At 40.2% G+C, this 72,089-nt stretch overlaps 1 long non-coding RNA gene across 1 annotated transcript; it reads right to left on the bottom strand.

Moving 5' to 3' along the window:
* Positions 1-20,369: 20,369 nt before the first annotated feature.
* Positions 20,370-40,396, bottom strand: LOC138066573 (uncharacterized). Its single transcript, XR_011139885.1, has 3 exons — positions 40,265-40,396; positions 21,895-22,082; positions 20,370-21,176 (listed from the first exon to the last, which is right to left on the bottom strand). It is a non-coding gene; the product is annotated as an uncharacterized lncRNA (long non-coding RNA).
* Between the last annotated feature and the right edge of the window lie 31,693 nt (positions 40,397-72,089).

The raw sequence follows: 72,089 nt of genomic DNA, 5'->3' as shown, positions 1-72,089 counted from the left end.
GCAGTGCTGTTCACTGTCACATTATTCCCCTTTTGAAAAGTTAGAGCAGTTATACCAAATCAAACCAGAAGAAAATAGCCGTAGTACTTTTTACTAAGCTGTGACACAGGCTCTTCTTCAGCTTTCTGCCACAAGAAGATAGCTTGAGCTGATTTGTTCTCCAAGGAGAGATGCAAAATAACCACGATCCCATCACACTGTCTATATAACACCCTGGACAGTTTGTCAATAACCTTTTATTCTTTCCCTATAAATAAGAAAAACTGAACAAAACAATAAAAATGATAATTAGAGAAGCTGGGGACGGTAAGTTCAGACACAGTGTTATTGCTTTGAAGTTCATCTAGATGAATTATGACGTACCTAGGTAAGTTTTATAGCAGAAAGGTGATTAGTAAGTTTGTTGTCTATAGTTTTTCCAGCTCCATGTGAGAAGCTACCAGGAAATATGTACAAAAGGCTTTCAAAATACACTCATCATTCTCCTCCTAGTAATTTTATTTTGTCAGTTTCTCATGTAGCATGAATCAATCTTCTCTGTACGTCGCGCCTGTGATTTTCAAGAATCTTTGCTGCTGGAGGAAAAGGCTGCTGGTGGGGATGCTAAGCTACCTTCCACTTGTGATTCAATTACTGGGAAAGCAACAGGGGCACATTCTGCTTTCTTTCCTGTCCAGCAGAAGTGGTCTGTTAAGGAAATTGCAGAATTTGTGTATGGTGCCTTAATAACTGTCCTCAGTTTATTTTGCTAACACTAAGGCTTACCTCAGTCACATGTCCCTAAAGTAAAAATTTCTCAAGAATGCTGCAATGTGCAGCAACACATCTCCTAGTTGTCTGGATGGGTGTGTAACGGGGGATTCCTAGGTCAGACCTGTTCGACTTACTGATACGTATCTTTGTATGAAAATCTGTCCATGTTATTAGCATGCCCTCTGTTGCTTGTTAGTGCTGTCACATTCCTCAAGGTGGGCCAGAATTAAAGATTTCTCTCTCTTCACCCTCCATGTCCTGGAGGGCATTTCTCCGTGTTCTGTGGTTCTCTTCCTCCATTGTTTTGGGCCATCTAGACTGAGAGGAACACAGAGCAGGACTGATGTGCTTCTGGTGCAGAAACACTGGGATTCTGAAATCTGCTCCCTTACAGAAAGGTGCTTATTGATCAGTACCTCTTGCATGACCCACGGTTCGTATTGAATGTTGGCCCATAAAATTGGATTTTTCTTGTTGGTAAATCTGAACTATGATTCACTTGCAGAAAAATGTTGCAGTCATGAAAATTACTGTCTGATTGAAGTAGAGTTTAATCTGTTTTGGAGAGTTTCACCCAAAGTCAGTCAAGACATGTTGATCAGCATATTGGGACTGGCTGACCATGGCTGTGTATTTTTCATTTCTTGTGTTTTTTCAAAGCTGTGACAAGCAAGTGTGCAATGCTACCAGATCAGATGGTGTCTTTCACTCGCTTTATGCTGACATAAATGGCTTCCTGAGGTGTAGAGAAATGAGTTCCTATTTCTCCAAAATTAATTAAGCTTTCATTTTTTGCAGTCTTCTGCTCTTAAAAAGAGGCCTACTGACAGTTTGGGAAATGGAAATCTCTTGATTCACAGAACAGGATCAAGAAAGGTGGCAGATATGTGACTCCTCCTCCCAATCCTGCCAGTGTTGCTCAGGATAGAGGCTACTTGCAAAGTGCTTCACAGCATTTGTCAGCTCAGGAACAGGCTTCTGAATTCTTATGCATATGCTTCTTAGCAACATGACTGATATGTTTTGTGATCCTGACCACTGAGACTGATGACTTATTTGACATGAACCATTGAGCTCTGTTAATCTGCCAACAGCTTTGGATTGCTACTTCAAGCTGAGTCAGTAGCCAAGAACCAAAAGGTTCCCATTCTCATCCTAGGACCCTTGCACTCCTCTCTCATTTCTTTAAAGTGAGTGTAAAGCTAGGCATAGTACTTTTACATATAATGATATTTGCACATCAAATGCCAGTGAGAACAGGCATATATATTCATGTGCATAACTAGGTTTAAAGAGAAAATGGCAATCATCTGTTTAGTATACACTCTTCTCAAAGTCTTTGTGCGTTAAGAATATAAATGCATATGTTTAATATGTAAAGCACATGCTGGATAATATATAATTTAAATAGTACATGAATATTATTTTAAAGCATTTTTGGGCCACTGGAAATTCAAAAAACTAGCCAAATAATCTCTGAGATGTGAGAGTCATGGGGTTCAACTTAATCACAAGAAGCATATTCTGGATTTCCAGTGGAGAATGATTCTTTTGTTAAAGAACAGTATATTGGAACACACCAAGAACTCCTCCTAGCAAAACTACTTTCTGTTATCCTTTAAGAATGACAGTAGCCTGCTGCAGGTGTTTATCACTACCAATGACAAAAAATCTGGTTACATTTTCAGCTATTATATCTACAAAAACAGCAAATTTCATAGAGGGATCGTAGTACCTGGAGCTTATATAGTACCTTTATCCCAGTGTCGCATATAGTTTAAGAGTGAAGCAACTACAACTATTGCGATTTTATAGATGGAAGAGCTGAAGCATATAACAGCCTTTGAGTAATTGCATATAATTCTGGATACATGGAAGAGAAATCAGCGTGAAAAATAGAAGAACTGTGTGTTCACAGGTCTCTGACCTCTTCTTCCTTGCTTCTGTCCATTACTCCATCCACCTTGTAGGCTTGTACTGTTAAAAAACATATACTTGAAAGGCGAGCAAAGTAAGTTCAATCTACTAGAGAAGCACATCCCGTCTCCTTCCAGCTGTGCCATGTATCCTCTGCCTACGAAATGTATTCGGTCTTGACCTGAAGAGAGATGCTGAGCACCTAGCTACTTAAAAATCGTTTGTTTCTGCCTGATATTCAGCATCTGGCAACTGTGAGGAGTGGCTGGAAAGCTTTTGTTAATATCTCTTCCACGCATTTTTGCTGAGTATTTTTTCCAAAGCAGCTTAGTTGTGCGCGATGAGCTCTCATTTCCTAATGCCGGTGACTAAAAGTGTATGCCGGGGCATCACTGTAAAGTCATGTTACTTTGCCTAGTCACATCATCTGTGCCTGCTCCCTGTAATTCCTTGAGAGGGACTGATGCAAAGTGATGGCACAGGACCACTGTGCTTTTCATAAGGCATATCAAATAAAACCCAGGGTGAGCAAAATGCTACGCTTCTCTTTAAACAATTATTTGCTAGATACTGAATCTGCACAAGGCTATGGTTAGACTTGGTATTTTTTTACAAAGTTGAATTAAAGTCCAGTTGAAGCAAGACTGTGGGTCTTGCTATATAATATAGCCACTGTGGGTAATGTTAAAAAGCACTGGATGGATAAAATGTGACTTGATATATCTCCTGGATCAGTGGCACAGTGAACAATTTGCTTTGAAGCCCCTGCTGTCATGATTTTAACAGCTACTGTTCCCTGTGAATGAGAGGATAAAGCTAGTGCAAGTATGTCTACATAACACACCTTCATTTGCTATGCAGGCATATTTTTGACTGTTTCGCACGCTGAGAGACAGGTCAATGTTTTGTCTTCTGTGTCTACAGGGCACCCGTTTTGGGGAGCCTGTGGGCAGAACTGTAAAAACATAATTCTTACTAGAACTGAGACACAAGCAGCAAATCCACATCTGTGCAGCCACTTTGGAGTGTGACATATAATTACTTTTGTGCTTTTAAAGTGAAGACGTTTTGCCTCCTGACTCCACTTGAACTATCTTTGCTCAATGCTTGCAAAAATAAAACTATACTGACAGACTAAACGGACTTTTAGGAGAGGAGGGAGGAAAGAAATAAAAGCATCAAAGAGAAAGCCTGCTCTCAGAGGAGCCTCGTGATAACACTGCTGGTGTGGCTCTTCTTTGGACCACAGTATTTGCTGCTTATGAAGAGTGAAATGAGAAGTAGACAAGGGGTCATTGTTGCACCTGGACTTTCTTTTAGGTTTTCTCTGGTTCTCCCATAGGTCAAATTTTTGTGTTTGGGTTATGGAGCTTGTTCATCCTGGTGGGAGAGTAAGAGAGAGGGCTGGGGAGGAATTTATTATCTTTCTAAATACTCCATTTCCTGATAAGGAAGAAAGGGGCGAACAACAAACAGAAGAAAGGCTTTTTTTTGCATGATTGAGCCCCTATGACAGATTTCTTCCACAAGCCTGAAATATGAATGTGAAATATGAATTTGGTTCTGAGTCAAAACTTCACAATATCTGAGGTGAATGCAGAGGTTTGCCAGAGGGAAGTGAAGAATGGGTTAGGTATTCATGACTCATATGAGTAACTTCTGTCTTGTTCATATAAATCAATATCAGACACTGAGGAGCTGATAACTGACCTGATAACAGTTTCACAGGATTTGAAATGTATCTTTTGCCATTCTCTCCCCACATCTTTTTTTTTCCCTAAGTTGGAAGTTGTCAACTACTCTCTACTCCTTCACTAGGTGGCTTCACTCCCCCTCAAAGGATTTCAGAGCTGAAAAAGCTGCTTTGTTGGACACATCATCTGCAAAGAGAAGGGGGTAACTTGGCCAAAAATCACTAAGTTGAATACTGGGCAAGGAATGGATTAGTTGCAGATTGCACAATTCCTTATTTGCTACAGAAGAGCCACAAGTTTCTCCTCCTCCTCTTCCTCCTTCTCATGAACGCATTCTCCTAACTTCTGTTAGAAATTGTCCAGCTTCAAAACTGGATGCTTAAGCAAAGGCTCTATTCTGCTGGCTGTGAAATTAATGTATATATATAATATTTTTTCATGCTATTTTGTCCCTCAGTTTCAAAATTTATGCGACTTAAAGATTGGGGTTTTTTTGTTTTGTTTGTTTGTTTGTTTGTTTGTTTGTTTTTTCTTTTCTAATCTCCCTGGCTGCACTGAAGCAATTTGTATAACCTTGACTTGCGTGGCCGTCCCTCTTGACCTTCTCACAGTGTCTGCACAGCAAACCTTACTGCTTTTGTTGGCGCCAGTTCTAGGTGACCACAGCTGGGAGGTGGTGAAGCCGAGCTGTCTTTTGGCTGCCAGTGAAACACCACTTTGAAAGTCTATTTTTTTTTTCCTTCTAGTTTCAATACAGCCAAAAGACCTGAGTATTAAGAGTGCCAATTGCCTATTTGGAGAGATGAGTGACGCTGTAAGTAGGTGTATGGAGGTGCCTGGAGGGAGGGAGAGGGCATCTGTGCCCTTTTCGAGGGGCATGAGGAGAAAGGAAGGCTGTTGGCTTTTGCAGTCCTTCATGGGTCAACATAGTGTAGTCCCAAGGAACTGTGTATGTGATATTCTGAATGAGGAAGTTAGAAATTCATGCAGTCATTGATACTCTCACTTAGACAACAGTGTTAGAAGACTATGTCAGAGTGACAGTGGATCCCTTGCTTAAGACAGTATCACTTTCCGTGTTCTCAATACAGCTAATGCAGCTTGCTAACACTGTGGGAGAGTAGTTTAGCATACAGTCAAAAAAAGGAGACTTCTTGGTTCAGAGCAGAAAGGAAAAAAAAAAGGAAGTGCTATATATCTCAAAACAAAAATGGAAAATTTGTTTAGAGATTTTGTATATATATAAACGAAAAATGTATAGCAATCAAAATAAATGAAAGGTTATGAAACAGAAAAGAACTGATTAGGAAAACAAAAGACAGAAAAAAAAATCTATATCCAGGGAAAAGAATGATAACTATCTGAGAAATAAAGGAAATTTTGAAAATTAGGAGACCTATAACTAGCTGGAGATTTGGAAGAGAAAAAAAAGGTTAAATATAACTGTCTGTCTGTGAAGAAATAAGAGAATCTGCCTTTTACCCATGGAGAATTTTACAGTCCCTTACTGTCTAAGGGTTATGACAAATATCTAGGTTAAATCTTTTTAAATCAGTAGGCATAGTTAACTTGAACTAATCTAGTCTAGAAAAGTTGGCTGAAGAGACGTCTGATGTAATTGAAACAAGCATTGGCATGTGCTGTAATACAGAGGCAGACTGGAACAACGCTAATGCTGGGCTAGGATTCAAACAGGGCGATGGGATGACCCAGTTACTTATGGGCTGCTTTGCCTATAAGCTATCCTAGCTGAAGTCAGGGAAAAGTTAAATCGGATCTTGCAAAGTTAAGAAGCAGAAGTATGTTTCATGCCAGCCATGCTTAACTGATGCCTGTTGAGGTGTTATCTACTTTGTCAGTACTGTGCAGTGTTGTGCTTTAAATATTAGTTCTATATTGTTTCAAAGCAGTATTATGGGTTAAAACTAGACTAACTGAGAAATTGTACAAGTCTTTGCAAGTGGGGGACCCTCATAGTTTTTTCTTCTTTTTTTCTAAGTGAGATGCTATCAGGACAACCACAAGACTGGAACTAGCGCACATTTTTAGCAACAATCTAAATTCATTGCTGAGAAACTGTGGAGATAATACAGTGATCAGCAGCCTAGTAAATTAAAAGGATGAGGCAACTGATGGAATCATCACAATCATGTGATAAGCAAACCCATTCAAACATGTTTTCAAATACAAGCTTATAATCTGGGAACAAAACAAGCTGGACAGGCCTACAGAACATGGGATTCGGCTCTGGAGAGATATGCCTAAACAGGCATTTCAGCAGCGACCCTCTGCAGAAGGCAGCTGCTAAGGCAGTGCAGGGTTGTAGAAAATAGCAGGGCCAGGAAGATGGCTTCTTCCTTTGGGAAAAGCTGCTGGGATATGGGATAGAACTCCAGAGACTGTTTTTCAAAAAGAAGAATGAGAAATTGGAGATACAGATGAGAGGCATACAAATAATTCGAAGGCTGAAGTGTATGCCTTGCAGGTGAAACTTGAAGAGTGCTAGGAGAAGGTCTGGGAGATGATTCGATTACAGTGCACCTTCACAGGAAGCACATGCCAACTATAAAAGGGCATAGAAAAAAAAAGAAAGAACAGTGAAAGCTTAGCTTACAAATTTGAAGGAGGAACAGCTTTTTAATGAAGTAAATCAACCATCAGGCCAAGCTGGGAAGTGGATTTGCTGCCCTTTAATGTCTTTAGATCAAAACCCAATGCCTTTGTGTGTGGCAGGTTCATGAGTCTAGTAGAGGAGTAATTAGGTGAAACTTATTCACTTGTGATATACTAGAGGGAAGACCAAACAGCCTAGTGGTCCCTTTAGGCCTTAAACTTTATAAATACAGAATTCTCACTAGTTGGCAGCAGTGGAAGAGGAATGATCAAATTTAAACATATATTTTTAGAAGTAAGAACTTATTATTTTATATCATCTGAGATACTAATTTGATAAGTAACAGAAAATGGAGTCTTGTGGATCTGTGGTGCTTCTGATTTGAAGTATGATTTTGCACCAACATCTTTTTTTTTCTATTGATTTCACTGATGGCCTAGTGAACTCCCCCTGCCTCCCGTGTATTTTGAAAAGTAGTTCAAACTAGAGAACTTTTCAAATTTTAGAAAGTTGTCCTTGCTTTTTGTTTATGTTTTATTCGTTAGAATCATAAAATACTTTGCATACAACTTTATGTTTTATAACTTGTGGCCTTAAGTAGGAAAGCAACTAACACTAACAATTCCAAGGCAGATTACATCAGCTGCGACTGAAAAATATTACTGGAGATTACTACTTGGTGAGTTATATGATATGAATTTAGTGAGTGGTGTAATAACTGCTGGAATTGGTGGTAATTAATAATCTTATTGACAGTGTAAGAAGATAGGGAAAAAAAGTGAAAGGAAATTATGCTTTTCCAGATACACCCCCCATGAGGATGTTGAAGCCTATTAAGCAAGGCATCTGCTGAAAGACTGCAGTGCTTAGACTTGATTCTGAGATTACTGTTGTGTAGTAAATGTATCTTGTTGTCTCATAGTTGTTTGGAAAAATGCAGCAAATTTTGCATACTTTGGAAGTGATTCCTGGAGATTACGCTTTTAAGGATAGAGCAGAAGACACATTAACTAACTCAAACATGGATCTGAGCCTGAAAATTTATGCACCTGCTTAAAGCTAAGCATATAACCACGGCCAGTGGAATTGAAAGGGACTCCTATAGGCATAAAATTAAACCTATACAAAGCTTGCATGACTTGTTTGTAAATATGCCTGTATATACACAGTGTACTCACACGCACACATACTTTAATGAAAGCATAGATATGCATGCTCCAGAGTTGTTACAAAGTAAAATTCACTGTCAGCATAGCACTGGTTTTGGGTAGATCATTTCTTATACTTGAAATTTACCTGGAGTTGTACTGTGGATGTACGTAAAACCTAAGTGCAGCAACATGGGGCTTCCCTGCATTGTCTGCGGGAGTGTCTGTATGGACGGATTTGAAAAGTTGGTCTGAACATTTGATGGTAGCAGTATAAAAACACGTTTTTAAAAAGTGTTAGGAATGCTTCTTGATGTGATGTACTGGTACATTCTGTGCTAGTGATTCAAAGAAATGCAAACAAACAAGAACCCCCATCATATAATTACATACCTTAGCAAAGTGAAATGGTTTCGATGTTACTTTTGTGAAGGGGCAGTGGAATTTGTAAGAGACTTTTTGAAGATGAAGATCAAAATAGTAAAACAGAAATATATATATATGTATGTATTATATCTTGTAAGATGTGGTCCTGTATACTACAGGTGTTCATTTCACTTTGATATCATATGGGAACGATGGCTTCTCTATGAGCTTTTTTTATTTTTATTTTTTCATTTAGTTTTCTATATTCAAAATGTCGGGTCCTGCCTTACCTTTATTGACTTCAGGACCTTTTGCAGAAAGTCTGTCTGAAAAAATCGTTTGTACCCAGAATTTGAGATGTGCTTTTCTTATCCTTCTCAAGGACTGATAGAATCACACGGAATCACAGAATGGCCAAGGTTGGAAGGGACATAAGGAGATCATCTAGGGCAACCCCCCTGCTCAGACAGGGTCTTCTACAGCACATTGCACAGGATCACGTCCAGACGGGTTTGGAATATCTCCAAGGAAGGAGACTCCACAACTTCTCTGGGCAACCTGTGCCAGCGCTCTGTCACCCTCACAGTCAAGAAGTTTCTCCTCAGGTTCAGATAGAACTGCCTGTGTTTCCGTTTGTGCCCATTGCCCCTTGTCCTGTCGCTGGGCACCACGGAGAAGAGGCTGGCCCCATCCTCTGGACACCCTCCCTTCAGATACTTGTACATATTGATTAGATCTCCCTTCAGTCTTCTCTTCTCCAGGCTGAACAGGCCCAGCTCTCTCAGCCTTTCTTCAGAGCAGAGGTGCTCCAGTCCCCTCATCATCTTTGTAGCCCTCCACTGGACTCTCTCCAGGAGTGCCATGTCTCTCCTGTAGTGGGGAGCCCAGAACTGGACACAGTGCTCCAGGTGAGGCCTCACCAGGGCTGAGGAGAGGGGCAGGATCACCTCCCTCCACCTGCTGCCAACACTCTTCCTAATGCAGCCCAGGATACCAGTGGCCTTCTTGGCCACAAGGGCACATTGCTGGCTCATGCTGAACTTGTTGTCCACCAGCACTCCCAGGTCTTTCTCTGCAGAGCTGATTTGCAGCAGGTCAGCCCCCAACCTGTCCTGCTGCATGGGATTATTCCTGCCTAGGTGCAGGACCCTGCACTTGCCTTTGTTGAACTTCAGAAGGTTCCTCTCCGCCCAGCTCTCCAGCCTGTCCAGGTCCTTCTGAATGGTAGCACAGTCTTCTGGTGTGTCAGCCACTCCTCCCAGTTCTGTAGCATCAGCCAACTTGCTGAGGGTGCACTCTGTCCCTTCATCCAAGTCACTGATGAATAAGTTAAACAACACTGGACCTAATATTGACCCCTGGGGGACACTGCTAGCTAAAGGCCTTCAGCTAGCCTCTGTGCCACTGACCACAACCCTCTGAGCTCTTCCATCCAGCCAGTTCTCAATCCACCTCACTGTCCACTCATCTAGCCCACACTTCCTGAGTTTACCTACAAGGATGGTGTGGGAGACAGTGTCAAAAGCTTTGCTGAAGTCCAGGTAGACAACAGCTGCTGCTCTCCTGTCATCTGCCCAGCCAGTTGTCCCATTGTAGAAGGTTATCAATCAGATTCGTTAAGCATGATTTCCCCTTGGTGAATCCATGCTGACTACTCCTGAGCACCTTCTTGTCCTCCACACGCTTCGAGATGGCCTCCAGGATGAGCTGTTCCATCACCTTTCCAGGGATGGAGGTGAGGCTGACAGGCCTGTAGTTTCCTGGCTCCTCCTTCTTGCCCTTTTGGAAGACTGGGATGACATTGGCTTTCTTCCAGTCCTCAGCCCTCTCTCCTGATCTCCAGGACCTTTCAAAGATGATGGAGAGTGGCCTAGCAATAACATCCGCCAGCTCTCTCAGCACTCGCGGATGCATCCTGTCAGGGCCCATCCTTATCTTACCCATAAGCTCTTGACCGGCTCTTCATCCACCCCTAGGCAGAGCTCCATACATTCCAAGTATTCTCTCACAAAAAGGGTAAATCCACCACCTCACTTTCCTGGCCTGTCTTTCCTAAAAAGCACATAGCCATTCATGACAGCATTCCAGTCATGTGAGCTATCCTGCCATATCTCTGTAACTGCAATGAGGTCATAGCCCTGCGACCACACACATCTCTAATTCTTCCTGCTTATTCCCCATACTGCATGCATTAGTGTACAGGCACTTCAGAGAGGCATTCGAGTATGGTGATTTCCCAGGAGGAGTGCAAGAAGCTACCCCATAGTAATGTTTTGTAGGCACTTCCTTGGCTGCATGCACTTGCTGGAGGTATCCGCACTTGAGCCCTGTTTTGCTACCTGGATGGTCTCTCTAACTCTCCCCTTCCCCCATCTTTCCTAGTTTAAAGCTGTCCTTTCCAGGTTGGCCAATCTGTTGGCATAGAAAGACGCATGTGCCCTGTTTAGTGAGGTGGATCCCCTCTCTCCCAATCTGTTGTCAATCTACAAACAGTGTCCTGTAGTTACAGAAACCAAAAACCTGTTATGAACACCATAAGGTTAGGAGTATGAGTATGAGGTTAGGAGTTGAGTATTATGAGCTTCATATAATAGCCACTTCTCATCATACTTTTAAAACAATAACTAATTTGCCTCCGACACATCCCTGGGTGAATAACATCATTTTTGTGTGACAGTTGGTAAACTTGAAACAAAGTAAAGGTAAGAAAAAAATAAGTTGTCCAGTATTGCATAGTGGGTTAACAACAGAAATAGTTTTTCCTGCCTCCTATTCCATTGTTGTTGACAACAGAGCACATAACATCCATTGCCTGGCAACTTAACATGAAAGAATTAAAAAAAAATCTCTTTATTAATTTTTAAGAAGATGAGAATATCCCTAGGGAGGCCAGTTTCATAGCTGAAGATAGACAGGATCAAATCACATGGAGCATTATTCTATTTAGATTTTATACTTCTATGCCAGTCACATCTTTCCCCTTTGAGGCAAATATAGTTTGAAAGGGCTATTTTAGGTTCTAAAATGTAGGTTCCAAAAGGCCTTGCCTTTTCTCTGGCTTCCTTATCCTGTCTTTTTTGTGCATGTGTGTGTGTGAGATTACTTTATTAATGGTAAAGAAAACATCCTTTAGGGATTAGCCTAATAGCTTTTTTGCAACCACTGAAAGAGGGCATTTTAGATGACATCAAGTGACATTCATAATACAGCTTTTGCTGGTCTACAATCCACTCCCAAGCAAGACTAATATTCTGACAAAAGTAAGACCATGCTTGTGCCACAGAACAGACAATGCAATAAAGGAATATCTGGCAAAGCCCTGAAATGGCATGTTGCATGGAAAGCTTTTGTATAAGCTATAAGGGTAAAAATCCCTTTTCTGTTGGTATATGCTTCCTCTTGCTTAGGAGAGTTTGCTAGGATAGTTTGAGCAGCAAATCTCCTCTAGGCTAGGCAAGGCCAGTAGGCTGGGCTCTGTACTGTTTTCTTTGCTTGAAATGTACAGAGAGTAATTAGAGTTGCAAAGTGGTGTTACTACATTGGCGTGATGCTGCCTTCAGCTCAATAAAAGCTACATTGCAACAGAATTTCCTAACCTGAGCACAGGACTAGCCTGATGTGCTGATATTGCTTCCAGTTCATATGCCTGCTCTGGCTCTCTGAGGGGCAGTTCACTGGACAGTGTGAAGTTGTGGCAGCAAACCCTCTCACCTTAGGCTCACCGCATGTGCTCACTCGCCACATACATCTGACCCCCTTTTAGACTTGTATCTGCTCTGCTCCAAGTGACATAATTTCAAATATCAATGTTTCAGCAGTGCTGTGGGCTCCCTGGTTTGGAAGAAAGAATTTCCACCACCTAACAGCACTATTGGCTTCACTTAGCTTGAGCTGACTTGTCATTAAAAGCCTAATGGAGAGCATTTGGTTTCTCAGAGCAGGTTGACTTCTCTTCTGGATATGGCTGGGGAAATGGATTTTATATGAATATAATGAAAAAGTGTTGGGAGAACTTGAATGGCAGTTCTATAGCTGCTATTGAATAGTTCATTGAAGAGGCTTGCTTTACTTAACAGCATAGATTAGCTGTCATTTTCTGGACATAATGGTACACGAAGAACTGTGTTGAGTGTGCTGGTTTCAATTATGGATGCAGTGGGATCATGGAAAGACAGAAGTGAGGTGGAAAACGAACTCACTCTGACCATAGTAACTTTCTGTTCATATGTAGATAATGTGTGGATTACTACAAGATTCTTTATATTAAAATCAATGTGTATGGAAGGAACAAAACGAAAAATGTTGAGGAGTTTGGCAGCTCTTGATACATATAAAACACTATCAGGCTTGTACAAGGTATGATTTGGTAATTACCAGGGAATATGAAGGATTGCCTTATAATCAAGGTAGAAACAAGGAATACTGGTTGTAATCTTGCATATCTGGAAATTCAAGACAATTGTGTGGTTGTCCTCAATGGGGTTAAATTTTACTCTCTGTGGGGTTACAGTAAGCCCCAGTCTGGCAAGACACGCTCAGCTTTAAGGACAACTGATTCCACTGATGTGGAATATTTGTGCAGCTGAAGCTGAGTATATTCCTAAGGCTTTGCCAAACCATAGCTTTAACAGGTGATCTATCCACAGAGGAAGATCATGGTTTTCCAGCTTGAGAATTAAGCACTCACCCAGAAGGCTATTGGGGTCCTAGCTCTGCTTAGTTTTATGCACAATGGCATTATGCTGGCATAGGTAACTGCTGCCCTGTCCTTCTGTCTGGTTGTTTTCATCCCTTTCCACACAGCTCGCCACCTACTTAGTTGCACAACTACAACTGTCTGTGAAACTACATGGGAAACTGGATCACTGAAATGATGCAGGAGATAAACAGCACTCCAGAATAAGGGCTTCTTCACTCCTCTGTTTGACATTTTGCCCTGTGAAGCAAGCACACTAATGCCCACATAGCCTCTTAAGGGCCACAGAGAAGATTACAAGAATTCTTTAAAAAATTCTTTAAAAAAATAATTGCCGTTAGAACTGTCTACATCACACCTACATTAGACTAAGATATGTTTGTGATCATGCTCCAAAAAAATGAAATATCCTTTCTATCCTATGAGTTCGACCCATTCTCTAATAGAGAGAATTCTTTCTTGTGAGGTAAGGATTGCGCTCCTAGCACCCAAGAGATGTGGACTTTAATTCTGTGGACTCAAGTTTCCAATGAATTTTTTTTCTGCCCTGCATTTCTTTTTCCCAGCCATAGAAGGCGCTCTTACACTGCTGTCTGCAGCTAGGAAAAGTTATTCCTAGAGCCGAACTCCCAGGCCAGTAATCTTGTTTAAACTGTTGATTTTGACAGAATAAAACAGTAAATGGTCCTACTCCAGGATATAAAGTGAAGCTAATAGCAAATAAGTAAACACGTTAATCTGTATTTCTGCAAAGGTAAATACTGTTAAAGGTTATTTAAATCTAAGGGGGAAAAAAAAAGTCCATCCAGTGAGCCATATTATGGTAGAAAACTGTGGGTAGATATAAAACATGATGTCTTATCCATGCAAAATCTCTTCCACAGATTAGTATGATACTTTGAGTTTTACACCTTTGTTTTCCAGAGGCAAAGCCACCTTTAATAGACAGAACCCACAGGAATAAGTGTTTCAGAGTAGATTTTGTATTTTATGAAATCCTGTTAACCAGTCCAAAAAGGTTTTGAACTGTACTAACTGGCTATTTTCATTGCCTTGAATTATCTGAATTGTCGGTTTCAAACATCAAAAAAAATGCAATGTAATGCGTGCATTTATATATATATATATATATATATATATATATATATATATATATACCTTTACATCTATACCTATACTTGTATACCTATTATGCCTGTACCCATGTGTATCTATATATCTTTATCTATATATGTATATATACACTCAAATGTTATTTCTTTCATCCTCATGCTGAGAATAGTACAAGAATGAAAGTGGGTTAGAGCTTCTTTTAGGTCCTGGCTGGTACAGCTTTAGTTCTGAACTGTGTGGTTTGGAGCGCCAGGTGCCATGGCATCTCCTGCTCTGCTTCCTGTGTCCCTAGGGGATCTGCTGAGTATCTCCCAAGACCAGGAAAGATCCATCAGCTACTTCACATGGAAGATGTACATAGGACTGAATAACAACATAGATCTTTTTCTTCTTGTGGAAGCAGAGAGGCTTTCTTGTTTTCTTTTTCTTTTTCTTTTTCTTTTTCTTTTTCTTTTTCTTTTTCTTTTTTTGCTTTTTCTCTTTTTCTTTTTCTTTTCCTCTTTTCCTCTTTTCTTTTTCTTTTTTCTTTTTTATTTTCCTCCCTGTCTTGTCTTGTCTTGTCTTGTCTTGTCTTGTCTTGTCTTTTGCCTGCCTTCCTCCCTCCCTCTCTCCCTCTCTCTCTCTCTCAGACAGGTGAGTGATTCCCTCCATCTCCTCATTTTACTTCACTGATGGAGGAATAGCTCATTCTCTTCCATTACTCTTATTTCAACCTATGTTAACTATTGGGTGCATAGTGCTTATTTTTTTGGGCTTCAACTTGCCTTCCATCATAGGGATGCTCCTTGCTCTTGCATGCCCTGAGCTAACTAGGTGTATCTTGAACTTCTTTAGTTTGCAAGATCTTTTACTCCTAAGTTACCCAGAGTACTTCTGTCTGCACAGGAGAAGGGCAAGCATCATTGCGTGTGCAAAAACCAGCTCTAAAAGATCAGCGCAAAATAATTTTACTCTTTGATCTTCTTTTCTGATTGGGAGCTCCAGGACTGAATTTGATATTTTCCTTAGTACTTCCCCTCATTGACCCCCCATTTCTGGCTGTTCAAGAGGAGGTTGCCATTTTGCTTTGTAGACATCACCTCCGGTCTCTCAGGACTAGATGTGAAGGTAAGATCATATCTAACATCCTGTCCACATGAAAGAAAAATCTAAACACCAGTGTGACTTGGCACAGAGAACTGCCATAAATAGAAGAGTAATTCAGCCCACTGGTGGTCTGTATCATTGATCACCATCAAAAGCTGTTTGATAAGTAATGGAAAATCAGTTAAGAATCATTCTGCCTTTCCATAGAATGTCATTATGTGTTTTTCATCAGAGACAACAGACAAGTTAGCATGTTCTAACATTACTCAATGGTTGTCTGATAATTACAGGTGCATGCTCAGGTATACCAATCTTTTCTGGTTTGTTCTCCTTCTTTTTTAGGAAAATGAGAAGCTGATGTACAAATCAGAATCAAATTAATGGCTGGAACTTCTCAAGTGTTAGTACATCTGTGGATCATCACATCTTTTTGCATGGACTGGAAGCCTTTGAAAAGAAAGTATTGCATGAGATAACTAACAGTTGAACAAGAGTTTTGGAGGGAAGCTGCTTGTGCAATGAATATGGATCTATCTAAATGAGGAGAGGAACAATGTAGAAGAAAAAAACAAATGCAACCTGCCATAGAAACCCAGTGTTGTGATTATGCCAATGAGAAACACCAAAAAGGAGTTCCTAATACTTTTAAGATGAGGTATTGAACTAAAACAAAATAGACCTCAGTCCTTCAGCACTCCTGAAGTGAAGTAGTTTTCTTAAACAGTGAAATTTGCTCATGTTTTAAAGGGGGAAAAAAAAAAGTATAGTCTCCTGCAGTGCAGGGAAGGTATGGAATACAATATGATGTTAACATGATCTCTGAGCATCCTAATAGCCTGAACTGGGATCCTGAAAAGCCCCCCAACAGTTTTTAACTGTTAGGATCCTGTTGTATACAGTGCAATGGTTTCATATTTTTAGGTCTCCCCTTCATCTTCTGAAAATGAGAGATCCAAATGTACTTATTTATAAAGCAAGAAACCTAAACATATTCATACTTGTTCATATGACTCCAAGAGCTGGAGTTATCATGGAAAAAGCACCACTTCTTGAGATTCATAACAGCATTTGCAAAGCTTGGTCATATGTGAAGTTGTGATCTTATCATAAACATCAGTGGCTGTTTGATCAGAATCATCAGTTTTTTTTTTACTGTAGCAGAAGGCTTTTAAAAGCTTACAGGGACATCTGAAGAAATATAATGATTAGATCAGCCTTTTTCCTAAGAAATTGCATTTGTGCCATGTGCTTAACTTCAATCTACATGCCAAAAGATATACTCATTTTGCTCAATTGTCCATAACAAATACTTTCAACCTGACATGCTGTTTTTTTTTTTCCCATGCATCTCATTTTTAACAATATTCTAATGACCAGGACGGAAATTTTTCAGGGCACAAAGTGGCAGTTAAAGACCTTAATACAAATGCAGAACCAGTGAAAACTGGCTATGTATAAGTGCCATTTAGGTCTTTGGAAACCTCTGAAGAGGCTGTCAGTCATGCAGTAGTTGCAGGCACAGCTCAGGTGAGCCTTGGTAGCTGTTATTTTCCCTTATTGCACTGCATCTCACAGTCTAATGAAAAGATTAAGCAAAATGTATATTCTGTGGGTATCATTATAAATAGCAAAATGCAGTAGTGCATGCAAAAAGGTAGTGCAGGATCAGTTATAAATACTATTGCTGGTATGTGCTGTAAAACAGATCATGTGAGCTTGTTTTTAAAGGAGATATTTACATACTCCTGCTGGACATAAATAGATGGACATTGAATTATAATCAAGTAGTATGGAGGAAATCATGGGCCAAGGAGTCAGGCACTACCATCTTTCAATAACCTTTGACCAGAAATATTCTGTTACTGTGTGTTTGTAACTAGAACGGGTGCTACCTACATGGCATCCATGCTTGTTTCTATGGCTTTCATAAAGCACAAATCTTTCCTGGTCATCAGAGGTCCCAGGCTGATCTGACTTCACCTGGCTGGTTTAGAAGGGAAAAAGCCTTTCTCAGCACTGAGGGAAGTTGGATGGGGCTGCTTTACTGCCTCCATTTCAGCAACTGGCTCTACGCTCAGTAGCTGATTTGCCTCTTCCTCCTGTGTTGTGTATGTTCACATCACATGATGTTGCTGCATGCTGCTGAAATAAATACCTAAAGAGTTACTGCATTAATGACCTTGGGCATTGCTTTATGCTCCCACTGTGAGGTTAAGAAAAGCAAAAAAAAAAACCAACTTCATCCAGCTAAAGGATCTCAGAAAGAGGAGAAAGGAAACAGCATTTATAATTTCTTTCCAGCCCTGCCTGCAACTGCTTGCTCAGAAACAATCATTGTGCCTGGTTTCTCATTTATGCTAAGCTCCCTTTGGCAGAACTTCTTCTGGGGTCAGAATTGTTCCCTTCCTCAGTCTTTGTGGCCGTCCGAGGGCCTCTCGGAGGGGCCGTGACAGAGTAATGTGGACCAAGCACAGCTGGTAACTGGACCGTTATTGCACTTCCTCAAGGAAGAAAAGGTGGGAAGACAGAGCTTGGTCCTCTGAAGTGATGCTTTCCCATTGCCGAAGATTCCCCTCTGACAGTGAAAGACGATGAAATTAATTCTTCCTCCAGGGCAGTGGATTCAGTGAAAGACAGTCACTAGGAAACTGTGATCATTGCATGAAGAGAGTACTGGGCTCTGCATGGCCTCAGCAACAGCGAAGGATGTCTATGTACACCCCGTGCTTTTTTTCTGCGACTAGCAAGGACACTGCCCACTGCAGGCTTCACGTGCTTTGGACTGAGCAGGGAGGAGAATTTTGGAAATATTCAGCTGTGTGTCTGTTTATGCTCTTTGAAACGGGTCGAACAATGAATATGGCCCAGCTGTGTTTTTGTGCAGGGGGCAGCTGAAAAGGTTTGGGCCTCTGAGGGAGCAAAAGCTGAGTTTTGCAACTGTGAATGCCGCCTGCAGAGTTAGCGCTGAGGATAGATACTTGGCTCCAGAAAGGCTGCGCAGGTTAATGTCACTAAAACATCCTGAAGTGCTATGGGAAGTTCTGTTCGGTAGTGCCGCAGCAATGGCAGTCTGCAGTGACCTATAAACAGGATGAGGGAGCAGCGGCAGCAAAGCAAAGAGACAGTCCCTGGCGCTACGCTGACAGGCAGACACATAAACAAAGCCAGGGAGGAAGCTCTGTTTACAGCTGGAAAAGAAACCCCATGCTGTAGGATGCAAATGATGGACGTACGTGGCTATAAATAGCCACAAAAGCATAATGCCATTTAAAAGATTTAGTTGTGCTGCAAAGACTCCGTTTCTGTGCTTAGAATGAACTGCATATGCGTATGATATTGTCTCTAAGGGACGAGGCTCTTGCTCAGTTATTTAGCATTATTTATTATGCTTAACTGACCTTTTTAAACAAGGATGGGAAGCTTCACCTAAATCAAATAATAACCTTCTCTCAGTAAAAGAAAAGAGGCTAAAAAAAGTTGCAAGACTGTCAGACAGCCTTTCAGGCAGTCACCTAAGAGAGCCAGTCACCAGTAGTTTGATGTCTGGGTGTGAAATAACATTTTATTCGGTTAATAACACCACAGATCTACTTTGGAAGCAAAAGGCTAAAGATAATATAAGCAATACTTTGTTTCTTAGGCTTCTGATTATGTTCTCAGGGGTTTAGGATACTGAGCAGAACATAAGTGAGAGTATATTCCCTAAATGTTATTTTGCAGGTAGATTACTAGAGGAAATGTGAATGAGAGAGAATCTATGCGGAGCTACTTTCAGGTACGGTTAGAAATCTTCTGCCTTTACATGTAGGTAGTTATGGACCTTCTCCTTCATTTTTTTGTGGGACTATTAGGTAGATCTCAATACTTTTTTTAGATTCAGTTCAATGGGTTTTGGCATCAGTTTTTGGTACTTCTGAATTAAGAAGAAGGTTCTGAGGAGGAATAAATTAAGATACTTCTATTACAAACAGTTCTTTTCCTGAACTGGAAGCAGTGATACAAAGCTAGCAACGTACACACAAATAAAGCACTTGTGGATATGGTCATTTGTTTTTTAGTGGAATTATTTATGTGGTATAAAAGAGGATGAATTTTGTTTAAAAAACAAACAGTTGCTGGGAATAAGATGCCTGCTGGCACATTTTTACCAGATAACAGTTCTGTGGCCTTTGTGGAATTTTTTTGTAGCGCTTCAACCATGTGTTGCTATGCTTGTAGTTCTCAATTTTCCATTTTCACTTGTAATATTCAAACTACTTTCAGCACGGCTTTGCCAAAAAACTAACAAACAAGTGAGTATTACTGTTTATACACATAACACAACCCCCTGTGCTTAGTACCTTCTGATACAGCCATTATTATTGTGTACCCGCATGAATACTTCGTTTAAGGAACAAGCGAAATTAACAGCTGTTTTGTGTTCCAGTAACACGCTGTGTCAGACTTTGCCTCACAAAGTCAAGGAGAGGTAAAGCTTTTCATGCCCTCAAGTCACCTGGCCTAATAGATATTGCATAACAACTTCAGTTTCATTCAGGGTGGCATTGTAATCTCCAGCATGACTGTCAGACTAATTTCTTTCACAGCAGGGCATGCTGTGCTTTCTGCACTGCGCAACTTCCCAAACTCAGTTTCTTTACCAAATCTCAGAGAGAAAATGTCAGACCTTTTGAAAGCAACGTGGTTCTCAGGCTTACAAATGTCTTCAGGCTCTCAAATGTTTCTTTCATGGCTGCAGGAACAGCCTAGGAAGAAGTAAGGTTTTCATTGTTAAATCTCTACAGGAGTTATTTAAACACACAAAACAATTAATTTTACAAGCTAACGTGCTTTCTTACAACAGCTGTCTTGCTTTTTCTAACTCCAGGAGAGAGTTTTGCTCCATCTTTAGCAGAATCCTTCAGAACAGAGTCCATCCAGAAGGCAGGAACCCCCACAGCCCTCCCCAAAATTTGATCTTCAGCACAAAGGCCAGTGCCGCCGCCTTCTCTCAAGGAAAAGGAACAAGCAATCAAGCAGTCAAAATATATAGTTTACATATATATATAGTTTTTTTATAGTTTAATAGTACATATAATTCCTTCTAGCAACATAACACCACTATTGATTGCAGTGCCCATTTCAGTTCTTATCTTCTGGGAAGGTTCATTTTGAAAGGTAGTTTTTCTTCATGGCTTTCAAGGGGAACATAGTTGGGGTATCAGAGCTCCATGAAAACACGCCACCCTGCCCAGCTCCAACTTCTGCGTCGGTGTAAGAGGGACTCCGTTAGAGGCCTGTGTAGACTGTGTCCTCGTACCTGGTCGAGGTAGAGAGGCTTCATCCAATATTCCTGCAGAGCAGGGACACACAGAGGCCCGAAGGGAAAGTGCAGCTGCCACAGGGTGCACACATCTTCAAGGTAGTGTCCTCGTGCCCAGTATTGCTGAAGATACATTGCGCACACAGATGCTGAAGGAAAACTGAGCACAGCAAGCACTGGAACAAAAGCAAAAACCTGCCCTGGCTAAATGAGGCATTGTCGTTATCTTGCAACACAGCAGCCAGAGTGATTAGTCATTGTAATTTGCTTTTGGGAACCCTTTGCCCTTGGCCCTGAGGCCACCCCAAGCTTGCTCAGTCCTTTCCCGTCTCTTCTAGGGAGAGTGGGATCCTTACCTCGAATCCTGCCTCGCTTTCTTCTCCACAGTAGCACTGACCTTTCTGCTCTGGTTTGCTTTCTTTGAAGAACAGCTTATAACAACTGTCTTCAGTATTCGTCTCTAACTGGGAGATTTCTGTCCTCCTTTCTAGTGAGTAAAAATATGATGTGATGTGTTAAAATCTGGGTAACCAGAGGCAGATTTACAGGGATAGGGGGACTGTAGCCACCCCCCATAAGCAGTTATGTGCTGTGCAATGCCGTTACCGCTATGTACCGCTGTGTGTTACAGCTAAGCCCCCGCCTTTAGCTGAAGCATGAGGTTGGGCCCGCGTGCTATTTTCGTTGCCACTTTCAAGGGGCCAGGGCTTAGTCTGATAATGGAAGTACTACAACAGGCAGTGACGTTCGCCACTGAGCAAACACAACTCGCAAACTTGACTTACATCTCGCAAGAGTACTTAAATGAGTTGCAAGTCTTCCAGCCCCTGCCTGGCAGCCAAGGGTTAAACAGCGTTTTTTTGGTAAGGTGATGTTATAGCACAAGCAGCACGCTCACGGGGGAAGCATGGCTCTAAAAGCTGTGGGGTGAGGGTGGCCTGTGGCCAGGGCCCACCTGGCTTTCCTGTCTGTGGGGAGGGAGGCTTTTGGGTGCAGGGTGGTGTGAACTTACAGAGGGCCCTGGGCAGTCATGCCTCCTTCGCCCCTTGTTTGTGCTTGGGGGAGGCTGGCGCTACCCAACGTCTTACACGTGGCCTCCGCGTGGGAGTGCTCGCTGGCCTGGATTTGCCCTCAGAGCAGCTGTGCAAGCGTGGAGACTGTTACCCCACTTAAAATGTGAAGAAATAAGGTGTTAATTAACTTACCCAGGACCACAGAGGCAAAAAGTGACAGAGCTGGGATTACAGCTCGCAGATGCCTGCATATCAGTCCCACACGCCCCCTTGAAGGGTCCTCATCCTCCCGGGCACTGTGTGTGCTGCTCTTGTCCCCGTCGCCTCCTCCTCTTCCCAGACGCCTCTTAACTCACAAACCAAAGGGAGAGACTTTGCTTCTAAGAGAAAAAATTGAGTAAAAATAGAAACTGCATTGAAATCTATTCAAACGTACTTAAGCTGTAGCTTTAAAGTTGCTCTTCAAAAGGAGCATTCAGTAACAAACAGAACTGGACAAGCAGTTTTGCCTCTGAAATTGGCACACAGCAGAAAACGTTATCTTCTTCAACCACTGGGATGTCCATGGAACTGAAACTACTGGGGAAATTAGGGCATACACTTGCACAGGGACCTGCAGCGCATTGTTAGCTGTGAAAGGTAAAAGATGAATAAACAAATCGGTCAGTTATTAACGTTGGTCTAAGTCTTTCTATGCACATGGGGTTGCAGAGAGTCTGGCACGTCAGAATAGATCACTGGAGAGTTTTTGCTAATAGAATACAGCTGTAGTTAAAATAAATGGAGGTCTCAAGTTCTTTGGAATTGGTAGCAATGGGCTAAATGAGTGAGTCAGAGCCAATAAAGACCTATTAAGGGAAAAACAGCAAGAACTTGAGGCTATGCAATGTCAGAATCTGCTGTGAGAAAAGGAGCTGTACACTGGGATGAACTTCATTGATTTTCACAAGTGACCTAGGGGGAATTTTATCAAAGACATAAATTGGCAGATAGCCCCCTGCTATGGAGCGCTGCGACTCTTTGGGGTGGTGTGCCAAGTCACCGTGTGTGCCTTTTGGCACTTTTTGCCCTAGCTCAGTATTGACCAAGTCCTTTTCCAAACATCTCATTTGCTAGCAGATGCATGAGTACTGGGGCATAGGGAAGCTGGGTGCTGAGCAGCTCTGCCACCTTTCTAAATTACCTGTTGGAACCAGGCCATGTTTGGAGACCTAGATTGACCACTGTCATTAAAATCCTTTCTGTTGCTTTGATATCAAAAAGGAACAGTGCCTTTGCAGTGTGGATGTAAACTGTGATATTTGTAACATGCTTAGCACTTTCATTAATTGCCTATTTGTCATTATATTCGTATTCATTGCCTTAAGCTGTCTTAAGATGTTGAAAATACGAGTAACAAGAAAGTGCAGAGAAAATACTCTGAAAATGTACTAAAATTTTCTCTTCTAAGAATTTTTCTCAGTGGAAGGGTGAGTTTGGACTTGGTGGTTACGTGTTACTCTGCTATGTGTATGTGTGCCTGACCACAGTAGGTTAAAAGGAAATTAAGGGTGGTGCTGCAAACATTCCACCCTCAGCTCCCTATTCACCTCTCGTCATCCACCCTTGCATTCGAACTCCATCATTTTACCCACCCACCTAGTTTCTATGTGAAATTGTTCTAATGGAGATCTGTCCCGCGTCACGCAGACAGACTTGAGCTGTTTCACTTTTTTCTGATTTTCATTTTGAATTTCAAGTGTTCCTAACCTTCTAAATCCTGATTTGGATCAACATCTGGACTCCCTCCAAGTGTGTGTAATGCAAGGATCATCCCACATTTAAGTAAGAGGCTGATTATGCGTCAGATCAAAACTCTGTCGTAGTTCAGGGACGTTAGGTACCGTGATTTTGGAATAATTCTGTGTCTACCAGGAAGGAAAAGGACAGAAAGGGATCTGATAATGATTTGAATGGAATATCCTTGGCCATTTGTGTTCTGCATGTCTACAAGTTATGTGTACCCATTTGCGCTAACAATATATTAGAGACGTGCCTGGCACCAGAGAGAGGTCAATTCTTTCAGGAACTTCCAGTATTTTTATGTCCTGTCATCTCCTACCTGCCTCTTGACAGAACTAGAGAAATGCAGTATAAAATCAGGCTTCATACACCTTGTTTACATTTGTCTTACAAACATCTTTCATTTCCTATTCACAATCTCAGTTTCCCTTTCTTTTTTCTTGTGTCCGCTTCTGAGTTTTCCCTATTTTCTTTTATTCCTCTCTGTGTTACTGATAATCTCCTTACATGTCAAAAGATGTATCAACAGGGTGTCTTATAGGAAATAAACACAGGATTGCACTTCAGGTTTTAACTGTACTTGGAATATGATCTATTTTCAAATTAAGATGTCAGGACAAGGCATGCAAGAGGATGTGGGCTGCAACAGTTCAGGGCCTAATTTCTGTGTAAAATGCATAGTACTGAGCTTAGCCAAGTGGTGAAGGGACAGTGCATTTCATTCTGGGCCACAGGGCAGTGTTAAACTCTGAATTTCACATCATTAACTTTTTTCTGGTGTTGGGGCCTATACTAGTCTTTACAAAAAAGTGCAGGAGAGAAACTAGGCAGAGATGACAGTGTCACTGCTTTTATTATAAGTGGTTAGAACATTTCTCAGGGGGCACACGTCTGTGCGTTAGTGGGAGCAGGGGCTGGCGTTCATTTCTCTCCTCTGCCTAACTCAAACTTGCTTTTTACCTCACTCCCAATGTTAGGAGAGTATCGCAGCTACTAGACTACGATTTAGTCTTTCTCTGTTTCTGATCCAATAAATATTTAATCGGTCTATGCAAAGTGCTATCCTTTTATGTCTGTTTAGAGCATTCACTGGAGACATGTAATTTTAGACATTTTCAGGCTGAGAAAGGACCCAAGCCTCATTCTTACATTTCCCAAGGAAGTGCTCTAACTGCTACTCAGCTGGATTAGGGTCCTCAGCAGTGGGTATATTGAGGGAGAAGCTCTTGTAGGGTCACTTTGGGAACAACTACCTCTTGGGACTCTGACTTATTATTACACTTCAGGGAGCTAAAGAATTGTTTAGATATAGGCCATCATAGGCTATATCTAGGCTTGCCTTAACCCCCTCCCCCCTCTTTTTTTAACGTATCTGGAGAATTTAGCTCGTAGAAATGTAGGAGGCTTCTCCTACAGGAAGCACTGGGGATTTCAGATATCTCTGAGCCCTAAGGGATGGGATCTTGAGGAGACAAGACAACAAAGACACATCCTTTTGTAGATCTAGTGCTTAGGGAAAGAAAAGTCACGTATGTCATCCCATCACAATTCAATTAGAAAAACTATCTCTCATTAAACTCCTAATAGCTATTTCTGGAGCAAAGATAGATGAATGTAAGAGAAGAGAAACAATGGAAACTGGAATAACTGAATAAATTGTATCTTGACACAAGGCCCAGACCTCAGAAGTATTTACTCCCTTCTTAAATCCCTCAGTATTCATCCTGATCCTCTCATTTGTTCATCTAGGAGAGCAACTATTGTATATGCTAAGATACAGTAGTAATTTGCAGTTATGCAAATTCATCAAGCCCTGTCATGTATCTGTTTTTGCTGCAGAATTGCCAAGCAATATTTAATAGTCAGAAAATCCTTCAGCTACAAAAGCATTAGCCTAAGTACAGTTCCTCGGTTTGATACTGTTCCTTGGCCAGTTCTTTAATATTCATAGCTATAGAAGGGTGCTTCTCTGTCACAGGAAAAATGAAAAAAACTAATAAATAAATAATAAACCAAAGAATGTGATTTATAAAAATGGGAGCAAAAATATAACTAGAGACAGTCAGACTTTTCTGTGGAGTTTAAATGTAAACTTTATTCTATTCACTAATAAAGACATAATTCAAAATTTGCTTCTTTCCATTTCTTTCTACCAAAATGTGAAGCGTTTATGTTCGTATTGGTTCTTGCATCTTATAAACTTGGCAAGTTTCATTTTGTAACAGACAACGTTTTCCTCAGAAGTCTCTTTTCCTTTGAATGTTATAATGTGGCTAGCTGGTCTCTTTTGGCCTAAGAGCCTGTTCTCATAATGGCATGGTGAAACGATTAAGATAAAGTAAGAAATGGAATGTTTTTTATCAAAACATTTGAAACTGAATTGAAGTGATTATTATTGTTGGTGCTGTCATTTTGAGATAGATGTCCTGCCTCCTGAGTCACCAGATGTAAAAGGCCTTTTAATGGCTCTGGAAGGTGGTATGTTACAGCTTCCAAATTTTCTGGAATTTCCTGGGGTAACCAAAAGAGCAGCGGGACGAGTCTACCAAATCTGATTGACATAAATCACTTTAGTTACTTTATATGAGCACGACTGTGATAAAAATATTCACACTTAATGGCCACATCCTTCTCTCACCTATAGTTAGTAAGAGGATGAATGATCTTAAAATATGCGTGCATGCATGTATATATACTGCTATGTGACAGGAGAAAATTGTATTCTGCCATCATGACTATCCATTGTTTGTTTCTTTCTCTCATCTGCAGTATCCTTTGTCCCAGTCCACCTTCTATTTCCAAAAGGCAAAGCCAAAACCACAGTGATTCTGAGACAGGCATCTTTGGTAAGGCTTAAGAAACCAATGAAAGAACAGAAAAGATATTGTGCTTCTTTGGTGAGAGGATCAAACAGTCATGCTGGGTAAATAGTAAAAAATGAACTCACATTGCCAGCAGTCTGCAAACAACACGAGCCCTGAAGAAAAAATATTTTTTTTTTCTCTCTCCTTCTTTCCTTCTTTTTTTCCTTCTTTGCATCTTTCTTTCCTTCTTTGCTTTTCTTCTTTCCTTTTTTCTTTTTTTGTCTCTCCCTCTCTTTCTCTTTTCATCACTTTTTTCTTTCTTTCTCTCTTTCTTTTCTCTCTCTTTTTTTTTCTGTTCCCTATTTCTTTCTCTCTCTCATAGTCTGTCCTTCTTTCTTTCTCTTCTTGTTGTAGGTGTTTAGAAGAAGCTTCCTGGAAAGTTTCCTGATCTTCAATTAGAGAGAAATCACAGAGAGAATCCATTGGCCTCCTTTCTCATTTCACTGTGCCATGTGATATTTATCTTTTATCAGACTCTGTTGTACAGTCCCATCAAGGCCAGTTAACTTTGGCAGGCATTATGTCAGTGACTCAGTCTGCCCTGGCCCCAAATCAGAGTAGAAACAAGAATGTCAGGCCCCCCAAATTAGAAATAAGAAAATTATGAAAATTGAGATGGGAAAGGCGTTAAAAATATTTATTCTGGGTAGGATTCAGAGAAGCCTCTGACCTTCGCCTCTTTGCTTACTGGAGAGGACACTGTCCTCAACTTGATTATGAGATAGAGCTGAAATGCAATGTAAAAGTGATTCTAAATATCTGTTGCCAGGAAGCAGATGACATACTAAATTGCTGTGTAGATTGAGTGCTTAATTCAGTGATTTCCTGCAGCAGGAGTTGCCAGTATACAGCCATTTTGTCTTTTTTGGCAAACTGGCTGCTTTTGAACGGCTGTCTCCAGTAGTCTTTCCTATGCTTCCTGTTGTAGGAAGGCCTGTTTCCTGCCGTGAGATTCCTGATTAGACTCTGCACTATTTTAGTCTGCAAAAGGCTTATGTAGCAGGTTACTTCTCTGCATTTGATACTGATTTGTGGGAAGTGAAGCCAGATCACAGTCTGGCCACAATAGAACATCCGAATCCTTTGAGAAATCTAAAAAAGGGCCGTAGCTCAACTGAAAAGAGCTGATGCTTAAAGTAGTGTTCAGAGGCACAATGCAGATCCCATTATTTTTTTTTAGTGAAATTTTACTCTGTTTGTTTCTTTTGTTGTTGGTAACCAGGGCCTATTAGTTTTACACTGTCTTTTTAAAGTATCTTCCAGAGTTGATTGTGCAGCTTTAATGTTCTCAGGATCTCCTTGTTCAGATCCTTTGGGCTGGCATCTTTGTACCTGTGTTTCCACCTCATATCCTATATTTTGCCGACTAAGTTTCTTGGCTGTACGGTAGTGGAGGGAGGGAAAATAGTTGTGACGTAACTGTAGTGACTTTGCAGCTGTGTGACCTGGGTGTATGTGACCCTGTGACATGGGTGTATGTGCCACAATGGCTGGTACTAAAAAAGAGGCAAAGGCCTTCATCCATTCCCTATAGCTCTGCAAGCTCTGAGGAAATAATAGATAGTATCATTCAAGTCTTCAGATGTTGCTACTGCACAGCTGATAATGGCAGCAAATCAAATAAAAGTTTTGTAGTGGCTGTTACATGGAAAGGGACCAGTAAAGACCAAATTTGCTTATATTGGAGTACTGTTTCATTCATATGCTCTGTTTTTCCCTCACCTTTTTCTACTCCTGTTGGAAATATTTCTACATGCCTGACCACAGATTACCCTTTGCTGCCCATATAATAAGGGCCCTTGAATTTCTAAAGACGATGTTCGGAAGACAGAAGAGTTTAAGAGTCTTTTTCATTTCTCTCATTAATGGCTTTTCAGTTTATGCCCTTCTTCTGCAAAGCAGTTGTGCAATGTCTAGTGTTTGCTCTCTAGCTCAAGTTTTCAAGCATTTAAGGGTGAGGAGAGAGAACCTGACTTCAGTGACACGAGTTCATGTTGTCATGGACTTACAAAATAAAAAAGAAAGAGGCCATTCCCCCTTGGCTGCAGCACAGGGATGTTCTTTCTTTATACCACTTCCCCCTTCTGACCTAACTTTTTATTTGTTTTCTCACTACTTTTCTTCATCCTCTTATTGACAATTCCAACTTCTTCCCTTCTTTTCTTTACTGTTCTTCTTCTCTTTTAACTATGAAGCTCAGATGCTGAAAAATGAGAGCCTTCTCTGGATAAAATTTAATATGAAAGATGCTTTAATTCTCCTCAAAAAATCTGAGGAAATTGAGCCTAACAGCCATTATCTGATATTTTAATAAATAAGAGGCAGGAAATTTGAAGTTAATATAACATGCATTTCAAATTCCTGCATTTCTGGAAAAATTATGCTGGTCTGTGGCCCCTGGCAAAAGCCTGTCTTCAGTTTAGCTTTCCTGAGTTTTTTCAGTATGTTTCATAGCCTTGCTACGATGTAAACATTGGGATTTTTTTTTTGTTTTTTTTTCTTGTTTAAATGTATATATTGGTTCTTGCATACCTCTGCTATTCCAGCTTGTCCTTGTTAGGAAAGAATTATGTTACATTTCAACTGAGGCCGCTGCAGTCATAATCTGAAAGTGACTGTGATTGCGTCAGGAGCACACATGCGCATGCACGCGCACATGCACAAATTGCATAGATTTGTACTAATGGGCAAGCTGCAGCCCTTTGGCCTTCCCCCTCCCTCCATAAATCCCAGCCTGTTTTTGCTGCTGCACTGGCAGCTGTTCCCGGGTAGCAGAACCAGGAATCACAATAGCAGATGTGCTCAACTTTTCTGTGATGGTATTTCTGTCAAAATGCTAGTGACCTGTACATTAGACAATCTCAGTGTATATTCTCCTAGGATGAAATTCCTTTCCAAAAGGGCTAAAAAAGACATTCAGTAAACCACCCCAGAGAGCCGTGAGGTTAACAGCAACCTCTTTTGTCAAAAGTTGTAACTATGAGCTCAATATAATATCTATGCAGAATATGTTAGGGTCTCTGGGTTCATTTTGGGATTCAGAAGAGCAGTTCAAAAGGAGATTTTAGGCCATAAAGTCTCTGAGATCAGCTGTAGAAGCAAAGGGAAAAAAAGGCATAGCTAATTGAGTAGAAGGGATCCTAAAAAGAGAGCGAAGCTGCACTGCTGCAGTGGTGGTAAAGCTATGGCTACTGCCAGGAGCAACCACCTCTATTGCTATTTTTTCTTACAGAAGGAAATGAGAAATAAGCACTACAGAGACCATCTCTGATTCTGTGTCATGTTCTTTTCTAAACAGATAACCTACCTACCAGGTCTTGAACTTAACCACTCTCCAGAAAGGAGCAGCCTAAGAGAAGGCTACTGAAACACATTGCTTCTGTTTTCTTTGCTTCAGATAGATAGGCTCCTCCAAGCATCCTGTTGCAAGGACTGTGCAGGATCTAAAGAAAATAGTGCCTGACTTATCAGGAGGTTGTTGCCCTGTGCACAGGAAACCCACCAAATATTCCTGGAACATGTAAAGGCTACCTGCCTAAAGTCTTTCCTGGTTCATTCTAGTGGGGCAGGATTTCCCTAAGTTGCAGACCTCTGGACGTCTTTGCAGGTGTCAGGAAGAACCCCTATGATACATACTACTACTTAACTTTTTCCAACTCTCTCATCTGTCTTCTAATCGACATAGAATAGAAAGAGTTTCTCTAGTTTCTTCTATGTTCTGCTCTAATGCCAACATTTCTAGTCCAAAAAAGTCTGAGTGCAAGATATCCATTGGGTTATATTGCTAGTTTCTTGGACTGGTCACCAGAGTCCCACCTGCCTTCTTGTTGTATTGCTCCTTGAATCCCACCTACTTGCTAACTACACTTAGATTATTGGTTGGAAACCCTATATGCTTTTTTTCCCTTCTGCTTCACTGACTCAGAAGGCACTGTGGGCCACAAACCTGGGAAATATGGGCATGACTGCTGGGGGAGAGAGGGAGGTGTGTGTGTGGGGGGGGTTATCATGCATGCTTATCTGAGTTACCAGTATGTTACCACGCAATACACAACAGTATGTGTCTGTCACAGCAGTCGGAGCTTTGTATTACAGTCCACTCGGTCCGTGCTACACTATTTAAATTACTGCAATGGCTTAGTGAAATTGTGAAGAGGAAAAATACAACCCCCTGAGTCAGCTGAGCGCTCTGCCTCACAAGTACAGTCCTGTGCTAAGTGCCAATCGATATTTTCTGTTTGCTGCCTTTGTATGCTTCTCTAATCTGTGCCAGTATCTTAGACTTGGCTTCCATCTCCCCTCCTATCTGTCTCTATTAACGTCACCAGCCTCCACCTGTGGCTAAGTAAACGTTAGCTCTAGCAACAGTGTGCTCTTTAGAACAAAATACCTGGCTACGCAGCCAAGGCTGGCTCTGTAAGAAAAGGTTCATCAGAAATACCTTAGGAAATGTTAAATTGATCATCTGTGCAGGAAAATGGATAGGTGGCTGCTCCCTAAGTGACCCATGACAGGACAGTCTGACAAGGCTCATCTGTTTGTCTAGCTTTTGTCCTCCTGCTGAGGATACAGTTACATGGCTGAGCAACTGTGAGGTCAGTGTGAACAAAGATAGTCATTCCAAACTTTTTAAAAAAATACTCAGACTCAGAGTTTCTACTTTTCTCTCCACGTACACCTCCGGATCATCAGCCTTGGAATCTCCTGCATCTTTGCCTCCTTGTATCCCTTGCATTGCCAGCCTCCTCAGAGCTTACTCTGAGCTCTGAGGAGCTAACTAACTGTTTTGCCTCCTGTCTTTTCCTATGACAGAACATTTGCTCTGTGCTTTGCTTTTAGTGTTGGCTGGCTTCACAGCCGAAGTATGTTTGGGCGTGAATTTACAGCTTTGTGGCTACATGCAGTAGCTGCCCTAGCAGAAACTCTTGCCTTGGATATGAAATAGTTTGGAGACAGGTAGTTCACAGATACTTTTGGGAAATAAATTGTGTACAAGCTGCTGTTTTAGAGTAAGAAACAGGCAATAAGTTATGATCACTTATTTGTTTAGCCATATCTACATTTTTTTCCTGTTTTTTTTTTCTGGAATGTGTAAAGACAGAGTAAAACGTATTACTGCCACTTTGGAGCAGTAATGACAACTGCATGTTCTCTGCTTCAGAGACAAGTGGGCTTGCTGCATCTGTGGCTCTCCGGAGAGGGCAATATTATCTAAATTAGGAGACTCAATATTTGACAGTGGCTTCTGAACTTGAATTTTATAACTTTTGTGTTAGAACAAAACAAGAAAAAAATCCAATAGTTGTAACAAAATGAATCCATAGACACTGGTGAACAGTAGCATTCCTTCCACAAAAAAATGTAATAGCATAACAAGATTTTAAAGAATATAGGCAAAATCAGGCAGAACTGAATCATGAAGTATTGTATCTTGATGAAAGTACATCCTGTGTTAAGCATCAATCAGTATTTTCTGCCTGCCGCCTTTGCAGACTTTTCTAATACCTGCCAATAGCATTAGATTCACCCTCTTATTCTTCCTCATTAACATCACTAATCCCTACTTGAATTCCTTGCAAGCAGAAAGACAAAGTGCCAGTATGAAGTAAGGGCAAGGAGTACTTGTCACCATGGCTAAGTGTTAACATAAATCAGCAGGGTTAATACGTAAGCTTATCAGGTGGCTTCAAATATGAGTGAAGTCCTAACTAGTGATACCACTGCAGATCAGCTTATTCCAATACTTGCATGTTGCCAAAGCATGGAGGGAGCAAAGAGTTTTACCACTTGATGCTTTTTTTTTTTTTAATCAAAGGTCATATATGACCCAGAGTCCATGCTTTTTTCCCAGCCTGCAGAGATTGAGAAGCATTGGCACTCACAGGAAAGTGGGCATTTAGGAAGAAAGAAGAGGAATCATTGCCTGGCTTTTCAGGGGCTGCCAGAAGACTGCAGAGCAACCTAGACTGCATACATGCATGCTGGTAGATGGTATAACATGAGTGATTTTCCTGCCCAGCCCCCCAGGCTTCCCAGAGGCATGGCACAGAACGTGTAAACATGTTAGTTCTGAAAACAGACTTAGGGCATCGTGTCATCCTTTTTTGTCTAGGAGATGCTTACAAAGTGATATGTTTCCTGCTGACCTCAATGTGGAACTTAAAAAGTCCTAAAAGAACATGTTATGTTGTATATTGCGTATAATTACAAAAATGCTAGGACCTCGGTTTCACTCTTCCTTTGAGCAACAGAGAGTTCCCTACAGCAGAGCAAATCACAGGTCCTTCAGATGCTGGCTCTTGCTTATGGTAACATGATTCACAGAAAGGATTAATGCACCTGGCCAAACATCCAGGGCTGTAAGGAGGGGAGTGAGGAACCTACACTGGCTGCAGGCAGCACAGATGTGGGGCAGTGATGCTGAAGCGACAATTGCTGTACCTATAGAGCACTTTAATATAAAGAAGAGCCATAATGAAATGCTTTGGTACCCAGGGCAGGTTATCAGTTCAGTGACATTCCTCACTCCTGGCTGGAATAGAGGGGCAGCAGGTTTGGGAGAGTTCATCTCCAGATGGGTGAGAGTCCCAAGAAAATCCGAGCTGCTGACCACCAAAGTATCTGCCAGGGCTGATGGCCAGTAGGGACCTAGGAGATGAGACTGTCACACTGGGCACTGCTCTTTTGGCCTTGGAGTGGGTGTAATGACCTCTGGGGCTGTCTGGAGTTCAGGGTGCTTGGATGTGAATGAAACGTTGATGTCTCAGCCAGGCTGTGGTGTGGAAAAGCCCCAACAGGTGACAGGAGCAAGCTTAGGAACCACAAGATCTTGCCTCTCAATTTTCTAGGTGTGACATAAATAATAATCAGTGTAGGCATGATTAAAAAGCAGCTATGTTTAAAAAAAATCTTGCAGTGTAATCAGAAACTGAAATCTCATTCTCTTTTTCTAGTGCTTTTTCTCCCATGATACTTGTTTATCACCACTTGGTAGCTTATTAATGCAGGGATGCTGGCTGACACGGATATGTATTTAACCAAGGCAAAGCATAGTTTCAGTGCATTTTAAACATCCTCTTTTTCTCTCCTCCAACCAGTCCCTGTAAAAGTCACATGGAGTTTAGAAGCCAATATGAGGAAAAGTGCAGGAAGATTTTAGGTACTCTGTATTAAGACAAGTTCCCTTCAGGTAATGCTATATAGAAGTTCAGTTTTTAAAAAATCAGGGAGATTGTATAGGTACTTATGCCATCAATATTCTGACTTTCATTCTGCCTATGGAAAAGGTAGCACAATTGTTTTCCTGGTTAGAAGTACATAAAAATAATGGTCCCAGTGATGAAACGAAAGGAATATCCGAAGGGATTTAAGGATGCTCTTCCACAGGAGAGGCTCTGGGATCACGGTTTGATTCCCAACCTGCACAGGATGTGGAAATGAAGGGGTCTGACCCAGTGAGTAAGACTCAAGAATGGCCTTGTTTGATTTGTTATTTTAACATTTGCCCTTCTGAGTTGCATAACAAGTGCCTTGTGCTTTGGGGCCTGAGTCTTAAATGAAACACGTATTCTCTTTCGCACCGCTTAGTAATAGCTCAAGTTTAAAAGAGAGTTTCATTTACTGCATCACTGCAACAAGTCATCTTCTCACATACATCAATATGCTAATGCTGTTTAAAGAGCTAAGAGAAATATTTATGGCAGATCAAACAATTAAAATACTTTGAGATCAGAAAGTGGGATCAGCTCCTTTAAGAATTAATAGTGACACATCTTTTGTATTTTTCCTATTGTATCATTAATAATTGCTTGTTCCCAAGGTGTGCATATTATAAGGTGTGCATATTATTGTACATTTATTTAGGGCCTTAGACAAAAATGCAAATCATTCAGAGGTCACTTGGGAGCTCTTCTGAACCACATAGGAGAGGTCTTTTCCCAGCTTCTCAAGGCGTAGGGAAGAACAGGAGCTCTGAACCAAGGTTAAATTAAACAGAGCTTAAACACACTTTTTAAAGCTGATTTGTATTTTAGGACCACTAGCTGGGCTTTCTGCTGGAATGGAGTAGAAGAGGAGCTTAACACAGTCAGGTGTTAGTCACAGCTGAATCTTTCTTAAGAAGCAAAGCTGGTACCTACAGCCTCCCAGCTGAAACTCTCAGATACCTTTTTACCAGGACACAAAAGCAGCAGAGTAGCAAACTTGCTGTCACAAGGTCTGGGCTGTTCATGAAATGCAGACAAAGCCAATGCTGGGCGTGTTTCTTAGGGGAAGGCATTCAGCACTGCCACAAACTATGTTCAGGCAAACTTCTCTGTGGCAAAACTTTTGCTCCAGATTATATTATCCAATCTGGCATTAAATTTATGCTGCTTGGTTTCTCAAAACACATCACTGGGCACTAAATTCACTCTTTACTTCATGAGCCATAGATTATATTTCAAAGCCAATCCATAATATGACCTATGCTCTGTTTGCAAGTCTCAGAATTTGCTCTATCTATACCAGAGCTGCTCCTGCTTTGACCTGGACAAACTGTGGCTCCCCACTCCCAAACCAAGAAAACTGGCTCGGCAGGAGGAGCTCCAAGAAGGCATCAGGAGGGTCAGTCATACACACAGTGACTTGCCTCATCTCAGTAGCGGAGCACTCAGAGCTCCAGTCTACTGAATTCCTCTCACAGTCTTCCTTGTTGCAGTAATATTGCTTTGGTTCCCGAAGGACCGTGTTGGAGGTGTTTCATTGCATTGGATGAGAAGGCACTTCTGGGGAATATGAGTATAATGTGCTAGGGAAGAGGGTGGTTTGGCTTTTCTTGCTGTCCATGCAGTAGAACCGTGCGAGTCCATTGTTTTTAAGGCCTTTAGCTATGGAACATTGAAAAGAGACCAAAGTGGGCAGAGAGGCTAATTCTGGTGATTTATGTGGCAGATTTTCATACATACAATGACTTTTATACTACAGTTACAGATATATATGTATATACACACACACACACACATACACACGTACACATATATACATGTATAGATTTATATGTATTCAAGCAGATACACCCAAACTTAGTCAAAACTTCATACTGCCTCCCACCATAGGTATCATGTTACTCTGTTACCTAGCCAAAACCAAGAAACATCTTCTGCATCCTGGGCCATCTGAAATCCTAAGAGAAGATTTTATTGCTCTAATTGAGCTGCTAATTTCATACTTTAAAAGCTGCTTCAGTATTATTATTATTATTACGACAAAGAGGTCAATGTTTTCTGACTGTTCTGGCTGCTGCCTTATTTGAATGGACATCAGTGTGAGACAAGTACAGAAGCTTGGTGTTTTTGGTGTTGTTTTTGGTGGCTGACTAGGCCACTCTCACATAGAGATCAGTCTAAATTTTTACCGCTGCTTGTAGTATCCTTTTTGCTGTTGATACAGCTATTAAAAGTGAAAGAAGAAGGGCCAGGTGTTAATTGCTTTCTGCACAGCTGGTAATGAAGTATACACAGCAAAAGGACCTTTCCTAAACATTCTGCTAGATAATTGGCCACTCACAACTACAGCCTTGTTTAAAGTCTTCCTTCCTACCCCGTTGCCTCAAAGAGATGGGACAGCACGATGCATAATTATAGTTACACTCAACACAACAGCATCTCTACTACCAGTGAGAGCAAAAACACATGGGAAAGCAACTTCTCCTGCAAAGGCAGCAAGCTTGCACTGCAGAGCATTTGGTAAGTTGGAGGAAATATGTCTTTCTGAGATGCAGTGCGCCTCCATCCACTCCAGTGCAAACTGCTTCAGAGCTTTATCTGCTTATCTCGATGCACTCAACACATCATCATTAAAGAGAGAAACAGCCCTATTCATACAGGTGGAGGAAAGTGATTCAAAGCCCATCTGTATATTAATAGCCTACCTAAGTGGCTGACTGAATGACCTGTCTGTCTGTGAAGAGTAGAGGTTTCTGTTCTAGCTGTTCCTTATTCCCCAGTAAAGAAAGTCTGAGGCACCTTTGTCACTTCATTTATTTCAGCTAGTCACCATAGTTACCAATATACCTCAGGCTAAATTCCATGGAATTGAGGAAACTTAAGTTCACAGCATAGCAAACAAAGAAATAGCTAAGATTCCAGATGTTTTACAGTTTCTGTGCATTTATACAAATTAAACATTTTTTTAACACTGAAAACTGTAGTTAAGGTCTTTGTTTTTCTTTTCAGCAAATCTGGAACATACCGTGACTATTTTGGGGTTATCCAACTATTTGTCTCTTCATTGTATGCCTAGCAGTCCTGCTCACGTATAACAAACTGTGGTGGTAAGTGCAGTACAAAACCCAAGTATAGTTCCTGTCCCAGGGATTTTATAGCCTGAATTATAAAGTAGGTAGACACAGCAACTATCTACACTCCATCAAATTATTTTTTATAGATTTTAAAGATTGCAACAGAGTTTTAAGGAGAGATTTGCAGATGAGAACTTTACGAAAGTTTGTGGGAGATTTTCCTGAGCATTGGGACAAGTTTGGAAATGTAACTCCTAGGTGGCATAAGCTACTAACAATGTTGTTTGGAAAGGAGGGTCAAGTCAACAATGAATGTTAGTAGATAAGATGCTAGAATCACTGAATCACAGAGTTATTGAGGTGGGAAGGGACCTCTGAAGACTTCCCCTGCTCAAAGCGGAGTCACCTAGAGCAGGTTGCCCAGGGTCGTTTCTGGCTGGGTTTGGAATAACTCCAAGGATGGAGACTTCACAACCTCTCTGGGCAACCTGGTTCAGCGTTCAACCACCCTCACTGTAAAAAAGTTTTTTCTAACATTTCCATGCCATCACAAAGGATGCTACTGAGATGTGAGATGTAAGAATACTGAGATATGAGAACTTAGAGGAAGATTTTAGCTATGTGAATGAACTAAAGGCCTTACCTGAGAAAGCAAACTGGACTACATGGCAGAAGTGAATGTTAGCTTTTCACTCGTTTGGAAAAAAATCAAGTGATGAATGAGCTTGCCTGATCTTCTGCTATGAAAACTACCATATAAGTAGAAGATTGATATTTGAACAGCTGCAGGATCTCTGACATGCAGCATTGGCTTCTATTCACTGACTGCTGCTGGATGTCCAAGTTCACTAGCTATTTCCAGCTTGCCAGCAAATTGTTGTACTGCCTAGTATATCAAAAACAGCCTGTGAGTACATTGTAACAAGGCAGGTGCTTTCAGGTTCCTTCCTTCCTATCCCCGAACATATATCAGCTGCACACATTATAATGATTAACCATCTTATGCACCTGGTAGTATTAAAAGCTGAGTTAAATTTAAGATTAAAATAGCATCAAGCCTATTCATATATATGTTTGTGTACGTGTTTGTATATGTATATATATGGGTACATGACGATGACTGCAACAATCCATTGCAAATTAAAATAGCTTTTTCAGACATTCCTACCTTGCTTGTCCTAAAACTCATCAGACTCTTTTGACATCATTCCTTTACTTGTCTCGATTCTCAAGTTGTTTTTAAATGCATCCAGCTTTCCGTCTATCCTATTATCCACTTTTTTATTATACCTCATCTTGTTTTTCCTGGAAATTCCTAATCAACAACTAAGTTACCAATCAACAGCTAAGTTACCAAAAGCGATGAAGATGAGAGTGCCTCCCCAATGAGGGGTTCCATTTATTTACTTAAAGTGATATTTAATTGTAGCCAGCTCTTCGTGTTTGCATTAGCTTTGTCTATTATGGTGTTTCCTTAAAAAAAAAAAAAAAAAGTGTCTACAAACAACTCTTTGGGAGTAGATTGCCCAGAACATGGGGCACAAGACAAGTGTATCTCAAGCAGAGATCTGAAAATGCCCTCATGTTCAACCATGTTCCCACTGAACTCATGGAGCCCCTCAGTTTGACCGTGTTTGTGTCATACATGTCGGTCAAGCAGTTTTTTCTTAGTTTCCATGAGCAATATTGCTCCTACATTTCCAAATTCCACATTACTTGGTGAGCAGTCAGTCTGCTGACTCAGATTACCTTCAGCAAACTGCACAGTCCTGTCTGATGAGCTGCTCAGTTCAGTCTGTTCTGTTCCATGTCCATATAACCTCTGGCAAGTTATTAAGGTGGCCTTTGGGTGAACAAAATTCGAAGAAGAGATATAGCCAGGGCTGTACTTCTGTGTAAAAGTGCACTCATTCTAGCTAAACAACTACTCTTTAATCATAAGCAATGTCCCCTGGCAGGAGATTGAATATTGTCAGAGGAACTGCAATATGTTTGATGGAATATTATTCCTTAAGTCAGTGCAGCTGTTTGATAAGGCTAGGTGGACAAGGGGATATATTGGTCAAAAAATCTCACCCAAGTAAATCTCACCCAATTTCTTAATAAAATCTATTCAAAACAAAACTGTAATATTTCCTGTTTTTCATTTTGAACCTAGTCAACATACTTTTCAGTTTTGCATTTATCTATTCTCCCCCTTCTTGAAAATTATGAATAATAATTTTTATGTGATTTTAAAAATATTTTCTATTTTAAAGCTTTTGAGTAAAACTAGATTTACTGGTTATTCTTTCTGTGGCTCCAGATCTTATTATTCGAGAAGGTGCAGCCTTACATTATGTGAATATTACTGTGACACATGATGCCATAACAAACTATAAATACTACCTAAAGACTGTAGGAGGAATTTCTCTGTGTTATTAACCTACCTGTAATATGTGAGGCAATTGCCACATTTCTGTCTGGGAGTTCTCAGCAAGATGCATGTCTACATGTTTGGAAATCATGGCAAATTGGAAAAAAAAACACTCAAATTCTGCATCAACTGTCAAAGCCGAAAAAAAGATGTGTCCAGAAAAAACACGAGTAATAGTGGCTCTACAAACAGAGGTGTACAGAGCTGAATGGGATATTTCCTATTGCCATTTCATCGAACTCTCTGTTGTTAACCTTTGCAAAAAGTAGTTTTCATGTACTAGGAACACTTTTTCCAATAATAATATCACTGTCATCTGTTTCTGTTTTTCCCTTTACCCAATAGAAAATCCTAGTCCAAATAGTTGGCTACAGAACCTCCATATTTCATTTAAAATAGGGAAGAGTAGTTTTACTTTCCTGGTTCTCCCCATGTCTCCCCCAAAGTTGATGGTATAGCATATACGCATAAAGGATAAGAGTAATGTCTGTTTGTTATAGAGATAAAAGGGTTTTTTTCTACTATGAAAAGACCAATAATCCATTTTTGTTTTTCTTCTTCAATCTTTAAAGAAAAAAATAACTAAGCTGATTTAAATTAAATTTTACAAAGCGTATGCTCCTGGGCAGAAATCTTGTAAATCCACTTTCAGCCCAAAGCACATTTTTATGGTTGAGATATAATAAACCACTCAGAACATGGATTTCACTGGAACTGCTTACTGAATATAGTAGCACGAAAGGTATTATTGTTATAAAGCTTCATAGCAGTGTTTGAATTTAGCTGACAGAACCAGCAGGGCCATTTTTATTTAGTTTGACCTCTCCTCATGAGAACCTACTAGTCTCTTTCCTCTCTAGGAAAAAACAAAACAAAACAAAACGCTTGTAACTTTCTGTTCATCAAGAGTTAAAAGTCGAGTTGATCTGTGATGGACATGGCTTTATTACAAAATCCGTTTAGCAGATGCCTGTAAGCTTACAGTGAAGCTCATTTTGCAAAATAGGGCAATCTATCTAGTGGTTACACAACGGGTAAGAGTGGCATGGAAATGCAGAAATATACCAAGAGGATAATAGGTAACAATGGCGGTGTGGGGCGGGGAGGGGAAGAAAAGAAAAGAAAAGGCTTGAGAATTGTCTGATGATTATGCAAGCTGCATGTTAAAGGACTAATGAGCGCTGTTCACCGTTGAAGTGAAATGTTTATGTAAAAACTTACCCATACAGATGCCTCTGTGTCCTTTGGGTAGGTTGCCAGGTTATTTAATGACCTAGCTGCTCTTGTAACAAATCCAAGGTGTAGTCTCTGTTTCACCTAAGACAAATATGCTGGCTATTAACACTGGAGGATGCTTTTCTGCCTTATCTAATAGGAGTGTCTTAGCCTGGCTCTTGTGAGGGGGGCTAGGATCACACAGGAAAAGGTGTCAGAGGGAAAATGTAGACCATGTGGCTGCATTCAATAATTCCCAGTGCTTGCTATTCCCCAAATTAGAAACAGCACAACTGGTTCAGCTCCAAGTACCAACAGCAGCAGCTTGAACATAAAAGGCTTGTCGTGCATCTGAAATATAACAAATCTCTGTTTTGGCCTCATCACACGGCCATAGTCGAGATAAGATAGCATACACTTTTCTTCTGTAATCCTTGCTACATGCAGAAAAAAGAGTCAAAGAAGGGCTGAAATTCAACTAAGCAATGTGTTATACCAGTAAAAGGTAAAGACATTGTTATAGCATTTAATCAAAGATAAAGAGTTATGTTTGGGGTAGCTCATGCACATGATTAGAAATGAAAGAAGAGAATGAAGCAGTATCTTCTAGGGGCTGCTGAGGGACATGGAGTGATAAGCTTTTGTGGGCATAATGCCAGCTTTCAGGAGAAAGCAAGAATCTGATTCATTGATCTGATATAAAGTAAGACAGAGAAAACTGAATTGACTGGAATCACTGCCAAATTGAATAGGTAGAGCTGAGATCACAATGAAACAAAGGGGAATTTTCTTAGCTTCATGTCTGAAAAAATCTTTCAAACTGTCAAGAAAAGAAAAATGGCACAAGACGTACAAATAGTATTCAGGAAAGATGTACCAATGCCATGTCCTTTACCAAGAACCAAGAGAGATCACGAAATTAATGTGTTCTCAAGCAAAAGAGCATGAAGGGAGACAGGAAAGGGCTGTCAATCATGTACGTGTCTGTGATAACCTCTTTGAACAGCTTCTCTCTTTTCTGTTATTCCAAATGGCTATGAAGTATCATGTGGCAGTAAGGGTTAAATAACACAACACTGATGCAGGAGTACAGGCCTTCTCTTAAGCGTTAATAAGGTGATGAAACTGTGAAATGAATGACAGTGAAGGAAGAGGATGGAGCTGGTGCCTGCAGAATGAAATCCTAATCCTTCACTAGGGGAAGAGGTAGCCAGTTCTGTTTTCCTGATCAGTGAGCCAGAGAAAACTGCTGGGATGATGGGAACAGTAACCACCCATGGATGACAATTTAAAACTGACTCCAACCAATAAGATTTCTCTCAGTCCTTGCCATCAGCATTTTTGGCTCCTTTGAGGGAATTTTTGGCGCTATGAGTAGTGGTAATTCATATGGAAAGATTTCAGACTTTTACAGCCTCATTCAGATGTCTCTACTGCTTTAAATTTTATCTAACTCTCAGAAAAGGAGAAAGAGAGGCCAAGATACTTCTGAAGAGCAATATATATATTTTTACCAATTAGTTTTCTCTGAAATTATATTTGACCGCTTTGGAGGTGTTATTGTGTGTTGAATGAAAGATAAAATTCAGAGCTTGGCTTGAGTTAATAATATGTGCAGCCAGAATGTGAAATCCAAACCGCAAAGCATCTAAACTATTTAAACATCCTCAGCATGCAAAATTACCTTCAGAAATACCAATAGGCTTCTCATGTAATTTCTGATATCCCCTAATTCTATTCAGGAATTGGTATGAGAATAATCTGTAGGTAGCAATTTCCCTTTTGCTTTTTGACAGATGGAGATGGGATTTTTGAAATGTGTTCTGAGCTTTCAACAATGTTCATTTTATTTTCAAGAGGTATTAAAATTTCCATAAGGTGCTTTTGCACCTACCTGCTTCATGTAGATACTAAAGCAATCAACAACAACTCCAGAAAAAAAACATGCTCTTATGTGTTACACACGTTTCGCTAGCAAGCTTTAACATGTTGCAAAGGATAAGGTGTCAGAGATTAAGCATGAATACAGGAAAAAATGACGTACTCCTTAGCTCCTATTTTCATACCATTTCAAAGCTGTTCCCTTACTGCCCCAAGCGCAGGATAAAGAGGAAGCAGTACCTAGTGGGAGAACGAGTTTCTGAAGAGACATGAATGTATGTGGGCATGTTAAAAGCAATCAGCTGCACGCATTTGCTGGGGGTCCTGCTCTGGCTCTGAACACGCAGAGCTGATTCACAGTCTTCTGCAGGCTGGTCCAAGGGCCTGGCTGAATCCAGGGGCATCTCTGCAAAACTACCCGGTAAAAGTGGGTTTCTCATGCCCCTCGGCACAATTGCTTTTGGATATGTGCTCTGCAAGCTTAGTAGGCAAAGCCCTCAAGTCCTTTGCTCTTCTGATTGCTCCTAAGGTTCATCCTCTGACTCTAGGGAAAACCCTCTGATGCAACTATACATTTGTAATGCTTTCTGAGATGCTTTCAAGAAGTCCTCAGATCATCCTGCTATGCTAAAAGGCAGAGATTCAGTGAATGGGTTTCTGAAAAATAATCATTTAAAACCCCTGAACTTCCACTGCAGATGACTAAAACACGCTTATAGACATTTTTCCTCATTATATGAATATTTGCACAATTTTTCACTTTGCTGTAGGATATTTTTGAGCACATGCCATAGTCTGAGAATATTTTAACACTGTGCAAAGCTTGAAGAATCTGCAGATTTCTTCAGAGGTTTCTTGAATACAGGATATACCTGCTTGTTTGATTGTTGCTTTTTGTTCTTTCTTTTTTATTCACTATTTAAAACTAGAGAAACTTATACTATCTCTCCAGCTGGCTGCAAGTTGTTTGACATGTTTTGCATTATGATTTTTCTCATTAAAAAAAAAAACATACACATTTAGAAATGGGAACATTTTTCATCCACTGAACTATAGGCTGGCTAGGAGACAGTATTCAAAGCAAAATCTTCTGAGGAACAAAGCTGGTCCATTTTGTAGCTGTAGCAGTTCAGGATATCTAGTCCTTTTTCCTTTCAATTGCAGACATTCCCACTGGTTCCAGTACAAGAAATTATGCCACATAAATACACATCCTTTCACCCTAATCTACTTTACTTTGTCTCAGTTTTTTCTCTAAGTACTCCCCTCCTTGTCTTAGGGCAATAGAGAAAGTCTCTCCTTAACAGTTACTTGATCCTGGCCCTCTTCCACAAGTAAAGCACTGAGAAAAGTCATGTTACAGCAAATTAACATCTGGGTTTTTTATCACCATTAACATGCTTAAGTGGGATTGCTGTGCAAAGGCAGTGTTATACCTAATTTGGTCATCAGTGGTGCAACAGAAAGAACCAACATCGGCCAAAGAAAATGACTGCATTTAATTTCTCAACTCAAAATCATGATGAATAGCGTGACTTCTCACTGCATTGGGCATATTTAATGTCCTCTACAGCACACACTATTACTTTCCTTCTCCCTTTCACTGCCTGGCTGCAGCCTGATGAGAAATGGTAATACTAATCTTTGAATCTTAGTTATTTGGTAACTAGTTTCATGTCAAAGGACTCGTATGTCATTAAGAAACTCAAGAGAAATGAATATGAACTCTGCGTACTGAGACCCTTTTGCTGCTCGTAATACACCATTCTGCACTGCTGGACATGTAACATCAGGAACAAAAGGTCAGGTAATACAGCTTCAAAAGAAAAGAGAAGGAGGAGGAGGAGGAGGAGGAACTACTACAAATGGACTCACAAAGATGTTGTTTTCCTCTCATTAAAAAATGATCATGAAATGAAAGTGGTTTAAAGGGAAGGCTTGAAGGTTTATTCATTAGGCAGACTTTGGCATAGAAATCCTAGCCTCAGGTACAAGAATAACGAACCCCCTCCTTGAAAGAAATACCAGCTTAAGCAGGCACCGTGTCCAAGTAATCACCAGTTGTCAGAAAAACTTCTTAGGGCCCTAGGCAATTGTTCTCTAATTGATCCCGGGGATAAGGCTTTTTCCTTCTCCTTGGCTCCCCAGAAATGTAGATATGAAATGTATACGGAACATGAACCCGGATTGCTCAAGAGCAGGGGACACCTGCCCCTCCGTTACTGCCCTCTTTCCAGTTGCTTGTACCTGAAGTACTTGAATGCACTTGTTCAAGGCTGTGTGGCTTCCTTTCAGCGATAGTTTTGGAGAAGGAAGAGATGACAGTCAAAACAGGCCTATTCTGAGAATAAGGCTGAGAAATTGGCCTTAAAAGAAGCCCCAGATCAGACTTTCTTAGAGATACTCTAAACATAAAACAACACGCCAGTGGAGTCAGGAAGGGGAGACAGCTGCTTTTCAGTGGAGATGGGCTGGCCAGGGAGGCTAAAGAACTTGTTTACATGGGAGCCAGTGATCTATCTGCCGGGGGGCTGGGGCGGCTCAGGTGCCGGAGAGCTTCAGAGTCTGGCAGCACCAGGGGCCAGTCGAGGCCGGGGGCTGGTGGTGGCGAAGGGTCTGTGAAGTCCCAACAGCCTGGAGGCATGGTGCTGCAGGGAGGCTGCAGGCATCTTCCTGGGTTAGAGGTGCAAGGAGCTTGCAGGCACTCTTGTAGTCTGTCGCTCAAAGCACCTGCAAGCTCTGCAAGTCCTTCTGAAGCAAACTACTTGACTTCCCACCCCGCACCCCCAAAAACACCATCAGAATTTCCATCTTGCTGGGAATATTGTCATTTTTGTTTTTCATTATGACTTGAAGCACATGAAAGGGATTATGGAAATTCTCAGTGAGACAGAAATTTTGAGTTCGGCTAAATTTCTTCATGTTATGCCCTCCAGCTTCTACAACAACTGAGGATGGGGCACTTCAGAAAGTAATCTTTGTTCTTGCACATTTCATTCATACCAGAAAAACTCCACCCTGCACACTAGCTAAAGGAAAAGATCTGCAGAAAATGAGTAAATCATCAAGCGGTTAAAAACTCTACTATAATGCATAAAAACATCTATATTGAATTTACATGGCTGCTCTTACTTCTGGCATTGTTTCATTACTTTTGAGTGCTGGTCCTTGCAACCTTAACATATTTTATGGGCGCACTTTCAAAAGCACACTGCATAATCTAAAGGGATGTAAAGCCCTCACGTTAAGATGTAAAGAAAAAGAGAGAGAATAGTAGTTTGCAAAGGAGGGCTATAACAGAAGTGTTCTAAAGTAAGGCATATATTTGTGGTGAGTACTACCCAAGAGTTTGTATCCAAACTCACAACTGTTATTTTTACAGGTGGAAAAATGATTGGAAAAGATAGTAGTACCTAAGATAGCAGTATCGAAAATTCCACAGGGGGAAAAAAATCTCCTTCTATGTGCTTTCAGATGGCAACAAGGCTGCTGGTGTCAGGACAAGGTGAGTGGTGGAGTCTCCAGTGCCTGAAGAGCTTAGAACTAAATATGCAATATATCACTTTATATCCAATATATATTCAGACCTATCAAAATATGTTCTTTTGAGAGAAGCTTCCGAGATGTATTCTAGATAAATTGGTTTCAGCTGCCTGGTATGAGCTTATTGCTGCTTTTGTATTTTGTATCGAAGGATGACTTTTGTGTTCGGTGAAAGGGGAGTGTTAATTATTTACACTACTATAAATCTTTAATGTACTGTGATATGGTGTCTGTAGTCTGAGCAGTGGAATGGCTTTTGCTAAGATAGACACAAATGGGATGTAACTGAAATGAAAACTGTTCGTCACTGACTGGTATGGGAGGCAGTGGTACATCTTGGTTTAGTATGCCTCTGATGTCTTTAGTAATGGGCACGTCACTTTGTAAGTAAGCACTATGTGTAACAGAGCTAAAACATAATACAGTGTCTATACAGGATATGATTTATTGTTTGTCCTCTGGTAACTGCAGACACATCTCATGTCCTGTGAAAGCCCTAGTACTAAGTAATATAATTATTCAAGTAGTCTCTCCAGCTTCAATGGGACTATCTGTGCACTTAAAATCAGGCTCGTGAGTAACTGCCTGTTGGATCAGTGCTTGTCTTACCACTGTATTAGGGGATTTTCTGCCTGGTTTTGCATGAAATTCAGATATCACAACATCTACAACAATAAACGGAGAGCAAGATGGAAATGGTAAGTGAAAAAAGATAGTGAGGCTTTGGTGATGGCTTTTACCTTTACAACTATAATTATACAGCCTAGCTGGGTACCTACATAATTCACAGAGCCTATAACTAAAGTTAATCAAGAAAATCAATGGTATCAAGAGGGAACATGATAATTCATACACTCAATTATATGAAGTTGTTGCATCTATTAGCGTGGAACTGGGTTCAGCAGATCCCAGGTGGCTGCCTCCAGTCCTGTGTTCCTCTCTTCCTTATCACTTGACAATATATGTTCCCTTACATTTTCAGTACTTTGCCATTTATTAAGGATAATCTCTCTTTCTGCGGAGGAGGGAGTCTGCTCTGACCAGCCTTAGCTTCGTCAATCTTTTTCTGAAACAAAACAAAACAAAACAGTGGGTAGAGCCCCCTTTGGGGGCATAAGCATTGCTCCCATATAGAGTTACATCAGCCTAGTCTCAGGTCCTGGATTCAGCAAGACATGGTTATTACCCACATTATTTTTCTCTTTTACTTCTGCAAACTGGTGGTGATCCATGAGATAACATTTGCCTATATGCTAGAAACACCTCAGGGTCTAGCATTTTTGTTGTCTTTGGAAAGAAAGAGAATGTTTCCTAGATTACACTGTGATATGGCTAGTGCGACTTATTCATAGACACTGAAAATGTATGAAGCTGTGCGAACCTAATAGCTGTTCTCTGTGGCAAAATTTATTTGTTTTGCTTCAGAAGGATAAGGAAGCCCTGGAGTAAACCAGCTGAAGAACCATCGGTCTAGAGGTCCTGAAGAGCCTAGAGGTCTCTGAGAAGTACCTAGACAAAAGGTCTCAATACTGACCAATGTACCCCGATCCTGCCTTGGGGTAGCAGTAAGGATGGCCCAGTATGGACTGGGTGGCCTCTTAAGCTTCCTTCCACCCTATTTTTCTGTGCTTTGATTCTTTACCTCTCCTTTCTCTCCTTTCTGCTATGGGATCTGGAATTCAGATAAATTTCCAGATTAGACATGAAAGAGAGAACTGTCATTAATCACCAACTAAACTCCACAGTGGTATCTTATATGCAAATTGTGATTACTTTGAAGTAGCCATCAAATTGAGTCCATCACCCTCAGTTACAGTTTTGGCATGGTTTCAATATAAAATGCTGTAAAAAGATATTTTAAATGGTTTATAAGTGAAATCATTAACTGAGCTAACATTTGCAGGACTCATTGGACACTGATACCTTGCTTCACCAAACTGTATTAACTTTGCTAAACTTGAGGTGAGTTTTTATTTAACCACTTTCTTGCAATGTTCTTACTTATAATGTCCCTTAGCAGTGAAGTGTGTAAGCGTACCAACTTTCCAGCAAAAACACTACTCTTAGTTTTGAAAATTTAGTGTGGCTTTCCTGTAACTCAGAAAATAATCTATACTAGTGTAATTCAGAATGGTTAACTGAGATTTTTTAAAAAAAAATTCCAATGTCTCATATGGCCAAACTTTTTTTTTTAACTATTAATTTTTTTTAAAAAAGAACACTTTTTATTTGATGAAAAAGTACATTTAAGAAACTAGCTGCCTTTCAGTATTGCTTTTGAATTAATACCCTAGAGTACAGACAAAATAGAATTAATTTCTGAAAGTAGTTGAGAGAGAAAAAACTTGTTCCTGTACTTTAAGGAGCTCTTTTGTCTGTCATGATTGGACCGTCTTTCTGTTGTGGTAGGGGAAAGGGAAATATCTCTGAAAAAATACAATGTACCAGTAAGAGTTTATTTCACAAAGAGTAACAGGAAGAAATATCTCTGAGAAAGGCTTCACAGCCTCTTTAATGTAAATTAGCCTTTACTTTCATTCTTTGCTAAACCTTCATACTATAATATTACAGAAGAAAGTTAGTTCACCATTGCTGAGGCTGCAAATTTGCTGAGGCCCTTAAACTATAAAAAGAAAAGCGTTTTCAAGATATCGCAGAAGAAACCTGCACATGATAACTTAAGGAAATTCAAAGGACATGCTAATTAGATTGGCTAATTAGATGTATATTCATGCGAATTCTTCAACTTAGCTTATAAAGATTGATTACTGCTCAGTCACTCTGTTTACTGCATTATCTCAGTGCACCAAGGAAGAGAAACGGACAAGCACATAATGACTTTACCTTATATTTCCACATTTCATAACATTTTTCTCAGTAGCTTTTACTTATATTTTCCTTTTATTTTCACTTTCTTTTTATTATCACTCCCCTGAAAAAAACAATGCATATGAAATATGTTTGGTTTAGAACTGATTAACGCCATCTTTCACTAGAACATTAGAATCTGGCACGTTGTCATGGTTTAGCATATATATTACTTTTAAAAGACCAGAGTTTAAATTCTAATTTTAATAGCAACATGCTGATTTGAAATGTGACTGTTGGACGCTTTATTTTTCTCAGTTATTTCCAGATTTTCTCCACTTAAAGCTCTAAAGAGGATTAAGTGTAGAAGAGATCCGTTTTTAGTCTGCTTCTCATTGGTTAGTAATTTTGTTAGCTAACTCTACGCTATCTACTGTAATGAAATTTACTTTTTTGGTAACTGAGCAGTTAAGACACAAAATGCAGATGGAGGTGTCAACTGCAATATCTGGGCATGCAAACCTTCCATGAAAACATCAGCCAGGTTTGTTACTGTCTTTTCTCTAACAAACTGGATTAATGTGTTAATACAAATATCGGTGTGTGCTTTATAATAGAGCCTTAACTTGCTTAAAATTTCCCTCTTCAATGTTAGTATTTCTTCTCTCAGCAGTTTACGAAATCTGATTCTTAGATACCATCTTATTTTGAAGTCATGCTCTTCTTCCTACTAGAGAGATCTTTATTCACAATGGGTGCTACCAGTTCTGTGCTACTATTCCTGGGATAGTGGCAGCGTATTCCTTGAGCAGACACTACCTTTGTGTGTGGGATGAAAAGGTAATACTTTGTGCCTATACACTTTATCAGTGTTTTATTTAACAAAAGAAAATAAATTTTACTGTAGTACAAGAAAATTTTTGCTTAGATATAAAAAAAAATTTTATGAATGTGTGTAAAAGAGTTAGGAAGCATGTCAAACTTCATTAAATATTATTAAGTAGTTCTCTGAAGCTTAGCTCTTCCTGCTTAATCAGCAATGTGTTAACTCATGCAGGGAAGAGTGTGCAGAGTCTTGGTAACGGTCCAACGTTGATCCCTTATTCTTAGGGATTACACTTTGAATCTCAATCATCCCTTACTTTTCTACAGAAGTGCAGACAAATTTTGAATTTTACTTTTGCTTTTAGTTTAAAGATTGAAATAGAAGATTCAAAAATGGTTGCCACGGGGTATGTAGTCACCTACATTATAATATTTGATTAAAAACTCCATCATTTTATAATGCAAGATCCAACACCTTTTGCTGGGAGATTTAACAGAACTTTTCCTCGTTACTTTTGAGCAAAGTGAGTCAAGAGCCCAGGTTGGTTCTTCACATCTGCCTGGATAAGTTCAGCTAAAAACCAGATATATTGCTTAAAATGTCTATATTGTTGCACTCATTCATAGCAGAGAAAGGACCCCTGCATCTAGGGCTTTTTGTGTGTATTTTGAAAATGTTTGTTTCCTTCAGTACCCTATGAATGTTATGTAATGTCACATCAGTCTATGCAACGTGATGCAACATTGCATAAGGCTATTACTTTTGCCCCTTGGCATGATGGAGAACAAAAATTGGATTTAAATTGCTCCCTTCATACTTGAAATACCCCAAAGCACTTTTCAAAAGTGAAATTCTGAATTATGTGAAGGAAAGCTGAAAGGATATTAGGTAACCAGCAACATCCTGGACATGTCGGCAGAGAGAAAGGCTTATGGTTTGTTTGCAAAGGCAGAATCACTGCCATCAGGGCAAAGATAGATGTGCCATGTCCGAAAAGTTCACATGCAGCTGTTTATATAAACTATTTGAAGTTCGTCTTGCCATTGCGCACTATTACAATGGGAATGGATTTCATGGCCAAATCTGTGTATTTTTAGATATATTCAAAGCACAGCCAAATCTGTGTATTTTTAGATATATTCAAAATATGGCAATTATCTGAGTGATGCAGTAATATTAATACATTGTATATATATATATATTACTTCTATGATTTGATTTTATATTATACATTATATTTGACAGCTATGAGTCATTTATAGATGGAATTTATTTATAACATCTTAGTCATAGGCCATAGTGCAGTTAGGCCAAGGAAGGAGGACAAATATGAAGGTTAAGAGCTACCCAGCTTGATAAAGTGAAATTCAGATTTTGAAAGTACAATGCCCCTCGTCTGTTTCTCCCCCAAATCATTTTAACTTATAAGTTCTACTGCTCATGGAACTCACTTATTCTTGCAGAAATTGTAAAAACTTTCTTCCTGTGGCTCTTTTATTCAGTTTCTCTGTTGTCTGACAGATGAACGCTTAAATCTTTTCCTCTGCAATGGCAGTAATCTGGATCTACCTGTTTTTTCTGTCATTGATTTTCACAAAACTTGTGCAAAATTAATATTTCAGAAACTTCACCCCCTCTATCACCCTTGGTTGAAGCTGGTGAACAGCTTCCAAAGTGCTTATAGGGACACTAACAAACAGCCAGGTGAGTAGCCATCGGGGCCTATACCTCAATTCTTAGGAAAACCAGTTCTAAGAGTATATAGCATAAAAACATTAAAACAATTACATGGAGTCAGAATAAAGAACCATCTAGCCCAGTACCACATCTTCTACGCTGGCCATACGTAGATGCTTCAGGAAGAGTAATAACAAGGCAAGCTTGCGTGAAAGGACCTCCAAAATATAATATTTCTTTTCCACATACTTGCCTAGTTTCTCCTGAAGCTCAACTAAATTGTAGTTTTATATAGTAGACATCTTTTGGCAGTGAATTTATAATATCTTTTTCATAAAGAACTACCTGTTTTTGTTTTGAACATAGCTCCCACTGGCTTTATTTGATGGCCCCTATATTTTATATTAAGAGATCAGGTGAAAAACTGATGCTCCTTCACTCCTTCCAAACCACTTTCACTCCTGTGATCATTTCCTGTGATGAGTTGTCTCTTCCCAGGCTGAAGAGTGCCAGGGTATTCAGATATCCTTGTACCAAAAGAACTGCCTATCTATCTTGAACATTCCTGTTGCTTCACCTTGAATATTTCTGATTATAAAACAAAACAAAAAAAGGTAGAGAGAGACAGAAGCAGTAAGTAATCTCAGCTTCACATGGGGTTAGTCATATGTTTTTCCGTGGCAGTAATGGTTACAAACAGTACTGTGGTAAATGTTATGAGCAAACGTTATTGTGTGTCTCAGTACCGGTGCGCCTCCCTTTCAGACATGCCTTACTGTATTTGAAAACATATTTGTAAATGTTGTCTGTAACATAGAAACAATTTAAAGCACAACTTTTAAATAAGCCAGTAAGTTTGTGAATCTTTTCCAAAGCATCTGAGGCATAATAATATGTATGATACTACACTGAATGTCAAACTATCACTTTGCAATAACAAAAACGAAAACATTGGTCATGCTATATATTATGTGAACATAAGTAGGAGGACAAAAACTTAATTTTTGTTAAATGCCACCACATTGTTATCTGAAGATAAAAATAATGGGAACAGTATTCTTCTTCCTTTAACTTATTAGATTAAATATGGCATATATAATCAAGAGTAACTTTTAGGTTCAGTTTATCCTGAAGTACTACAACAAGAGAGTCAAAGGCTATATTTTTCCATAAACTACTTTTGTGGTGACTTGGTCAGAATCTAGCCTTAAGTCTTCCTCTGCTGCTGGAAGCAAAAGGTTTTACCTTGGAAGTTGGCTTATATATATTGACCAACGTGCCGCTGTAGCATTACTCAACAGGAGGAGCAGGACTAAGTGTAGTCATCACACACAATTTAGGCAGCAGACTGTCCCTTTTTCTTGGGAAAAAAAAAAAAAAAAGATGTGTGGATAAAGGGAAATTACTTTTTGCAGGTGTATATCCCAACTAATTTTGTGCCTATGATGACTAAAACTTGGTTTGCTGCCAGGTTCTCTAGATGAAATAAATAGGAATGGAAGAATGGGAAAATAGCGTAATGGTTATGACAAAAACAATCTCATAGAGTTCTTTAGTGCACAAACATGCATAATTAATACACAATTATTCTTGATCCTGCAATAATGGCTTTGGGGTTTTTTTGTGTTTTTTTTTTTCTTCACTAATGAAACTCTGTCAGTGAGACAAAGCAATGTGTTTTTTTTAAGGATGGACATGAATTAGAAGAAGGAAGTAATATGTCCAGTATATTTCAGGAAGGCCTAGAATTTAGGATTAAGAATATTTCTTTTAGAAATACAGAGCACATTTCAAATGTTTCCTGTTTGTGAGGTGACTGATGTTCAGTTCACTATTTTGGATTCTTTTGTATTTAGAAGTCATTCCAGTGAAAATCGTTGGATTGTTTTCCAGAGTGCTTTAGCACATACCTGCAAAAAAAGGACAGAACAGGAAATGTTTTAATAAAATTCTTATTCTTTGCTCTATCTAGTTATGTCCCTAAAGATTTCTGAGAGGAAAAAAGGAATGGACTAATTTTTTTTTTTTATGAAAGAGACTTTGGATAAAGATGCCAGAATACTAGGAAAAACATCATTACAATTGGCAGAACAGGTCAGCTAAGGTTTTGGCATGATCTTCTGTACTGCTATATCACAAAATTAGCCCCACTCTGCTGGAACAGTCAACAAGATTTGTTCACTGGAGCTGGTTATTTGCAATGCCAGTTTTAAAATTCTGCTGTGTGTCTATGATTCACTCACATTTTGAAATGAAGAGCTTACTTCATACAACACAGCTACAACGCAAAGTGGTCTGGCAAAAAGGTAGTGTGTGAAATACACTTTTAATATAGAACTGTGTAGCATCGATGAATGATGTTAGCTTAGAGCTTACATCATGCAAAGACCTGACCCACAAGAATAAGAAGGTATGAGAACGAGGCATGAAGAATAGACAGATGCGATGGCAAGCTATGAAAGACCAACCAGGTCTTCCTCCCTGATCAGAAAGTTCTGGTATGTGAATTGTAAGAGGGTAGAAATCATTTTACATGTTTACATCTTTTTTACACAGGTAGTCTTATCACCAATGTGCTATACATGTTTGCAAATTTGGGTACAAATTCCACTGCAGTTTTCATCAGTTAGGATTTCAGTTCCCTGGAAGGAAAATAAATACATTGGTCATTAAATGTCTTTTCTTTAAAAAAAAAAAAAAAACCTTGCAGAATGAATTACATCCTCCTTTTTAGGCCAATGCATAGTATCATGCCTTAGATTCAAATGGGCTTGTCAAGACGATATGCTAATATTCCCCTTGGTACAAAAAAATTGGTAGAGCAGCTGCTCCATACTTGGAAATTGCCTGGGAAGCCTGAAGGAGAAGCTAACTGTTTTAGGTTAAAACACTGTTTTAAGTTAACCTGGCTTGGACGTCATGAACTCTGCACCTACTCTGTGCTTGTGACAGCTTTGTTAACAAATTAATCCTGATTAGGCTCATAAAATAGGTTAAACTCTGCATGTGCTCCATTATTGATATTGCACAACTTTTTGCAAGCTTCCCTGCTGAGCTTTAAGAAGCCAGTAAATTAATACTGAACTGCCACAGACTCCTGCAATTATTATCCGTTACTGTGAAGTGATATACAATGAGAAAACATTCTTTTAACATGTATTCATGGCTTCATCATGGATTCCCAAGAAATAGGTTACCTAACATTGGTAGATTTTAGACTAATTTATACATTGAAATCATATTATCTTCCCTAAGTTAATTCTCATCTTGTGGACAGCAATATTCTGTTATGAGATGCTGTTACAAATATCAGTGGGAGTATATTTGATGTCTGGCTTTTCCCACATCAAAAGAGCTGAAAAGCTCATGAAAAGAAGATACTTTGAAAAAGTAGAGTGCATTTAGTAAAGAACGGCACACTAGAAAACACACAACACCAACTGTACAGCGTGGAAAACAGTGATAAAGATAAACAAAGAGCTACTTACAAGCTTAAGTGCTGCAGTGTGCGAGAGCAGTGCCTTCTACCTTCTTTTGCACTCACCTTTTTCAGTAGCTTTGTATTTTAGTGAACAAATTCCCCAAAGACAGGAATTACTCTGGCCTAACTCAGCTAAGGGGCATGGGTTTTTTTTTAAAGGTTTTAGAAAACAAACTCCAACATTGCTACTGTGCAGATGTACATGGGCGCAGAGATAAATGCCACCTAACTTGCTATAACTCCTCCTGAGGTATCAAAAGGGCATGATACTCTGCATTTCCTCTCCTTAGCCATTGGGTGGTCTTAACTCACCTCAGGTGCAACCGTACTTCTGTCATGAAATGATCCCTATATATTTACTCAGTATAGTGCCTTATTGCTAATATCTTTTGATTAGATGACTGCTATACAGCTACCTACAGACGCCACCATTTTAGGTCATTTGTTCCCTGGGTTTGAAATCCTAAAAGCAGCAAGTAAATAGCATTTGGGTACCTGTCAGTTGTGTCAAGCTCTCCTCTTTTCCTCTAGAGTCCAAATAAGACACTTTGGCTAATACATAGTTGATTTAAATTTTTGGATGGGGACTTAAAAAACCGAACTTGCTGCCTAAATGAAGTTAAAGGAAGGGCAGACTGAGCCTACTCACTGCTCTAATAAGCTGCTACTGCTATTTCAGTGGGAAGACAGGAGCTTCTCTCTGACTTCACTGCACTCTGTTATGGGCAGCAGCCTATGAGTCACTGCCTTGAAGAGATAGTGACTTATTTTAATTACCCTCAATGAACCCTGCATTTGCAGGAGTGAGTCATGCCCTAATACAATTTTATAATAATTATATAAGAAGTATTTTAACGTGATGCCTTGTAGCTTTGCCTATTTTGTTCGTTCTCTGGGCTGACTGGAGAAGATGATTCATTTTAAATGAGCTAGTATATATTATTTACTAGTAATAATTACTTCTGTTATTTATAGATAGAGAGCGTGCATGGTTCTGTACAGATTGACAACGCGATAAGGTTCCTGAGCCCCGGGGCAAGCACCACATGTATGCAGACATCAGAGTGATTAAAAAAATGTGGGGTGAGATTGGTGCTATGATAAGCAGGTAGAGCAGCTCTCTGAAGAGTGTTTTGCTTACCTTTTAATGAATAATGTGGGGTAAGGTCAAGTGCTCCCAATCATGTATAGGGGTGCTAATGGCCACAGGACTGCAGGAAGCAGCGAGGCAGGGAGTGCAATTTGAACTGGGAGTATGCAAGAAGAGACCTCACGCGTCTTTTTCTTCCCTCTTTTATCACTACCAAACACCATTTTGTCGCAATTGCAATGTGTTGTGGAAGGCTATCAGGTGGGACAAAAATGTTTGCTGGAAAGGGTTCCAGCAGCTTGCTCACTAGATGGTGTGCGTGTTTTCTACTTGGTACTAGCAAGGACATATTTTGTTGAATAACTGATTAGATAGTGCTCTGATAACAATGTGGTGCTGCTGTTAGAAGGCAGTATGAGGACATCCAAGGCACACCTTTCTATGTGCTTACTAATGATTTGTCCCTTGTTATTTTCAAGGAAAGTGCAGGAAACACACTAGCACATATGTTTGTGCTAGAGTATTTAATCCTTGTAAGACAGCTTGTTGCTAGGTAGAAAAGACTGGAAGGATGGGGTGTTTTGAACTGTGGAGAGCTAGTTTAGGCGTGTTTGTGTGCCGCTGGGGAGGAGCTCATTTATGGAAAAGGTATTTTCTTTGTTTTTTATCCAGCTGCCCATTGCCTTGGGCTACCTTCCTTGGGTGGTGTCTATCTACTTGCCGTAACAAGGCTCCGTCTCCTGGCTCAGCTGGTGTTTGCTTGCCCAACACTCTTAGCATAGATATAGATTTTAGGGAAAGTTTGGTTAAGGAGGATGCTGCAGATGAATAATTGCAATACAGCACTCTTTACGGTAAGCTGCACACTTTTATGTGCAACTAAAACTAGTGAATGTGCTTTCCATTGTCTAAATTAGGTAAATACTGACATTGTCCTTGAGTGGTTTGGAAGCCCTGTTATCATAATGCTTTCTTTAAGAAAAGAAGAACTGAGACAAAAGGAAAGGTGAATGATTAGTACAAAGTCTCACAAAAATTATGTCTCTTTATAAAGGAGGGAATCTGCACATCCTGAATCACAGGCAAGGTGTCTTCACCACAAGACCATTCTCCCTCCTGTATGAACAGGTACCTTTCATTTCTTTCTTGTCAGGAGTTCTGATAGACAGATCCTACATGAATGTTAGTGGCGGTAGGTCTACTGGAAGAAATATGTTTTGAGAGGGAACTTGAAAGATGAATGAGTCAATGGGTTCCTAGAGAAGAAAAGCTGTTCCATTTATATGAAGACTATTATTGCCTGGTGCGCCAGTTTTCCTTCTGAAAGGATAAGCTGGAGCTAGGACTAGAAAAGAGGAGGTCTAAGTTGCGAATTGAAAGGAGGAAAAGGCATTGTGAGGAACAGGATTGACGAGACTACTTTTTAAATCAATCTATCCATCTGCCTATCATTATTATGAATTATGTCATCTTTCTTGGATTGTATCAGTAATATTTCTAAATCACTCACTACCATGGTGCCTGTGCAATGGTAGCAGAAAACACTGACAAATCTCCGAAAGTGTTTGGTCTACCTGTCAGCAATTATTTTTAATTATGGTGCCAGATATTTTCTTTTTGCCCTGCTTCTTTGAAGAGCAGTTTGATGAGAGGTGGCTCTTCCTCTGCTAAGATTGAACACATTAATATTTCCAGTATATTATCTCTAGTAGATGGAATCCTACTTAGTACTTATTGCATGGGATGTGGTGTTATATTATTCCCAAGAGTGTTAATGGGAGTTAAACAGCCACTATGAGAAGTGAAGTGAAGTAGAAAACCATCCTAATTATTGTAAGTTCAACTCAATGATTAATTTGGCCATAAATTGTTCAGTTTTAAATGTTTCTTTTCTTTCCTTGGAAGTGATTGGGAAACGGGCCCAAGAGTATAGAGTCAGTAAGTGGCAAATACCAGAGTGTTTCTAACTCAGTCTAATTATTAGGAATGATCAGTATTAGAGCATGCTGCTTAGTACTGAATTATTTTCTTATTAGCTTGCATGCCGGCCATAGAAATTATGTTTCTGTCAGAGCAAGCAAGAGTTGCTACCAGAGTTGTCCTCTAGCCCTTCTTGCGTCCTGGCTAAATTTGATGTATAGTCTTCTTTGAGCATTAAGAGCAAATGTTGCAAGAATATGACACTTGATGCATCCAATTAAACTACATAAATGTAAGCTCTGGTTTTCAACTATTTGCTTCAGTAAGGAGGATTGTGGCCACTGGTGCCTAAGCCAGGATGACAGTTCTTTAAACAATAGCAAAGCAACAAAGTTGACTCCCAAGGAGGCTTGGGATTTTGTTCTGCAAAGGCTGAGGAGGGAGAGAAGTGGCTGCTGTTTCTGTTGAATAGCTCTACTGTCAGGAGGACAATACTTGGACACAAAGCATTCATACCTTTTGAAGCCTAAGGGTTCAAACACCCTGGGAAGCATGTGATATGCTTGTAAAAGAGGTGCACACAACAGGCAAAAGCTAATAAAGCAGAAAAGTTGGCCTGATGTGTAAAGAATGTCTTTGGCAATGTTTCTGGCTTTGTTTTTTTTATGCCTTTCTACAGAACCTGGGTATGAAATCTGTGCACATGAGCATGGCTAACCCAAGGTGCACTAGGTACAGCTATTCTGAGAAAAGTTCCTTTTCTTTCTTGTTATTATACACCAAAAAAATACGGAGGGGTGGAGATGAATGGCTGCAGGTGATAAAGAGAAGAAATGCGGTCCACTTTTCTGAGGTTATTCCTGGATTACTTCTAATGATCTGCTGCAGTGATTCGGAACTTCTGCACCTGTCAGAAATGGAGGGTATGAATGCTTTCAGAGAAGCAAAGTACAGTTAATTCCAAATACAGTGAATAAAGTGCTTGAAAACTGAAGCTTGAATATGTTCGCCCATTTTTTTGGCTTGGGTGAAGGCTAAAGGTTGGTTGGAATACTTTTGAATAAATCATGAATGAATGTTTTTATTAGCATATGCCGTTTCACCTATGCCAAAAGAGATTGCAAAGCAATATTGGCACTGGTAAAATTAGAGAGAGAGAGAAACTAAGGGGTCTAAAATATGAGAAAGAAACTTTGCTTCTCCTAATCTAAACAGACGTGAAGAGAGAGCTTCACCTGTAATCAGAGCCAGGATTTGTAACAAACCCGTCTGTGTGTTTCAAATTTCAGACTGAAAATGGGCTTTTTGAAACAATAGGCATTTTGTCTTATAAGCAATTTGTGAAAGTGATCAAAGATGTTTGCTTTCAATCTATACTTGTGCAGCATTTGAGCACTGGTCAGGATTAATATCCTATTTCAATGGTAGGTATATGTGAACTGCATCAACCCTCTGCAATGCTTGATTTTTTGACGTCTTTGAGAACATCAGACACATTACAGTGTTGCTGCAGCCGAGGCAGAAGGTGGTGAGACAAGGAGAAGCCATGACGTTGAGAAGTGTGTCTGCTGGGGTGATCTGTTCCCCTGGTGTCATTGCAGCTGTGTTGCAGCTTCTCCTTGGCACTCAGACTTCTCTGTCACAACCCTGGGTTGTCACAACTCCTGATGAGTTGCAGCTGGCACCACAAGCCCAGCTGCAGGAGAGATACTGTGGAGCTGCGCGGCAAGTGCCTGCAATGCAAAGCTGAAACATCAAGGTGGGGGTGTTGTGTTCAGTCGGTCATATCTGATTGACCTGTCTCTAGGATTTGTTCCTAAATGCTCCATTTTAGAACTCTTTGGAGTCTGCCATGCCAGTTTGCAGTGGGTGCACCTTTTTGCTTTGGTGTCACTTCTTCAAGGATTATAAAGGCATGTTGTCTCCTGCTCTTTTTCCTGGTGGAATGTTTACATTGACCTCATAGAAGTTGTAGAAAGGTTTAAACACTTTTGATTTTCCTAATAAAGTATTTCTGGCATAGAGATTGTTCCTGAGGTATTACAAACAGGGCTAGGCTGTTCATGTGCATGGGCAATTACAGTATCAAGTTATGAGAACTCAGAGTACTTATTTAGAAGAACCTTTTCCTTGTCTGATGACTACCCCAAAAGCAGATAGGTAGAAGAGGAAAAAAAGACATTTCAAACCAAGAAAATTACATCACCGTGTACATCAAATATGCAGAGAGAACATAGTGCTGTAATATCATGAATCATTCCAGTAAAACCAAACCTCTCCCTGAACCCATGGGCTCACTCTTTGACACAGTTTCCTACATAAATAGGTGCAAGATAGAATCATCTCAGTCAAGTCTAGCAATCTCATGATAGCTTTTTTGCTTTGAAGACAGTGAATTAAAGCTTTCCAGACGTATTCAGTAGCTGGCATCTTATAATCTGCCTTGTCGTAAAAATCAAAATTGAAATAGCCTTTAGTTTTGGGTATTTTTTTTGAGGGATTTAGATCCTCCTTTCTTCTGACCCCTGATCCCTTTTAACTTAGCTTTAGGAGGTGAGCCGTGTACTACTAGTTTTGCACCATAACCAAGATTGAAGACAATGAAACTCCTACAGTGCAAAATCTGTTGAAGTCAATATCACACTAATCAGTTTTCCATATTTTACTATGAGATGCTGACTTAGAAGTCTGTGACCAGTTTCAGCCAAATTCATAGATGGACCACCTGGATTGGTCACTACCTACTATTTTGCAAAAATTATTGGCTCAGTCATGTGGGTTTTTTTTGTTCACTGATTGGATATTAGGAACATACATGCCCATGGAAAATCACTCACGCATATTAACTCCAGCCTTATTTCACCTGAGACAATATTCAGGATGTGAACACAAAGTTCTCAGAGGTGAAAGGAAAGTGCTTTATCCTGCATCTTCAGCCAGCCCTCCATGAACTGACAGGAAACCAGAGTATACAACAACCTCACACAAAAGGTCCTTTATTTTTGGAAAGGACAAAGAAATAAAAAAGGATATGCACAACGTTTGCCTTTGGTGAAGCAAGTGCTGGATTTTCCGTGTGGATGTTTAATAAGGCCCTAAAAGGTATTGCCAAATTCAAAACTGATTTCCCACAGCCCAGCACATTTCTAACAATGCTTCGGGATTGGAAAATAGGCTATTTAATTGTTTTCTGTTGCATTACAACATGGGGAAATATTCAGTAAGTTCAAGTCTTTCAGAGCTGGATTAGCAAGCAGTTAATTTTGAGAGCTCTCACTCCTGACATTTCAAAACAGCTCAAAAATTGTATCTTAGATACCACTAATCCTGAAATCCATGGAATGATTGGAATATCCCATAGTGGGAATAAATCTTAGGAGATTATCTCCTTCATGTGAGAGGCAAGTTCTAACAGCTATGAAATAAATCCCTCTTGTTCACTGGGTTGCTTGCGTTACTTTGTTCGCCCCCTAAAGGAAAAGAGTTATGGTATAGTTGTTGCAGTAGCATTTTTCTGATGAGGTTACCTCTCAGAAAATAGACTAGTCTGAGCTGTAGCTACAATATCCCTACTAGAAAGCGACCTATAACAGTGAGAGTGAGTTTTAATGCCAAAGTGCTATTGTTGTAGGTTTTTAAGTTCTCAAGAAAAGTGCAAGATGGATGGCCCATGAGAAGGTCCTTTCATAGCTTCTTCAAAAGCGCGTGCCTTTTTGCAAGCATTAGTACAACTTGACGCATGGTCTTGCCAGACTCCATCTGTGCTCATTCTGGGATTGTGTGTCATGCTGTACGTGTAGTATATAGAGAAGCTCTGAACCTCTGGTTTGAATAGTCAGGCTTGCTGTGCAGCATTACGGCCCAATGTTTGAGTGGAGTTCCTAGTATAGGATGCAGGAAAAATGCTTACCATATCCTATCCTCCCTTTTCTTTGTATTGGATGTTCCCTCAGCCTCACCACTACAGGTCCTCAGTACCCCAAATCCTGTGTTTTTGCTAGTCAGTCTTCTCTGCACCCTTTGCTCCATATCAGTTCTTCCTACTTATCTTATTTATCATGTTCTGGATCTGTCAAGAGCACAGAATGAGACTTTTTGAACTTCTCTTTCACCTAGTTACCTTTCTGGGTGGCAGCTAATAATAGTTTTATAACTACCAGTTTTATAGACAGAGCTTCTCTGGAAGTGACTGGAACGCGTCCAACTTTTGTCTTACTGAACATTCACCAGATAATGACTTTGCCGTGGCTGTGTCTGGACTATTTTTGGCTCAGCGGCCTAGAGATGAGTAACTGCATGTTATTATAGCTTTATAGGGCCATTAAGCATCCCTCCCAGTAAAAATATCAAAATACTGCATTGTAACCTTCACCCCCATGATTATATTTGCATTTCATGTAGCCCAAAGACAGAGGGATAACTTCCTGAAGTGCTGTGAGGTTCTTTTCTTGTGAAAAAGTGGAAAAAAACCTCTCCCACATGCATGCTATCTAAACCATGGCCTATTCATCTGTATTTTTTTTTAACTAGTACTGAGAATAATTTAATTTTTTAAGTATTCTTATGATGTCATTAAATTAATGTTGCCTGTAAATGTTGCCAGCTGATAAATTGTACCTTTTATTGAACATACTGCTAGTTAGTAAAGAGTAATTCTTAAACAGTATGACACTAGAGATCTATGAATTAATGTAAGGCTCTCTACCTGCAAAATAGTTTATAAGAGGAAGAGTCTTGCCTCCATACTACTTATATTTGTGTTTAATAAAGTTACTCTTCCAGAGACCTCTGAACTTAAAGATAGGCCTGACAGACTAAAAATCATTTCTGTGATTCAGGACTGACTTTGTCAGGATAATAACAGAGTAACTTCATTCAGATATATACTGCATCAAAACCTCTTGGTCTTGGTTAGTGGCAGCATTCTACAATAAATCATAAAAAGCCACAAAAAAGATCTATCATCTGGCTTATAAACTTTGTCTCAGATAGAGCAGACTGTTCTTGTTTTGTGTGAGCAGCCGTTTCCACTAGATTATTTTTTTTCCCTTATTAATCCCAAATAAAAGTATGGAGTTGGACTTCAGAATCTTTGAGGAGCACTTGCTTACTTGAGAGGAGACTAAATTTCATTAAAAGTAAATAATCTTTTTATAGATTGCCCTTAGGAATGCTGCTTGCATTGCCGGCTGCCTGTTGGGGGGTGGCTGATCAGTGAAGAGGGACGATTACTTATTGCCTAGTCCCTTGTAGCAGGCCAGGATCCTAAACTTCCGCTCTTGATTGATCTGTTCTGACAGCATGGGGAAATTACAGTACAGCCTTTTCTAGGGCAGGTTCCAGTTTCAAAAAATGCATTTTAATAACCTGATAGATCTCCATGAATGTGGATATATCCTGGTGATCGGCTGCTGTGCTCCTGAAATTACATTCTAATGTTCTACTGTGTGTGGTGGACTGAAAGTACTGTATAAATAGGAAGGATAATTGTATTAAATGCAAGATGACAATGATTAAGATCCTAGGCTGTACTTTGGATCCTCTATTTTAATAACAACTTCCTGTGTGAATCAAAGGAAAACAATAAAGGTTAGTTATCTTGATTCTTTAGGAGACCTGGGTGTTAGTTCCTATGTGCAGTCTGTGAAGTAGGGATCACAGGCATACTTCTCTTGCACCTGTTCTGTAAGAGTACAGTGTTAAGGGACTGTGCTAAGAGAGCTACTCAACTATTGCAGATATGAAGTAGTATCTGCTCCATCAGTGGAGAAGTTAGACTACTGAAATATGCTATTGAAACACAAATCCTGACTTTTCTAGACTCTTTCATATGACTTAAGGGAGGAAGAGCAGAGCAAGGGAGGCTGAACTGGGAAAGTTCCTGCTGCCGTGGAGCAAAACAGTTTATGGGGAACCTCCTCACACGACTTGATCATATGAGGGCATGGGGAGGGGAAAACATTTTGTCTACCTGCAACCTGTACCCAAAGGTAGCTCTAGAGCAGCATCTCCCTGTGAGCATCTTTGTTTCTGAAAGTCCCACAGAGTAGCTTAGCTCTCTGTGCCAATCATCTACGGTGATTTCTGGGTACCTTGCAGGAAGCAAAGATCTGTACTTGCCGAAGAAATGACCAAGTATGCAAACTCTGAGCAAATGCTGGGCCAACTTAGCTCTATTCTGCTTCTTATGCAAGATGTGTTTATTGGGTGTCTTCTAATACGTTAAAAGAAATGGCACCTGCTATCAATCACCAAAAAGCTATTGTACTAGAGTCTTCTGTTGCTTATAGAACAGCGGCCATCAATAACCAAGCAATGATGAACAATTCTGAGAGAAGGGGCTAAATGTATTTTCTTTTCTGTTGCTATGTGAGTCTGTACTACCTCAAGCGGCTGGACAGGAAAGGGCTTTTGTGAGGTTGTGTGGTGAGCAAGCAGTGCTAAGCCTCAGTGCATCTTAGAAAGACCCTCTGACAGATGCAGCAAGAATACTCTTTTTCTTTGCCTTCTCCCTTACCCTGTGGCCAGATATGGGATGTCATCAGAAAAAGGGATACACGGACAAGATTTATTTTATTATTCCTGTTTGAGGGGAAGAAGTCGACAACATTGATTCAAATACATAAGCTAATGACAAGACTGAAGGCAAGTGTGAAGAGAGCTAATTGTGAGAACCTCACATTCAGTGTATGAGATTGGCCTGGCCTGACAATGCTCCTGTGAAATGTCACGTGTGGTATTTATCAACCTGAGTAGCGGCTAAATTGCATTATAAATGCATATGATGGATTAAATGGAAGACTTTGCAACCATCTAGGCCTTATCCTGTTGCTTCGGTGCTTACATTAATATGCCTTGCTTTTTTTTTTTGTTTTGTTCTGCAGATCATCCAAAGAAAGCTGCCAGTCACTCATCACAGTTTATGGTTTAACATGTCCTGTATAGGTAATTTTTCAAGATGTAGTAGTGAATTGTCTTGATTTTCTTAATAAATGTTACTTTATCATACCTAGATCATTTACACTACATGAAGAAAAGCGTTTGCAAATTTGAGACATTTAATAGCCAATCAGGGTTCCGGACGAATGTTAGCTTTCTGTGAGTTAGCAGCCAGTGGTAGCCGCTGTCTTCTTTTCTAGTCAAGGAGGTTATGTTTGGCTGGCATTACTGTTCAGTTATGTTCAGCGAACGAATACTTACTAAACCAGTACGAAATAGAGTGTCATACGGAAATAATATTTTGATGCAGAAAGTTCTGGCTGGAAGCGTCTGACATAAGTGGGGAGGCAGAAAAGTACTCAGTCAAACTACATATTGTATCACAGACCACTGAGTACCTTCATTTAATACGATAATGCTTAATGATAAACATAAAGAACAAATAGCTTTCCTCAATTCACCCATCCTACTAGGATTTCTAAACTTCTATAGCAACGACGACACACACACACACTTGGGCTCCTGTAACAACAGGCGTTGAAAAGAACTGGGAAGAACCTCAGGTTGGTGCCAAACCTCTAGTGAGGATCACAGAAGAAATTTTGTATGATACTTCGGTCAAGTCTTCTAGAGACCTACATCTAGGCAAACCTTGCTATGTGTCATACTTTTATTGACCTTCACTTAATCTCAGAGCCTTGATTTTCGCAGGCTGATGAGGTATATTGAAATATCTGCTTTCATTGTTCTTCATCCCTCAAGGATTACACAGATGGGATGCTCAGTGATGTCAAAAGAGGATTTGCAATGTCAGGCTTTCTGGAACTAAATTATGTAATCAGCCAAGATATTTCAATGTACTGATTGACTACTTAGATGTAGCAAGTATAAACATGTATGTGTGGGAATTAAAGGGTTTGCATTAGGCACTCAGGGCTCAGTTATTTGAACCGTATGTTCTTATGCTGTTCATAAGTTCAGCGTTTTTGTTTAAAGTGAAGCATTATGTTTCAAGCTAGAGGTTGGCACAACTAATTTCTACTTCTCATTGTCTTCTTTTGCACCTACTGGCATCTCTCAGCCCCTCTGGGAGATAGTTTCTCCATCTGTAAAATAAGATGACTCCAATGGAAAAAAAAAAACCTCAAAGTATGGGAAAAGTATTTGATACTGCTGATACTTTTATTGATACTTTTATTGATACTTTTATGAGGGGCTGGTTAGATCTGAGGATATCTTTGTAATGCTGTGAATAGTCATAAGCATCTAGCTCCAAACTAACATTCCAGAACACTTCAAAAGTTCCAGATCCACAATTTCCTTCATGCCAATAATATAAACAGAAATAAAAGTAAAATCAGATTAAATCAAAATCCAGTTGAGATAAGGCTTTCAGTTTGTCACTAGAGAGAAGTCCTGGAGAAATCTACTTCTCCTTTTATAAAGCACCTGAGAATGAGACAGTATGTTTTGACAGTTTTATTTACAGTATTTTTTTTCAATTATAACTGCAACTAATATATTTGAAAGAAAATTGCAGCTGCCAGATTTTTTCCTTGGTCGAATTTAGTCCCAGGTGTTTTATATTATAGGCTCCTAGGAAAACTAAATGATTTCTGGGTGCTTGATTCTGGTCTCAACAAAGCTAACAGGACAATATAGTGTAAAACCAATGAAAGAAGGACTAGAATGAACCTGCTCTGTCTTTTTCCTTTTCTACTGGAAACTTTCACCTTATACTTCTTCCCCACATACCTGTCTTGCATCTTACTTTGAGAAAAGATTCCCAAAAGAAACCTTTCAGTAGTTATGGTTGTTGACTGAATGTCGGCTATTTTCATAGTCTCCCTGTAGTCAGAGCAAAGTATGCCTAAAAATAGTAATATTCATAATAACAATAATAATATTTTGTGTATGTGCCATCATTGCAAAGGACATGAAAGCCCAGCACCTATTGTGCTGACTTAATAATTGTTGTAAGTATTAGCATGAGGAAGGAACATATTAGTTCCTTTGATATTTTAGGGAACAAAGGGACATTTTTCATCCCAAGTTTACTTGCAAGATTTGAGGATTATTAGATTGAACAGTGTAAGAACTTTGTAGTATTAATGGAAAAAAAAATCCCCAGCTTTTTTCCAACAAGTAAATTAGACTTGTTTTTTCCTTAATTCTTTCTATGAGATGAGCCATGTGCTGTAGTAGTGTCTCACTTCAGAGGATGTTTCTGCAACAGGAAAAAGGTATTTTCCAACCTCTTATCCACCCACAAAAGTATTATCAAGAAAGGTCCTTCTAATATGCATGCCTCAGGAAATAGAAATTTCTGATCCCTGTTGTTAGAAATCTGCCTACCAGTACTGGCCTGTTTTGCTTTCCCCTTTGTTTAATTGGACATTTTCCACTTTTTGCTCTCCTTATGGTTATCCTCACAAACTTATTCTTGCACTAATCTGCTTCATCATGCCCCTCCAGCAGAACCTGCAAGAGAGCTCTTAATCTCAGCATGCTTCAACTCTTGGAGTATGCCAGCCTCTAACTGAACCTAGAATATACCTCATGGAGTCACAGGCAGGCAAGGCCTTGGGTCTTTGGACATAGTCCGGACCCGAGGTTCATTGATGAAGTAGGGCAGGAAGGATGTCATGGGCTATAAACTATGGCAAAGAATGTAGTAAGGCTGACTGATCAGCTTTTTTCAAAGCACTGTCTTTCCCTTTCATAGTTACAAAGTGTAATTAGGAAATAATGTATCTTTTCTAGAAATGGAAAGGAACTAGAAGATCAGTAGGTTTAATGTCCTTATTAAAGCAGAACTGCCATTCTGTAGAGCAGAAGATATTAACTTCTATATTTGATTTTTGCCAAAAGACAAAGGAAAAAAAATCTTTGAATTGCTGCAATTATTTCCATATTTTACTGTGCTTTTTTTCAATTGCCTCAAGGTTTTATTCTTTACCAGTAGTTGTTGCACATGGATAGCTGGTAATTACTGAAGCAGGGTGCAGATCTATCACAGATTTATTACCTCAGAAAAATTAGTACGGAGTGAATATGAGCTATGTTGTTTAATTATACTGACATGGAATTGCTTCAGCTATCACTGAGTGAATAAACTATGGAATTTTTAAATCAAAGCTACATGGTCATTTTTAATTACCATACAAAAAGCCTTCTGAATTGTTACTACTTTAGAACTTGTGGTCTGAGTATAAAAGATTTGAATTACCTGAATATCTTGTTTACCCTCACTCAGCTGCTTATTTTGAGTCAAAGTGTATCTATCTCACTAATATTTAGTCATTAGACATGAGGGCAACAGTTCTTCAATACAGGTATCCTGAGCAAATGAAAAGACCAAGTTCCATTTACACGTTAACGTGATGAACCAGAAGCACTATCCAGATATCACTGTTCTGGTCCTCAGCCAAGGTTAACACAGTGGAACAGAGGTATTCCACCTACAGTCCATCGCCACAAGCAGTAGCATAAAGTATTCCAGCATTAGTTATGCTTATTTGCAAATGTATTTCTGAAATAACTCACATAACTTGCATATCAGTTTTCCAGTAATGGCTTCCACAAAGCCATCATTTAGAGGTTATTTATTCTTAGTGCTTTAATGGTGATTTTTAGCATAGAAAGATTAAGGTATGACCAGTGGTATTCATTGCCATTTATGGTGACTCTTAAAAGAGATGTATCTTTTGGACAGAAAACAGAGAAAGAATGCTGTACTGAGACTTTTTTCTTCCTTATCTATGTTTCTGAAATTCCATTTTGACCACTGAATATGTTTATTACTGATTAAAATAATTAATATTTAACATTTAATATTAACATTTTAACTACCTTGCCTCTAAGTTCCTCAAAGCAGAGGAACATGGAATTGCAACACAGGCTGCTATTAGGTGTTTATCTCTCTCTTCCATGTAGTGTTTGCTATCAAATATCTTAGAGGAGATTACAAGAAACCTAAGTTATAGAATAAGCTACCCGTAGACCAAATTTCTTAATCTTGTCTTAGAGCATTTTGAAAAAGAATTTGATGTCATAGTGACAGACAGTCTCCTGCTGCACAGGAGTGTGGGAAGTCTTAAAATACCATTGTTATTATAATGGTGTTAATACCATTGTATTACTAACATGGAAGTTATGCAACAGGTGTTGAAGGACCTGTCCAGAGTCATATAGCTCTTCTGCAACATGGCTGTCCATTGATTTGTTTAGCTTCTTAGCCTGTATGCACCTGAGCTCAAGTTCCTTTTCTTTTGGGTACACAAAGGACAAATTGTCCCTTTTATTGCTGAACCTCATGAATAGTCTTTCATTTCCCTTCTGGATGTATGAAATCATTAATACCTTCTTCCTTTCTCTCCTTGTATGTTTATTTGGGATACAAAATGAACACTCGTGCTGCATTGTTCCAGAGACAGGAATTCAAAAATCCTATCCAATAAGCAGCAGCAATACAAGAGGCTCAAGGGTGCCAAACCTTCCTGAATTGAGTGTTGACTTCATACCAAAATCTTCCTCTGAATCAGCTCAGTGAGCTGATTTCCAGGAGTGCAGAGAAGCTGGGAGCTCTGGGAGCAGAGCCTGGTAGGTCGCAGTCAGCACGGCCCACATGTACCTCTGTGGCCAGGCATCCGGTCGGGACAGCCTGGCAATGCCCTGTGCCTGGCCAGGTGTCTGGGTTAGCAGCCTTTACCCAACAGTAGGCGAGACCAAGAGATTAAAACCTGTGCTGAGGATTGCATTGGTCATGATTTTGTGCAACAGCTCACATGATGTTTGCAATCATGGCAGCAAACACCAGGTGGCAGGAGGAAATCTCCAATGTCCTGTTAGGGTAGGCTGCTTCCAAGACTGGGGGACATGATCACAAGTGATAATCACTGTCCAAAGTCAATGAAGTTTCAGCATGACCTCTACTTTAAGAGCAATCCAAATAAGATGATTGAAGATAATTTAGTGCTGGAGAGAGAGAGAGAGAGACAGAAGGTATTACTAAATGGCATCTCTGACAGCCAGGCTGTGACCTTCAGGAAAGTGTATCATTAGAATGAAATCAGAGAAAGACATATCTTCCACGCAGCAATTAGGGACTCCTGTATAATCCCCACCTTTCTCCTTCTGCTTCTCATCCGCTCTGTGTGAAGACAAATCAAGATGGCACAACAATGACAAACAGTGAATAAAATGCTGTCTCTCCAGATGAGGTTTGGTTCTTTATTTTCCCAGTGTGTCATCACGAGCCCACTTCCTAAAAAGAAGCCCACAGGAGTGATGCGAATTGCTGTCACAGTGATGAGTAAGACCAGGAGAGAAAGCACAAAGCTGAATACTATTGGTAGAGTTATAAGGGCTGGGTAAACAGATCTAAGCGTGCAGTCCTTACTAAGCCAAACTCATGCAGGGCAATAAAAGACTTACCATATGCTGTAAACAGGCTCTTTTTAACATTTCCAATGGATTACGAAAAAATCAGACTATATCCATCAAATGCTATTGCCTAGCGGCAAATGCTGTGGTGCAGAAAGTGACCTTTTATGCTTTGCAGTTTTGGGGGTTCATCTCGCGCCAGCCCTTCAGGCTGCTGGCATCAACTATTTGCATGGTGAGCTGCCAGGCTCCCAAAAGACTCTGCAAAGCAGCTGGGGTACAGGCGTGCTGCCCACGCAGGCGCTATGCTGCCAGGCAATCCTCAGGGCAGCTTGCTGTGCAAGGAGGGGAGCAAAGCTGATCCAATGCCATGGGGGATTGGGGTCGCTTCATCTGCGCATGGCCTCGATGACCTCCTAAGCCCGCAGTGGCCTGGGAGTTGAAAGGGTGGGGGTTATTGCAATGTCATGTTTGCAGTATCATGGTAACTTAACCAAGATTTAGCCACTCAAGGCAGCAATTGTGGCAGGAACACTCAGGTCATTACACTTGTAATTTGCCAGGCCCTCATTTCAGCTTTTATTGTAGAAAATAAAAAGCAAGCTGTTGCCTTGAGTGCTACTGCACAGGATAAAAACAGTGGCTCACTCGAGATGGCCCATGAACTTGATTTTTAAGATGGTTAGTGGCACTGTGGTGGTGTTTCCATTCTGTGCTCACTTTCAGCCTGCCTGCTATTGAAGCTGCAGACTCTACAAGCTCAGGGTAGTGTAGCCTGTCACCCTCACCTTATGTGTCTCTTCTTTCTGCTCTGGAGTGCATTGCTTTGCCTCTGCCTGCCAGCCCATCTCTGTCTTCCTGAACAGCTATTTCTCAGCTGTTTATTGACTTTGGAATTGCTGTCCTTATTGATGGCCTGAAATATAAGCTAATGAGTTGCAGCATATGCCCCCATGTATCCTTACTAAGTGGAGGTGTTTTTCTTTCAAGAAGGTGTTGCTGGCTGGCAAAAGGGACTCATTTTGGGCTTTGCAAGTACCTCTAAACTGTAACGCTGATAGAGCAATTGAACAGGGACTTCCTGAGAGTAAATCCTGGTACAAACTGCTAACCCAGAAAGTCCCTCTTAGCCTGATCTTTGTTTTCACACTTTTCCTTCACTAAATATTCACAGGTTAGAGGTAGCAATCTGTATTCTTACTCACTGCTCTTCCTCCTATATTTCTCGTTTATTTCATTAAAAAGTGACTGAACCTACTCCCCCAGCAAAATGCTGACAAAATGAAAGCTAGGTGTCAGGAGTCACAGCTCAGCGTGGCATGACGTGAGTCTGCCCTGGTTATTTGCAGGCAGCTGGCAGATGAGATTTAGGAAAATCCTTTAACTCAGGAAATCTCTGGGGTATCAGTATCTGCATGAGACGGGGAGAAATAAAACCATGGCTCAGGTTCCCCCCGTCCCACTGCGTATTGGGCAATACATCTTCCACCCTTTTGACCCACAGAGGAGCTCATCCAGGTGAATATCCCACCACGGCCCCTCCACAAGAGTGCTGTTGGCAGGAGACTGGGGAGGGAGCCCTGAGCTGACCCTGCGTCACCCTCAGCATGTCCTACTCCCTTTTGCGCCAGTGCTGTGTGCAGAAAAGACACATCTAGTGCATTCCCCGCTGGTCAGTCTGGAGAGGCGCTTGGTGGCTCATCACAGCACCCTCTCCTCTCGTCCCTTGGGGCCTATCTTTCTTCCTACTTTTTTCATCTTGCAGTTTCGTCCTCTGAGGGCAGTTGCAATTTTATATTTCACTTCTCACCTTCTGTTTGTTGGGTGTTGCCACCCACAAAAAAGGCTGAAAAAGGAGAAAGTCACAGGAGGCAGGGATTAATATATCCCTGCTATAGGTCATTCCAGGCATAGTGAGAAGTCTAGCCGTACCTTTTTTAGTACAGAAGCTCAGCAGAGGACCCTTCTGAAATGTGAATAGTTTCGTAGCACTAGAATCGTCTTTGGCACGTGTCTCTGTAAACTACACCCACGTTTTTTTGGTGTTGCTCAGAAGAAACTGGAGCTGGATACGTGCTCTTTGTGACTTGGAGCAGATGGTCGGCAACATGGAAGGAAGCGGTGTCGGGGCTGGTGGCTTCTGGAGCGTGTTTGTTCGGAGGCCAGATCACTGCACAGCTCTGCTTGCAAGCTGCAAAAACAACCAACAAGCCCATTATTACTGTTATTATTGAAGAGGTTAAGAAAACGGGATGCATCCATTTCAGAGCTTAAAAGCCTT

The sequence above is a fragment of the Struthio camelus genome, chromosome 3, assembly GCF_040807025.1.
Source record: "Struthio camelus isolate bStrCam1 chromosome 3, bStrCam1.hap1, whole genome shotgun sequence".
Taxonomy (NCBI): domain Eukaryota; kingdom Metazoa; phylum Chordata; class Aves; order Struthioniformes; family Struthionidae; genus Struthio; species Struthio camelus.
The sequence above is the reverse complement of the archived record's forward strand: the minus strand, read 5'-3'. Positions and strand labels throughout refer to the sequence as shown.